This window comes from Oncorhynchus kisutch, linkage group LG10, assembly GCF_002021735.2.
Source record: "Oncorhynchus kisutch isolate 150728-3 linkage group LG10, Okis_V2, whole genome shotgun sequence".
Classification (NCBI taxonomy): Eukaryota; Metazoa; Chordata; class Actinopteri; order Salmoniformes; family Salmonidae; genus Oncorhynchus; species Oncorhynchus kisutch.
In genome coordinates, this window is record NC_034183.2 from 22,658,649 (window position 1) to 22,722,091 (window position 63,443).

Consider the following 63,443-nt stretch of genomic DNA (forward strand, 5'->3'; position numbering starts at 1 on the left):
GGTGGATTTATCAGTGGTGACAGTGTTTCCTATCTTCAGTGCAGTGGGAAGCTGGGAGGAGGTGTTCTTATTCTCCATGGACTTTACAGTGTCCCAGAACTTTTTTGAGTTAGTGTTGCAGGAAGCAAATTTCTGCTTGAAAAAGCTAGCCTTGGCTTTTCTAACTGCCTGTGTATAATGGTTTCTAGCTTCCCTGAACAGCTGCATATCACGGGGGCTGTTCGATGCTAATGCAGAACGCCATAGGATGTTTTTGTGTTGGTTAAGGGCAGTCAGGTCTGGGGAGAACCAAGGGCTATATCTGTTCCTGGTTCTAAATTTCTTGAATGGGGCATGTTTATTTAAGATGGTTAGGAAGGCATTTAAAAAAAATATCCAGGCATCCTCTACTGACGGGATGAGATCAATATCCTTCCAGGATACCCCGGCCAGGTCGATTAGAAAGGCCTGCTCGCAGAAGTGTTTCAGGGAGCGTTTTACAGTGATGAGTGGAGGTCGTTTGACCGCTGACCCATTACGGATGCAGGCAATGAGGCAGTGATCGCTGAGATCTTGGTTGAAGACAGCAGAGGTGTATTTAGAGGGGAAGTTGGTTAGGATGATATCTATGAGGGTGCCCGTGTTTAAGGCTTTGGGGAGGTACCTGGTAGGTTCATTGATAATTTGTGTGAGATTGAGGGCATCAAGTTTAGATTGTAGGATGTCTGGGGTGTTAAGCATGTTCCAGTTTAGGTCGCCTAGCAGCACGAACTCTGAAGATAGATGGGGGGCAATCAGTTCACATATGGTGTCCAGAGCACAGCTGGGGGCAGAGGGTGGTCTATAGCAGGCGGCAACGGTGAGAGACTTGTTTTTAGAGAGGTGGATTTTTAAAAGTAGAAGTTCAAATTGTTTGGGTACAGACCTGGATAGTAGGACAGAACTCTGCAGGCTATCTTTGCAGTAGATTGCAACACTGCCCCCTTTGGCAGTTATATCTTGTCTGAAAATTTTGTAGTTTGGAATTAAAATTTCTGAATTTTTGGTGGTCTTCCTAAGCCAGGATTCAGACACAGCTAGAACATCCGGGTTGGCAGAGTGTGCTAAAGCAGTGAATAGAACAAACTTAGGGAGGAGGCTTCTAATGTTAACATGCATGAAACCAAGGCTATTACGGTTACAGAAGTCGTCAAAAGAGAGCGCCTGGGGAATAGGAGTGGAGCTAGGCACTGCAGGGCCTGGATTCACCTCTACATCGCCAGAGGAACATAGGAGGAGTAGAATAAGGGTATGGCTAAAAGCTATGAGAATTGGTCGTCTAGAACGTCTGGAACATAGAGTAAAAGGAGGTTTCTGGGGGCGATAAAAAAGCATCAAGGTATAATGTACAGACAAATGTATGGTAGGATGTGAATACAGTGGAGGTAAACCTAGGTATTGAGTGATGAAGAGAGAGATATTGTCTCTAGAAACATCATTGAAACCAGGAGATGTCATTGCATGTGTGGGTGGTGGAACTAATAGGTTGGATAAGGTATAGTGAGCAGGACTAGAGGCTCTACAGTGAAATAAGCCAATAAACACTAACCAGAACAGCAATGGACAAGACATATTGACATTAAGGAGAGGCATGCTTAGTCGAGTGATCAAAAGGGTCCAGTGAGTGGAGAGGTTGGTTGGTGATTTAGACAGCTAGCCAGGCCATCGGTAGCAAGCTAGCATAGGATGGAGGTCTGTTGTTAGCCACCTCTTGCGTTCCGTCAGTAGATTAGTGGGGTTCCGTGTGGTAGAGGGGATTAATCCAAATCACACAACAACAACAAAAATAAAAACAATAGATATAGTCAACTACAAGGACACGTGCACTGAAACATTCCAGGCATTTCTTTGATTGGCAGACAGCAGGGGGACTTGCATGCTAGACCCTGTGAAACCATCAGAAACTGACAAACATACAATGATAACCACACAACAACAGAATGTCAGAACACAGGCACACATAACTGCCCAAGCAAGTCGCTACAGCACTGATTTATGGTATTTGTCTGCATGCCACTAGATAGCGTCAAATCCAGTCAGGGGAGCTCAGTAGTTATTTCACTAAGGTAGTTTTGAACTACTTCAAATTACAGCGCTTAACCGTGTACTATTGACTTAACTCACAACCTTTCCCAGCATAGGCCTGCTACTGTCAACACACCCCGGTTCCTTAGTTCTCTCTCTGTTCTCTGTCTCTTCCTCTCTCTCCTCAGCATGTCTGTGCTGGTTCCCCTATATTCTTTTGAAAGTGCAAAACATTTTTCAAGGACTTGGCTGACAGAGGAGTTCTGAAGGCAGGTTTTAATCACTCTGTAATACTATATTTTGAGAGAAGCAAGTGCTCAACTCCCCCCTTCCATTCCCTCCCTTCCTCTAATACACCCTTTCTCTCTGCAGGCTGTGTATCACCAATGGATGGGAAATATGCTATTTTTCTTGTCTTAGCCCTGTTTTTTCACATTCTTTCCCACTACTATAAGATGAGCTGTGGACTGTGCAGTGTTAGTGGCCATTTAAACAGTGCAGCCACACAATTTCAGCTAGGCCTATTACTGTAAATGTTTTACACATATTCATAAACTGTCAATGGTTAAGGTATTTATAAACCCCTTTTTTAATGTAAAATGTTGTCAGTGGTGTAAAGTACTTAAGTAAAATGCTTTAAAGTACCACTTTAGTTGTTTTGGGGTCATCTGTACTTTACTATTTATATTTTTGGCAACTTTTACTTTTAGTTAACTACATTCTTAAAAACACCCGAAAGTATTTGTTCCATTTTTAATGCTTAGCTGGAAAGGAAAATGGTCCACTTCACACACTTTTCAATTGAACATCCCTGGTCATCTCTACTGCCTCTGATCTGGTGGACTCACTAAACACAAATGCTTCATATATAAATAATGTCTGAGTGTTGGAGTGTGCCCCTGGCTATCCGTACAAAATACAAATACATGTAAATGTGTCCCATCTGGTTTGCGTAATATAAGGAATTTAAATTATTTGTACTTTTACTTTGAATACTGAAGTATATTTGAGCAATTACATTTACTTTTGATACTTAAATATATTTAAAACCAAATACTTAGACTTTTACTCAAGTTCTCATTTACTGGTTGACATTCACTTTTACTTAAAGCATCTTAACTTTTACTCAAGTATGACAATTGGGTACTTTTCCCACAAGGCTAATTTTGCTAAAACTCTTAAAACACATGATGGGTGGCATACACAGAGTAATGTCACTGACTGATGGGTAGCCTCCCTTTGACCCTCTTGTAACAGATTTGTAAACGTCCCCACACGTGAGGTCACCTGATTTGAAAATGGGGTCACAAGAGAAAATTAGCGCTTGGTTCATAGAACCGGGGTTAAGTCAGTAACCTCCGGTAGCTGCTAGATGCGGTTGTAATAAACAGAACGGTTTATGTTTTCTTCCTACAAATGTGTATATCTTTGAACGGTTTAAGCAACAAAATATTGTGACCCCATCACTGAAAGATAAGACCCTCAGTAACAAGTACGTGCCACAGAAGGCTGATGAGGGGAGGACGGCTCATAATAATGGCTGGGATGGGGTAAATTGAATGGTATCAACCAAATGGAAACCATGTGTTTGATGAGTCCGATACCATTCCATTGATGCCGTTCCAGCCATTAATATGAGCCCGTCCTCCCCAATTAAGGTGCCACCAACCTCCTGTGGTACGGATGTACAGTATATCACAAAAGTGAGTACACCCCTCACATTTTTGTAAATATTTGAGTATATCTTTTCATGTGACAACACTGAAGAAATGTCACTTTGCTACAATGTAAAGTAGTGAGTGTACAGCTTGTATAACAGTGTAAATTTGCTGTCCCCTCAAAATAACTCAAACACACAGCCATTAATGTCTAAACCGCTGGCAACAAAAGTGAGTACAACCCTAAGTGAAAATGTCCAAATTGGGCCCAAAGTGTCAATATTTTGTGTGGCCACCATCATTTTCTAGCACTGCCTTAACCCTCTTGGGCATGGAGTTCACCAGAGCTTCACAGGTTGCCACTGGAGTCCTCTTCCACTCCTCCATGACGACAATACGGAGCTGGTGGATGTTAGAGACCTTGCATTCCTCCACCTTCCGTTTGAGGATGCCCCACAGATGCTCAATAGGGTTTAGGTCTGGAGACATGCTTGGCCAGTCCATTAACTTTACCCTCAGCTTCTTTAGCAAGGCAGTGGTCGTCTTGGAGGTGTGTTTAGGGTCATTATCATTTTGGAATACTGCCCTGCGGCCCAGTCTCCAAAGGGAGGGGATCATGCTCTGCTTCAGTATGTCACAGTACATGTTGGCATTCATGGTTCCCTCAATGAACTGTAGCTCCCCAGTGCCGGCAGCACTCATGCAGCCCCAAACCATGTCACTCCCACCACCATGCTTGACTGTAGGCAAGGCACACTTGTCTTTGTACTCCTCACCTGGTTTCCGCCACACACGCTTGACACCATCTGAACCAAATAAGTTTATCTTGGTCTCATCAGACCAGAGGACATGGTTTCAGTAATCCATGTCCTTAGTCTGCTTGTCTTCAGCAAACTGTTTGCGGGCTTTCTTGTGCATCATCTTTAGAAGGGGCTTCCTTCTGGGATGACAGCCATGCAGACCAATTTGATGCAGTGTACAGCGTATGGTCTGAGCACTGACAGGCTGACCCCCCACCCCTTCAACCTCTGCAGCAATGCTGGCAGCAGTCATACGTCTATTTCCCAAAGACAACCTCTGGATATGACGCTGAGCACGTGCACTCAACTTCTTTGGTCGACCTGTTCTGAGTGGAACCTGTCCAGTTAAACCGCTGTATGGTCTTGGCCACCGTGCTGCAGCTCAGTTTCAGGGTCTTGGCAATCTTCTTATAGCCCAGGCCATCTTTATGTAGAGCAACAATTCTTTTTTTCAGATCCTCATAGAGTTGTTCGCCATGAGGTGCCATGTTGAACTTCCAGTGACAAGTCAGTATGAGGGAGTGGGAGAGCGATGACACCAAATTAACACACCTGCTCCCCATTCACATCTGAGACCTTGTAACACTAACGAGTCACATGACACCGGGGAGGGAAAATGGCTAATTGGGCCCAATTTGGACATTTTCACTTAGGGGTGTACTCACTTTTGTTGTCATCGGGTTAGACATTAATGGCTGTGTGTTGAGTTATTTTGAGGGGACAGCAAATTTACACTGTTATACAAGCTGGACACTCACTACTTTACATTGTAGCAAAGTGTCATTTCTTCAGTGTTGTCACATGAAAAGATATACTCAAATATTTACAAAAATGTGAGGGGTGTACTCACTTTTGTGATATACTATACATACCTACTGTTTCCCTATACCATACCCACAAGTCATTAGATTAGAACCTGTAATTAATGATGATGTTCTTTTCAACACAGAAGATCAATAACCATTATTGCCTGATGATCTTCTGAACTTCCCAATAGCTTTCTAGTGCATTTCAGTCACTTTTTTATTTGATTTATTAGGATCCCCATTAGCCGACGCCAATGGCTACAGCTTGTCTTACTAAGGTCCAACATATAACGAACAATATATTACACTTCAAACCATACTGTCTTCAGATTGAAATACTGTCGAAAATACTGTCAGTCTGATTTGTAATAGACTCTAGTAGCCCAAATGTAAAAAGCAAACATTGATTACATAACGTTTTTACATGGTGGGGTCTTGAAAAATGTTTGATATCAAGATGGGGTTGAGGGCCAAAATAGTTTGCGAACCCCTGCCTGTGTAACACAATCTAAGGGGCAAATCAATCAGTGACTCATGGCTCAATTTACTTTGCCACATTATTACAAGTTCTTGTTCACTCTTGCATCAGGATTCTCTGTGACTTTACCTTAGAACCATAATAGTATGGGCTGCCCATCCAAGAAGTGACGCTCAAAGATTCCGATTTTGTGCTGCTTTCAAGACAACTTGGAAACTCGGTCCCTCTGAGTAAAAATATCCTTACGCTTCCTATTGGTTCCTAACGTTTTTGGAGTAAAGGTTCCTATTGGTTGATTCTGATACTTTCCAAGCGGGAAACTCGGAGTTCATCTTTCTTGCTGCATTCAGACAACTCGGAAATCGGAAACACAGAAATGTCCGACTTCAAAACTTGTAGAAAGATGAGCTGTGATGCCGCATTCACGTTATGTCAGAAACTCTGTTTATCCGACTTGTTAACCAAGGCAGAAGAGTTGGATCCAGAAGCTCTACGCAAATAGATTACATTCATTTTAACTCGGAGGCCCGAGTTTCCAACATGACAAGAACGTAGCATGTGTTTCCCACTTGGATCCAACTCTTCCGCCTAGGTTAACAAGTTGGATATTTCCGAGAAACGGGGCGGGGGCCTATGCATATTTATAAACAATAGCTGGTGCACGATATCTAAGGAAGTCTCAGGGTTTTGCTCGCCTAAAGTAGAGTATGTCATGATAAGCTGTAGACCACACTATCTACCTAGAGAGTTTTCATCTGTATTTTTCGTAGCTGTCTATATACCACCACAGACAGAGGCTGGCACTAAAACCGCACTCAATGAGATGTATTCCGCATTAAGCAAACAGGAAAACGCTCATCCAGAGGCAGCGCTCCTAGTGGACAGGGACTTTAATGCAGGGAAACTTAAATCAGTTTTACCTAATTTCTATCAGCATGTTAAATGTGCAACCAGAGGTAAAACATTTCTAGACCACCTTTACTCCACACACAGAGACACGCACAAAGCTCTTCCTCGCCCTCCATTTGGCAAATCTGACCATAATTCTATCCTCCTGATTCCTGCTTACAAGCAAAAATTAAAGCAGGAAGCACCAGTGACTCGGTCTATAAAAAGGTGGTCAGATGAAGCAGATGCTAAACTACAGGACTGTTTTTCTAGCACAGACTGGAATATGTTCTGGGATTCTTCTGATGGCATTGAGGAGTACACAAACATCAGTCACTGGCTTTATCAATAAGTGCATCGAGGACATTGTCCTCACAGTGACTGTACGTACATACCCCAACCCGAATCCATGGATTACAGGCAACATTTGCACTGAGCTAAAGGGTAGAGCTGCTGCTTTCAATTATAACCCGGAAGCTTATTAGAAATTCCGCTATGCCCTCCGACGAACAATCAAACAGGCAAAGCATCAATACAGGACTAAGATCGAATCGTACTACACCGGCTGCGACACTTGATGGATGTAGCAGGGCTTGCAAACTATTACAGACTACAAAGGGAAGCACAGCTGAGAGCTTCCCAGTGAAACGAGCGTAACAGACGAGTTAAATAACTTCTATGCTCGCTTCGAGGCAAGTAACACTGAAACAAGCATGAGAGCATCAGCTGTTCCGGACAACTGTGTGATCACGCTCTCCGCGGCCGATGTGAGTAAGACCTTTAAACAGGTCAACATTCACAAGACCGCTGGGCCAGACGGGTTACCAGGACATGTATTCCGAGCATGCGCTGACCAACTGACATTTTCAACGGCTCCCTGTCTGAGTCTGTAATAGCAACATGTTTTGAGCAGACCACCATAGTCCCTGTGCCCAAGAACACGAAGGTAACCTGCCTAAATGACTACCGACCCATAGCACTCACGTCTTTAGCCATGAAATGCTTTGAAAGCCTGGTCATGGTTCACATCAACACCATTATCCCAGAAACCCTAGGCCTACTCCAATTTGCATACCACACCAACAGATCCACTGATGATGCAATCTCTATTGCACTCCACACTGCCCTTTCCGACCTGGACAAAAGGGACACCTACGTATGTGAGAATGCTATTCATTGATTACAGCTCAGCGTTCAACACCATAGTCCCTTCGAAGCTCATCACTAAGCTAAGGACCCTGGAACTAAACACCTCCCTCTGCAACTGGATCCTGGACTTCCTGACGGGCCACCCCCAGGTGGTAAGGGTAGTCAACAACACATCTGCCACGCTGATCCTCAACACAGGGGACCCTCAGTGGTGCGTGCTCAGTCCATTCCTGTACTTCCTGTTCACTCATGACTGCACAGCCAGGGACGATTCCAACACCTTCATTAAGTTTGCTGATGACACAACAGTGGTAGGCCTGATCACCGACAACGATGAGACAGCCTATAGGGAGGAGGTCATATACCTGACTGTGTGGTGCAAGGACAACAACCTCTCCCTCAATGTGATCGAGACAAAAGAGATGATTGTGGACTACATGAAAAGGAGGACCAAGCACGCCCCCATTCTCATCGACGGGGCTGCAGCGGAGCCGGTTGACAGCTTCAAGTTCCTTGGCGTCCACATCACCAATAAACTAACATGGTCCAAGCACACCAAGACAGTCGTGAAGAGGGCATGGCAAAACCTATTCCCCCTCAGGAGACTGAAAAGATTTGGCATGGGTCCTCAAATCCTCAAAAGGTTTTACAGCTGCACCATCGAGAGCATCCTGACGGGTTGCATCACTGCCTGCTATGGCAACTGCTCGGCCTCTGACCGTAAGACACTACAGAGGGTAGTGCGTACGGCCCAGTACATCACCGGGGCCAAGCGTCCTTCCATCCAGGACCTCTATACCAGGCGGTGTCAGAGGAAGGCTCTAAAAAATGTCAGACTCCAGCCACCCTAGTCATAGACACCGCACGGCTGGTGGTACCAGAGCGCCAAGTCTAGGTTCAAGAGGCTTCTAAACAGCTTCTACCCCCAAGCCATAAGACTCCTGAACATCTAATCAAATGGCTACCCCCCCCCCCCCCCCACCACCACCACCACCAACGCTGCTGCTATTCTCTGTTATTATCTATGCATAGCCAACTCCACCTACATGTACATAATTACCTCAACACCGGTGCCCACCGCACTTTGACACATTGACTCTGTACAGTTACCGCCTGTATATAGCCACGCTATTGTTATTTACTGCTGCTCTTTAATTATTTGTTATTCTTATCTCTACTTTTTTTAGGTATTTTCTTAAAACTGCATTGTTGGTTAAGGGCTTGTAAGTAAGCATTTCACTGTATGGTACCTGTTGTATTCGGCGTGTGTGACAAATAAAATGTGATTTGGTTTGATTTAAAAGTATCCGAATCAACCAACAGGAAGCTAGCTCTACGATTCGAAGTCCAGAGATTTCCTATAGGCGGGTTCACAACAACATTAGAGCTTCGGAGGCAATAGAACGCGGAAGTAAATTTACAATAGTAAAGGAGCTAAACCAAATCGAAAAAAGTATTGTATCTAGTGTAGCCCTATTATTCTCATAAACGTAGCTATAATAATACGTTTAGTAGATTTAGTGAAGTGACGCTGGAGTATTATGAACGCGGAATTGGAAGAACAGGAGGATGAACTGCTGGCGCTCGCGAGTATCTACAGTCAGGAGTTCAGACGGGCTGTGTCAGGATTGGGTGGGGAAATCCGGGTCTCTTTGGACCTTCCTCGGGACTTCAGTGTGATTGTCAAAGCAGGTTTGGATTCAAATAATAGTCATTATTTTATCATTTATGCAAATCACCTCAGCTCACAATTTAGAAACCGTTATATGAGTATTGAATTATTTTGATCTCACTACCAGTTTTATTGTAGCCTTTATTTCGGTTATGCTACAATACACATTGACAAAATATATATTCTATACTCAGGTTATTCTAGTAAAGCAGATGAATGGTATCCAGGCTTCTTTTGTCTTTATTGTGTTACCAAGGTGACAAGCACAGAGATTATGTCATATCTTTCCTCCCTCCTCTGGTGCTGACCTTCGACCTACCCTTGGATTACCCCTCCACCTCATCACCCGAGTTTATACTGAGCTGTAAGTGGCTCTCCCATAGTCAGGTATGTTTAGATCAAAAATGTATTCAATACTGTGAAGTGTATTGAGTTTTAGACATAATATGTATGTGTAGTAATCATTGATTAATGTCTCAGCTCTCAGCAGTGTGTAAGCATTTGGATGAGATATGGGAGGACACTGTGGGCAGTGTGGTCCTCTTCTACTGGGTCCAGTTCCTCAGAGACGACCTGCTTGACTTCCTGAATATCCGGCCACCGCTGGAGATCCCTGTCATTGACCAGGGCCAAGCCACTCCATCTACTGAGGGCAGTGAGGGTGGAGACTCTCAGGGGGAAGCAGAAGGTAGTGTAGTTGAAACCTCTGATGAGGCTGCAGTGTCCCTGGACCCAAGGGCCCTGTCAATGTTAGCCACAGACACAGACCTCCTGGTGCATCTGCTGGACTATGATGAGAGACAGAGGCTGAGAGTGTTCGAGGGACAGGCATATGACTGTGGGATCTGCTTCATGAGCAAGTTAGGCTGTAGTCAGTACAGAAAGTGCGGCCATATTTATTGCAACGAATGCATGTCGGAGTACTTCACGGTCCAGATCAGAGACGGGAACGTCCGTGGCCTTACCTGTCCAGAGCCTGAGTGCAGCTCCACAGCTACACCCTCACAGGTAATGAAAGTGAATAGATGTTTATTCTAGAGATCGAAGTTGAAATACAGTTTCCTCAGGGAATATCTGAAGTTAACCTGTGTGAAACTATGTGGACACTAAACCCAGAGAATTAACTGTTGTTTAAGGTGAAGCGGTTGGTTGGGGAGGAGTTATTCACCCGTTATGACCGCCTCCTGCTCCAGTCCACTCTGGACCGCATGGCTGACGTGATTTACTGCGCCCGCAAGGCCTGTGTTGCCCCAGTGGTGCTGGAACCGGACACAACCGCTGCCCTCTGCCCCTCCTGCCGCTATGCCTTCTGCATTATCTGTCGCAAGACCTACCATGGCACCTCCCACTGTAAACTGAGGGCAAACACACTCCTGACCTCAGGCTCTGACTCAGCTGCTGAGTCATCCTATGCAGGTGTACCTCAGACAGAGGGTAAGAGAAACCATTCAGTGTAAGTTATATGCAACCAAATGAACCACATGCAAGCCTGTTGATCAGTCACACTTTCGGAGCCTTGGTGCTGTGTGAAAACCTCAAATTAAAGTGTATGATTGTGGAAGGTAACTTAGAATAGAATGTTTCAATAATTCTTAAAGAAATAATAAACACAATTAATGTATTTGAGATGCTGTGCCTCTAAGCACTGTCATGGCATTTTAAGTATCCAATGTTTAGCTCTATCCACTGTTGAGTCATTGCAGTCATTCCAGGTTGCTTTGGCTCAATCAAACTCTTATCCCAGCTTGTGCGCCATTTTCTGTGTTTGTCTGTTTCTGCCTGTAGCTGGGCTCCAGGGCCTATGGGAAGATTATGCCTCAGGCAGTGAGGAGAGGAGAATGTTCCTGGAGAAACGCTATGGAAAACACATTCTCAACACAGTGGTGGAGGAGAGCCTGAGTGAAGGCTGGAAAGGCCAGAACAGCAAAAAATGTCCATCCTGCCGTGCCAACATACAGGTAAGCCTGAGCTCTATAACCAGCCTATTGTACCTTTGGCATGGCATGGCTTGACGTCATCTTCGTGACCAGTGTCTATCCTCTCATTACAGAAGACCGGTGGCTGTAACAAGATGGCCTGTTTCACCTGTGGTCAGTACTTCTGCTGGGTGTGCCTTAGTATCCTGGAAAAAAATAACCCCTACAAGCACTATGAAAACACTAACACTGCCTGCTATAATGCCACATTTGACTGACAGTAATGTTGTGCTACTGATAACCCTGTGCATGTTATTTTACAGCTCAAGTTCAGATCAAATCATATTTATAGTCAATGCTATCAGATTACTACATGAGCTTTCTAAAATCTTAGGCATGTAACAAAACCTGCTGCTCAAATACCTTGCCCATTTGTTTCCTGGTGCACCTAAATGCAACTCAAGCAAGGTTATGGATGAACGCAATAAAATATAACCTCACAGAAATGCAGGCTTTTTCAGACCCTTGAAAAGTGCTTCTTACAGTTCTTTAACACATTTAAATCTTTCTTTAAGATTTACCTCAGTCTTTGGCCAAATATGCAGTCAATAATGAAGCTTCATTCTATGCTTCAATATAGTGTACATCAGGGATCTCCAACCCTGTTCCTGAAGAGCTACCATCCAGTAGGTTTTCGCTCCAACCCTAATCTAGCACACTTGATTCTAATAATTAGCTGGTTGATAAACTGAATCAGGTTAGTTACATCTGAGGTTGGAGCGAAAACCTACAGGAGGGTAGCACTCCAGGAACATGGTTGGCGAGCCCTGGTGTACATTAATAGCTTTAAAAATAAGAATTTTCTCTGACAAGCATCACAACAATAAATATTTTCAAAAGTCTAAAACCTAATATTGATGGATTCTTGCAGTGTCTGTATGACATTTTTCATGTTTACAACAATTTCCCTGTAATAATACATTTTTATGACCTCTGGATTCTCGCAGATTCAGGAATGGCTGAAGAATTGCAACATTTACCTGGAGCTAACTCTGCAAATAGCACTGCTGGGTGATTTGAAAAGTCATAGTCAATTAATCAATAATATAATAATACTCTTAGCAAAAATGTTTATTTTATTTACAATCTGTAGAAACTATGAGAATGAGAAAGGTTCAGAACGTTTGTGAAACAGCACAGCACAAAAATATATGGCAAATAGAAATCCAAACTGGATGTTGTTCAGCTATAGATGGGAGGGGTTGAGGATAGCTGAAGGATGGGACTAAAAACAAACAGAAAGATAACTAATGTAAAATATACTGTGTCCGTAAAATGTATATAGTATGTATAAGCTGGAAATAGAAGCCTAAGTGTTGTTGTCCATTAGTTTACTACAATTAGTGGAGGAGTGGAAGGGTTAGGGGAAAATAATAAAGGAAAATATATACAAGTATGTATATATATACACATATATATTTAAAATGATATCTATTTATTAAAAATATATATACAGTGAGGGGAAAAAGTATTTGATCCCCTGCTGATTTTGTACGTTTGCCCACTGACAAAGAAATGATTAGTCCATAATTTTAATGGTAGGTTTATTTGAACAGTGAGAGACAGAATAACAACAAAAAAATCCAGAAAAACGCATGTCAAAAATGTTAGAAATTGATTTGCATTTGAATGAGGGAAATAAGTATTTGACCCCTCTGTAAAACATGACTTAGTACCTGGTGGCAAAACCCTTTGGTGGCAATCACAGAGGCCAGATGTTTCTTGTAGTTGGCCACCAGGTTTGCACACATCTCAGGAGGGATTTTGTCCCACTCCTCTTTGCAGATATTCTCATAGTCATTAAGGTTTCGAGGTTGACGTTGGCAACTCGAACCTTCAGCTCCCTCCACAGATGTTCTATGGGATTAAGGTCTGGAGACTGGCTAGGCCACTCCAGGACCTTAATGTGCTTCTTCTTGAGCCATTCCTTTGTTGCCTTGGTCGTGTGTTTTGGGTCATTGTCATGCTGGAATACCCATCCACAAACCCATTTTCAATACCCTGCTGAGGGAAGGAGGTTCTCACCCAAGATTTGACGGTACATGGCCCCGTCCATCGTCCCTTTGATGCGGTGAAGTTGTCCTGTCCCCTTAGCAGAAAAACACCCCCAAAGCATAATGTTTCCACCTCCATGTTTGACGGTGGGGATGGTGTTCTTGGGGTCATAGGCAGCATTCCTCCTCCAAACACGGCAAGTTGAGGCCAAAGAGCTCCATTTTGGTCTCATCTGACCACAACACTTTCACCCAGTTGTCCTCTGAATCATTCAGATGTTCATTGGCAAACGTCAGACGGGGATGTATATGTGCTTTCTTGAGCAGGGGGACCTTGCGGATGCTCAGGATTTCAGTCCTTCACGGCGTAGTGGTTTACCAATTGTTTTCTTGGTGACTATGGTCCCAGCTGCCTTGAGATCATTGACAAGATCCTCCCGTGGAGTTCTGGGCTGATTCCTCACCGTTCTCAAGTTCATTGCAACTCCACGAGGTGAGATCTTGCATGGAGCCCCAGGCCGAGGGAGGTTGACAGTTCTTTTGTGTTTCTTCCATTTGCGAATAATCGCACCAACTGTTGTCACCTTCTCACCAAGCTGCTTGGCGATGGTAGCCCATTCCAGACTTGTGTAGGTCTACAATCTTGTCCCTGACATCCTTGGAGAGCTCTTTGGTCTTGGCCATGGTGGAGAGTTTGGAATCTGATTGATTGATTGCTTCTGTGGACAGGTGTCTTTTATACAGGTAACAAACTGAGATTAGGAGCACTTCCTTTAAGAGTGTGCTCCTAATCTCAGCTTGTTACCTGTATAAAAGACACCTGGGAGCCAGAAATCTTTCTGATTGAGAGGGGGTCAAATACTTATTTCCCTCATTAAAATGCAAATCAATTTATAACATTTTTGACATGCGTTTTTCTGGATTTTTTGTTGTTCTGTCTCTCACTGTTCAAATAAACCTACCATTACAATTATAGACTGATCATTTCTTTGTCAGTGAGCAAACGTACAAAATCAGCAGGGGATCAAATACTTTTTTCCCCCACTGTATATAGGTTTGGAAAAGATCCAGAGAATTACATTGATAGAAGCCACAACCTGCAATCTGCAATATTAAGCTGATCTACCAACTAAAATATATATTTTTTTTAATAATCTGGTCAGACAAGATTAATGATAGGAATGCAGTCATACCCCATTTCCTTACCACGCAGGGAGGAGGAGCTCTACCTAAACAGGATAAACAGGACATGAGAGTAGATAGCTCCAAACGACTTCACTGACATTAACCTTAAAGGTTTAGAAGAAAACAGACAGGATAATTGGCACGTATCAGAATGGGTTGTTACACTGCACTCATTGCTCTTCTGTTTATCCTTCACACGGTAAATGGACAGACTACTACAGGTAGGTGGAGCACACACACATACCGTAGATTAACCTTTTCTTACATGAAAATGTAGTCAAGGACTTCAATACAAAATGTCATGTTAACATTTTAGCCATTTTATTAGTCTTGTACTGTACACTGGTTATCCCATATCAACGTGAGAATAAAACATTCCTTCCTAAACAGTACTGCTGATAATAAATACGACACAAATAAATTGAATAGGCTTTCCAGTCCATTTACATATTGTTTTGCAAAACCTTTCTTAACTCTTCTGCATGAATGACTCCAATCAATTTGTCTTGCGGTTTGTCCTCTGAGAACAGCAACTACACCATCGAGCACTACTGATCCACCATTGAGCTCAGCAGGCCCACAGTCAAGTGGGACTCCTGTCCAACAAACGAGGTCAAATGACCCACTGTCAAGCTCAACAGCCACTTCATCCTCAACAACTTCACCATCAGATACAACAGCTTCATCAGTTGGTATAACACCCTCGTCAACAGATGTAACACCCTCACTGGTTGGTGCCTCATCTCAAGTGTCAAACACAGACAATCCTACATCTATTGCAACAACTAAAGCATCAAGTTCGACGCATCAACGTCCAAATGCAACAGCTCTGCCATCAAATGTAACAACTCCATCTACCAATACAAGCTCTCAGAGTGCATGGACAACTCTGGCCACTACAGGCGGGTCATTGAATACCACTCAATATCACTTTGGCAATTTGTCGACACCATTTCCTGGGATTAATGGAACTAGCCCAGTTCCTCTGGTGGCTTCATTCTCAAGTAAGTTTCTCTGCAATGTATCAGACAAAATAAATTATGAATCAAATCCTGCTGTAAATATAACTACCATATACTTGAATTATTGTCCCATCATTTTAAAATGTTCCTTTTTTGATTACAGAATTTACATTCAGATTACATAATTTACATTCAGTAGCAAGGTAAAGTACATATTTTCATACTTGTTTTTATATGTTTGCATTCTAGGGAGATGTTCTTCAAATCCACCTCTGTGTTGTCTTGGGCTCAACAATTCCTGTTTCAGAGGGTGCTTCTGTGATGTGGCCTGTATAAGGTTGAAAGATTGCTGCCCAGACTTCCAGACAACTTGTGTGACAGGTATAGCTGGGCCATTGTTTTATCATCTCTGTTTTTATGGAGGCCCTTGATCACTATTAATAATAGTTGTAAAATCTTGAAATTGTAGAAACTTCAAATTGTAAACATGCTACGTGTGTCTGAGGTGGCATCATTTACTGTCTTTGTTAATAGGTGTGCAGATTGGATCAGCCACGGTGTCCTCAGTCTCCAACGCAACCAATGCAACCAACGCAACCAATGCAACCAACGCAACCAATGCAACCAACGCAACCAATGCAACCAACGCAACCAATGCAACCAACGCAACCAATGCAACCAACGCAACCAATGCAACCAACGCAACCAACACAACCAACGCAACCAATTCCACTTCCACATCATTCCCAGTGTTCTCATTTCCAGGTTCCTTTAGTTTTCTCCTCTACCACATCAAAATGTGATTTTTTTTAAATACATTTTATCAAGGCTTTACAGTTAACCTTCCTGTTCAATAATTTATGTTTTTCCAATCATCCTAAAGGAAATTGTTCTGCACAGCCAGCCTTGTGCTGTAAAGGCACCAACGTGAACTGCTTCAGAGGGTGCTTCTGTGACGAGGTTTGTCAGACTCTAAATGACTGCTGTCCTGACTATGCAGATACCTGCACAAAAGGTCAGAACCCTTGATCCCTCTTTTTTAAATAATTAACAGTTCAAGCGTACATGATGTGTTTGATACTATTTTGCTCTGTACCTCTTTTGGGAAACACCAAAAAACTGGAACTGAGTTTCAGTGTCACAGGACACCAACATCGAAGAGGGATGGTTGAAAGATTATATTTTTTTTCCATTAACTCAAAGTATGTCATATTTTTTTAGACATTCAGAAGGTGATTGGTAGTGGAACTATATCCATTCTTGCTCCACCCAATTCAACTGATGCGTCTCTTGAAGTGTCTATTCAGAATGTAAGTGCTTCTGCTTTCTCTTTGCCTATCTCAACACTCAGAAACAACAAATGCCCTACTTACATATATACATTTGAGTCATTTAGCAGACATTCTTTTCAGAGCGACCAACGCGCTTAACTGTTAGGCTATCTGCCAGGGTGACATAGATCAGAATCAGCCATAGAAGACCAGAAAGACTTGATTTTTGAATCTGCAGAAATATGTAGTTAGGTTGCATTGATCTCTCACTTTTCACTTTGTCTATCTCCCTGTCAACAACACCTTCCTTCTCTACCTCCTCCTTCTCAGGCTGCATTACAGCTGCAGACCTATCTCAAGACAACATACACTGAAATCAGCTCCTTCAGAATCATCAAACTTAAGAAGACCGGAAAGACTTAATTTGTAAATCTTCTCAAACACATCGAAAATATGTGATTGCATTTTAGATTAGATTGCATTTTTCTTTCTCTCTGTGTGATGAAACTAAACATAATTGATTATATTACAACGTAAAGCACTTGTAATAGATACTTCTAATGTATATCTGGTTTGATGGGTACTATGTGGGAGAACAATAATATGTGAATTGTATTGGTCACATACACATATTTAGCAGATGTTATTGTGGGTGTAGTGAAATGCTTGAGTACAGAGAAATGCTTTGCACGGCTGTCTGTGGATGAGATATGTCTTTAACGTAATTTCTCAAATAAATTGTCAGACTTATTGGACTAAACATTCAACATGAAAGGAATCATACAATACTGTTCCTCCCTGAACAAGCAGGAAGTTGCCAGTAGAGGTCATAGTAACACAGTTTTCCATTGCATGATGCTTTCCTTGCCATTCTCCTGTATAGAGTAAAACCACCTTTCTTGATCTGGGTAGCTTCTTCGGTTTTACCAGCAGGGGTCCCCAGTTCCCACTATACAGTAGTGGACATTTTTAATATGCCTAGAAATGGCTTCTCATCTCAATATCCTGAAACTCTAGGACACCACCAATGTCTGAATGTTAATATTACAATTCGATAACTCAGACAGTTCAATTATTAATTTGCCTTTGTATCCAGGGATATTTATGTTGTGTTTGTCTCCACTGACAGTGTCTGTCACATTTGCCCAGTCGCCTATATTGACACAAACCTAATGCAATTCAACTGGTTAATTTCATTGATCACATTACCCACTCATTGTATTTGTCTCTCATGAAGGAATGTAAGGATCTAGTCATGTATCGTCACCTACTATCCTAAAAAATAATGGTTGCAATCTTCCTGCTCCTTAAAACAGATGAGATAATACTATTGTTATTGTAGTGCCATAATGTGGATAATAATAATAATAATGCTTTTAGTGACGAAGACATAGACCGTTAATGTTGCCATAATGAAAGAAAGACAGGATTAACGGAAAAGGTGTGTGACGGAGACTCTTGCGCTCTGTCGCGCGTGTGATGGAGAGCAAATTAGATAGAAAGTGGTATCTAAGATATTTATTTGGTAGGAACATCGGGGAATAGATCAGATATAACAAAAGTCAAGAAGTCAACAAAGCAAGTGTTTAACAATTCAAGTGTAGAGCTATTATGTGATCGTTCATTTGAGAGAGGATGAAGGGAGGGGCTAGAGACCAGGAACGTACTGAATTGGATGACACCGTGCGGGCGCAAGAATAACATATAATGGAATTAAAGGAAAGGGAGATATTCTGATTAATCAAAATTGTTTTTTCTTTTTTGGAATACAAATCTGTCGGCTTGAAGCTTTTAATTTCGAGATTGGACATATACTTTAGCCTGCACGTATCGGACATTTTACTATGATGCGGGGCCCTCGCTGTGCAATGATAAAGGCTCGACAGTCGCCTTTGACAATCTGTTCAAAACGCCTGATGTGTCTTTTGCCGAGGAGATCCTGTTAGAATATGGCCAAATCTATAGGAAGGTGTCGGTGTGCTTCTAATCGAAATAACGAACTTTTCGAGGCTGATCCATTCGAAATTGGGCGACTGTAATTGTATAGGTCATCTCTCCATCCTTGTCTGGTATGTGGCCGCCAATGATGCCTCTTTTTCTTTAAGAACTACTGATATAATGTGGACTGTGCAGTGTGTAGCCAAATGTTTATGCATTATTATCCCAGTGTAGGCTGTATGAGATATCGATTTATTATGGTAGTGTGTTGTAGGCTAACTGATCAGCTTGCACAATATAAATAAGAGCAACCATGACAGTAATGAATTATGATAAAACAGTGCATTATTATTTATTAGCAGTAGGCCTAATGGTATTACTAATATTATTATTACTGTCGTTATTAGTTGTAGAATCCAAGTAATGGTGGCTGTATAGTTATTCGTCTAGGCCTAGATCATCTCATAAATATGTCTGCTATGATACCGTTTTGGCATATTCTCATTCTTTGACTTATTTTTTCGAGTTACAATAGGCTACAAACCAAAACTGTCAGGAGAATCAGAGCTTAGAGGCTTAGAGGCCTGGTCATGAATAAGCTACTGTTATAAAACATATAAATGTTATGAGTCATGCTGTATGCCACTTACCGATTCCCCTGGAGCTGCATCACAGCTCTTCAGGAAAACCTCCAGGCCCTTGCTAGGTGTCAGGCTTATTAGAGGAAGGTGTATGCTCACTGCCAGGTCACTTCCTGGAATTGATCTCACCTTCTCCAAGGAAATGGTCTGCTCATCTCTTAACAAATCAAATCAAATGTATTTATATAGCCCTTCGTACATCAGCTGATATCTCAAAGTGCTGTACAGAAACCCAGCCTAAAACCCCAAACATTAAGCAATGCAGGTGTAGAAGCACGGTGGCTAGGAAAAACTTACTAGAAAGGCCAAAACCTAGAGAGGAACCAGGCTATGAGGGGTGGCCAGTCCTCTTCTGGCTGTGCCGGGTAGAGATTATAACAGAACATGGCCAAGATGTTCAAAAGTTCATAAATGACCTGCATGGTCAAATAATAATAATCACAGTAGTTGTCGAGGGTGCAGCAAGTCAGCACCTCAGGGGTAAATGTCAGTTGGCTTTTCATAGCCGATCATTGAGTGTCTCTACCACTCCTGCTGTCTCTAGAGAGCTGAAAACAGCAGGTCTGGGACAGGTAGCACGTCCGGTGAACAGGTCAGGATTCCATAGCTGCAGGCAGAACAGTTGAAACTGGAGCAGCAGCACGCTTGTACTTCCAAAGCTGCCTGCAGCAGCCTATGTTTGGAGAGAAGACAGTGGAATCTGCCTAATAAAGTCTCCTCAGTATTTCAGTATCTTCCTCAGGAGCGTCATGCACCAAATCTTTTATAGGGGGCACGAAGTAGAGTAGGCCTACGTGCAGTTGGAGGGGAGGGGGTGTTTTCGAAGAATTTAGCATTTATCAAACACCTGAAACAGCTTTTTATCGGCAATCTAGAGCCATAATCATTATGCCTAATTCTATTCTGCAGTGGGTGTCATTATGACTGTAGTAAATCACACATTTCAATATACTGCACTAACATGCCTCAGATATTACATCCAAATTACAACACAGTACACAGGGATCAGAACATACATCATCAATACAGGCACATATCATGGCATCATAATGAATGCACAAATATCATGATATTATTATAAGGTGACATATTACATTTAAAACAAGTATTTTTCTACTTGTCTAAGCATACCTCTTGAGCTGTCTGTATCCTCCTGACAGGTGGTTCTTTTTTTTAAAGAAACTACACTGAACACAAATGTGAATGCAACATGCAACAATTTCAAACCGTTACAGTTCATATTAGGAAATAAATTAGGCCCTAATCAATGGATTTCTAATGACTGCGCAGGGGAGGCCCTCCACCCACTGAGGAGCAAGGCTTTATTACACACGAAAATACTCCTCAGCACCACCACCCCCTCAGACAATCCTGCACGTGAAGAAGCTGGATGTGGAGGTCCTGTGCTGGCGTGGTTACACGTGGTCTGTGGTTGTGTGGCTCGTTGGCGGTACTGCCAAAATCTATAAAGCAACGTTGTAGGCAGCTTATGGTAGAGAAATTAACATTCAATTCTCTGGCAACAGCTCTGGTTGACATTGCTGCAGTCAGCATGCCAATTGCATGCTTCCTCAAAACTTGAGACATCTGTGGCATTGTGTTGTGTGACAAAACTGCACGTTTTAAAGCGGCCTTTTATTGTCCCCATCACAAGGTGCAGCTGTGTAATAATCATACTGTTTAATCATCTTCTTGATACGCCACATCTGTCTGGTGGATGGATTATCTTGACAAAGGAGAAATGCTCACTAACAGGGATGTAAACAAATTAGTGCACAACATTTAGGATTAAAAAGCTTTTTGTTCATATTGAATATTTCTGTGATTTTTTTATTTCCCACTCATGAAACATGGGACCATCACTTTACGTGTTGCATTCAGATTTTTGTTCAGTGTAAATATGCATCTCTTCAAAAATCTTGGTAAAAGATTGAAAGGAATGTGAGTCTTATTCAGCAGGGGTGGAACTTTCACTGGGGAAATTCTGAAATTGCATTTTTGTCCCCTCCAGTTTTATTAGTGGAATGTGATACAAAACGAGGCAACTGTGTGCTTTAGGACCATGCGGACGCCTCCGAGCGGGCGGGTAGGCTGTTTGGAGTGTTTATCTGACTGGATAAAAAATAATAATGATAATAATTAAGGTTGCGCCCCTGTTATTCAGTACATTTAGTAATTACTTGCTTTTCTGAAGTTTAGCAACCTTGACAGCAGGCATGCCAGCTAAGATAGACACGTTACTCTAACGATTGATGGCCTGAAATGACTTGGTTGCTAGTTATGAGGTTGGAAGATTGGGAACCAATATGGCTAGCTAAAGCCAACTTCATAAAATTGCTGGACGGTGGCTAGTATTACAGAGAACGAACAAAACATTTTTGTTTTATTTATTTATCAAGAAGGAATCAATAGGCTGAAGAACTTGCTAAAATGCATTTACAAACATACACTACATGACCAAAAGTATGTGGACAGACACCTGCTGGTCAAAAATCTCATTCCAAAATCATTGGCATTAATATGGAGTTGGTCCCCCCCTTTGCTGCTGTAACAGCCTCCAATCTTCTGGGAAGGCTTTCCACTAGATGTTGGAACATTTCTGCCGGGACTTGATTCCATTCAGCCACAGGAGTATTAGGGAGGTTGGACACTGATGTTGGGCAATTAGGCCTGGCTCGAAGTCTGCGTTCCAATTCATCTTAAAGGTGTTCGATGGGGTTGAGGTCAGGGCTCTGTGCAGGCCAGTCAAGTTCCACACCGATCTCAACAAACCATTTCTGTATGGACCTCGCATTGTGCACGGGGGCATTGTCATGCTGAAACAGGAAAGGGCCTTCCCCAAACTGTTTCCACAAAGTTGGAGGCACAGAATCGTCTAGAATGTCATTGTATGCTGTAGCATTAAGATTTCCCTTCATTGGAACTAAAGTCTTTGAAAGCCAAGTTAATAAACAGATCACTGACCATTTCGAATCCCACCGTACCTTCTCCGCTGTGCAATCCGGTTTCTGAGCTGGTCACGGGTGCACCTCAGCCACGCTCAAAGTACTAAACGATATCATAACCGCCATCGATAAAAGACAGTACTGTGCAGCCGTCTTCATCGACCTGGCCAAGGCGTTCTACTCTGTCAATCACCGTATTCTTATCGGCAGACTCAATAGCCTTGGTTTCTCAAATGACTGCCACGTCTGGTTTACCAACTACTTCGTAGACAGAGTTCAGTGTGTAAAATCGGAGGGCCTGTTGTCCGGACCTCTGGCAGTCTCTATGAGGGTACCACAAGGTTCAATTCTCAGGGTGATTCTTTTCTCTTCATATATCAGCGATGTCACTCTTGCTGCGGGTGATTCCCTGATCCACCTCTATGCAGACGACACCATTCTGTACACATCTGGCCCTTCTTTGGACACTGTGTTAATTAACCTCCAAACGAGCTTCAATGTCATACAACACTCCTTCTACGGCCTCCAACTGCTCTTAAACGCTACCAAAACCAAATGCATGCTTTTCATCCGTTCGCTGCCTGCACCCACGTGCCCGACTAGCCTCAATACTCTGGACGTTTCTGATGTAGAATACGTGGGCAACTACAAATACCTAGGTGTCTGGTTAGACTGTAAACTCTCCTTCCAGACTCATATCAAACATATCCAATCCAAAATCAAATCTAGAATCAGCTTCCTATTTCATAACAAAGTCTCCTTCACTCACGCCGCCAAACTTACCCTAGTAAAACTGACTATCCTACCGATCCTTGACTTCGGCGATGTCATCTACAAAATAGCTTCCAATACTCTACACAGAAAATTGGATGCAGTCTAGCACAGTGCCATCCGTCTTCTTACCAAAGCGCCTGCTCTAGCAGGGCACCCACCACTGCGACCTGTATGCTCTAGTCGGCTGGCCCTCGCTACATATTAGTCGCCAGACCCACCGGCTCCAGGTCATCTATAAGTCTATGCTAGGTAAAGCTCCGCCTTATCTCAGCTCACTGGTCACGATAACAACACTCACACGTAGCACGTGCTCCAGCAGGTATATCTCACTAGTCATCCCCAAAGCCAACACCTCCTTTGGCCGTCTTTCCTTCCAGTTCCAGCAAAAATCGCTGAAGCTGGAGACTTACATTTCCCTCACTAACTTTAAACATCAGCTATCTGAGCAGCTAACCGATCGCTGCTGCTGTACATAGTCCATATGTAAATAGCCCACCCAATCTACCTACCTCATCCCCATATTGTTTTTATTAACTTTTCTGCTCTTTTGCACACCAGTATCATTACTTACACACCATCATCTGCTCATCATCATCTGCTCATCTATCACTCCAGTTTTAATCTGCTAAATTGTAATTACTTTGCTACTATGGCCTATTTATTGCCATACCAATTCATGCCATTTTCACACACTGGATATAGACTTTCTTTTTTTATATTGTGCTATTGACTGTATGCTTGTTTATTCTATGTGTAACTCTGTGTTGTTGTTTCTGTCACACTGCTTTGCTTTATCTTGGCCAGGTCGCAGTTGTAAAAGAGAACTTGTTCTCAACTAGCTTACTTGGTTAAATAAAGGTGAAATAAAAAAATTAAAAGGGGCCTAGCCCCATCCCTAAAAAACAGCCCCAGACCATTATTCCTCCTCCACCAAACTTTACTGTTGGCACTATGCATTCGGGCATGGAGCGTTCTCCTGGCATCCGCCAAACCCAGATTTGCCCGTTGGACTGCCAGATGATGAAGCGTGATTCCTCACGCCAGAAAACACGTTTCCAATGCTCCAGTGTCCAATGGCGGCGAGCTTTACACCACTCCAGATGACGCTTGGCATTGCGCAAGGTGACCTTAAGCTTGTGTGCGGCTGCTCGGTCATGGAAACCCATTTCATGAAGCTCCCGACAAACGGTTCTTGTGCTGACATTGCTTCCAGAGGCAGTTTGGAACTCAGTAGTGGGTGTTGCAACCGAGGACAGACGATTATTACGTGCTTCAGCACTCGGTGGTCGTGTTCTGTGAGCCTGTGTGGCCTACCACTTCGCTGTGGAGCCGTTGTTGCTCCTAGATGTTCCAACTTCACAATAACAGCACTTACAGTTGACCGAGGCAGCTCTAGCAGGGCAGAAGTTTGATGAACTGACCTGTTGAAAAGGTAGCATCCTATAACAGTGCCACCTTGAAAGTCAGCTCTTCAGTAAGGCCATTCTACTGCCAATGTTTGTCTATGGAGATTGCGTGGCTGTGTGCTCGATTTTATATATCTGTCAGCAACGGGTGTGGCTGAAATAGCCAAATATAATTTGAAGGGGTGTCCACATACTTTTGTATATATAGTGTACCTCATGCGAGTCCTGCCCATCATGGGTAGCTAAAATCAAATCAAACGCTGTGTGTTTGTAACTCTACACTCTCATCATCCACTGATGATAGGCTAATGCACATGCATCTTGGGAGAAACCACTTATGCTATGCAAAATACCACTGACAGATCTTTTTATAAACAGTAATGATAAAATGTGTTGTTTAAAAATTAAGTGTTAGTCGTTAATTTAACATCAGAACATTTTTATAACAGGACAAATCTTATGGGACATGTGCTCTTGGACCCAATATGGGAAGGATGCCTCTGCTCTTGTGATACTGTATTGTAACCTCACAGCCAGGCTGGCAGCATGCAACATTGGTACTGATACTTGCATTTTATTTATGGGCTCAGGCAGATCATTTTGAGTTCAATACACATATATTGTAAACAAAATTACATATTTAACCAGTTTCCTCTTCCCTCTATAACCCTCCATCTCTCTCTTCTCAGTCTGCTGGTCTCTCTCTAGGATCTCTGTCCTATTGGTGCGATGGCCTTCTCCTTTCTGGCTTTCCTGATCATATCTGTCCACACCCTCCTATCCCTTGGCTGCCCAGTGGGATGTCGCTGCTACAGCTTGACTGTAGAGTGTGGCTCTATGGGCCTCCGGGACATCCCCTCACATGTCCCACCCTCCACACAGGTTAGCCATGATGACTCAATATGTTTACCACATACATCTGTTTCCTAGACCCACACACACATAGGCCACCACCCCCCACACAATATAGGCAGTCTTGAATTATCCATACACTTATCTTCTTAGAGAGTTTACAGGGTGGCAGGTAGCCTACTGCGTTGGGCCAGTAACTGAAAGGTTGCTAGATCGAATCCCCGACCTGACAAGGTAAAAATCTGCCGTTCTGTCCCTGAACAAGGCAGTTAACCCACTGTTCCTAGGCTGTCATTGTAAATAAGAATGTGTTCTTAACTGACTTGCTTGGTTAAATAAAGATGGTGTTGTGCTTTCCCTGATCATTGTATTCTGTACTTCTGCTCATCTATTCCATTTAGACCATCTTCCTCCAGGACAATGCTATCGGGCAGATCAATCTATCTGACCTCTCCCAGCTGGGCCTTCTGCACTGCCTGTATCTGCAGAACAACAGTATCGCAGCACTGGAGCCTGGGGCCTTCCAGAGCCAGGGTAATCTTCTGGAGCTGGCCCTCAATGGGAACCGCATCCACCTGATCACAGGAGACATGTTCAGGGGCTTGGAGCACCTCCGTATCCTCTACCTGGCAGGAAATGACATCACTCGCCTACAGGACTATACCTTCAGAGGCCTACTGGTCAGTCCACATATTATCAGTCACTCAAGTTAATGTTTTGCTAAATCAATGCTTTTCTTTACTGTTCCCTTCCTCCCTTGTAAACAGACCATGTTTGTCCAGATAGTTGTCTAGAGTTTCACCTCAACACAACAAACGCACTAACGTTAATGACTTACTCTACATTATATCACTATTCATTACTAATAATGATTACAATCCCTGCTTCCGTAGCGTCTTCAAGAGCTTCACCTGCAGCAAAATAACATTGAGATGCTGGGAGACCAGGCTCTAGTTGGTCTGTCCTCTCTTGCCCTCCTTGACCTCAGCCGGAATAACCTGCACACCATCGGCCCTGCCACCCTGCGGCCCCTCGTCAGCCTGCAGGTGCTGCGTGTCACAGGTAACGGGAGCGCCAAGAGAGAGGACATGGGTTGGGCTGTGGAACCATAAAAGAGCATACAGTAAATATACTGCCATTGTTAAGCTAGAATTACCTCCTAACTTTGTGTTAATTGTGTCATTGTCCTGTCACATCCTTTTTTATCCTCTTTTGTTGACTTGGCCACACCCACCCATCACATGATCATTTCCTACTGTAGACAATCCATGGCGTTGTGACTGTGCCCTGCACTGGCTGCGCAGCTGGATTGATGAGGAGGGCCAGCGCCTGCTGAGCTCGGCCGAGAGACGCCTGGTGTGTTCCGAGCCGCCCCGCCTTTCCCACCTCAGCTTGGTAGAGGTGCCTCTCAACAGCCTGGTGTGTATCCCCCCTCTGGTGCAGCTGGAGCCACGCCGTCTGGCCGTGCACCTGGGTGAAAGCCTACGTGTCTCCTGCCATGCCTCTGGTTACCCCAGGCCACAGGTCACCTGGAGGAAGGCGTCCCAGGGCAAGGTGCAACTTTCCCCACGGGGGCTGGTGCAGGACCTGGGCAGTGTAGGGAGCGTGGGGGCTGAGGATGCAGCACACCCAGGGCGGGTGAGACTCCAGAAGGAGGATAGGGAGCGCTTCGATCCAGACACGGGCAGTGGAATGCTTTTCCTCAGCAACGTGACGGTGTCTCACGCCGGGGTGTATGAGTGCGAGGCCTGGAACGCTGGAGGGGTGGCCCGTGTGACCTTTCAGCTAGCAATCAACTCCTCGTCCTCTTCCGGTTGGTCCCCCGCCTCCTACGCCCCATCCTGGCCTCGTCTGCGCGCCAATCGGCCAACATCGTCAGACGTGAGGAGAGAGCCCCTGTACGCCCTTGGCAGCATGGCCTTCAGCACGCTGGGAGCTGCTACACAGACTGCCATTGCCATAGGGATCTCCCTACTGGCCCTCACTGCCCTTCTCCTGGTGGCCATGATCTACAGCCGGCACCGCCAGCGGCAGAAAGACACAGATGACAAGGAGGAAAGCGTACTGTATGTCAATGATTACTCAGATGGACCAACAACCTTTGCCCAGCTGGAGGAGTACCGCGATGAGCGCGGGCATGAGATGTATGTTCTTAACCGCGCTAAACCCATCATCCCACCTTCCACCACAGCTGATACCACCACCCTGGGGTACCAACAGCAGAAAGCACTGTCTCCCACAAAGCCCCAGATGGAGCCCGATATACGGACAATGAGAAGGATGGCAGGGGAGGGCGTGGAGGCAGAGACGGTGACAGCCGAGTCAGAGGGCTTGTTTCTGAATCACACAGGGTTGTTCCTCGACTCACAATTTGCATATGAGATCCACTGCTGAAGGCCCCCAGGAGGACACTCACTGTGAGCTAGCCCAGAGTGCTTTTAATGTCCCTTTTCAGATGGATGTCCCTCTGGTGACCAAACCTCTAGACTGCAGATCAGATGTGACAATGAGAGTTCAGATTAATCATAAATCCTGATTGCTCTGGTTCCAGAGTGACAAGCTTGAGTAGCAGTGAGATATAAAGACATGCCAGGAGAGGTGCCGTCGTCAACCAAAACCCCCACTGTACTGTACCTTACTGTGAGCTGAAAAAACGTGTCTTATGTCATGTTGATTAACTCCAACTTGAAACTATAGTTACCATATTATGGAGAAACCATTAGTGGAGTGAGTCACGTGTAGTGGAAATAACCTTATTATGATTCTACTGTTTTACATCAACTAAACTGTGTTAGGGGCCTAAACAGGCCCCCTTGGCAGAACGCTGAGAGGTTGAGAATTTAATGAGTAATGTGTATCGTAAGTCTATCATAAAATACTTATTTGTGAAAGAATACTGACCTACCCAGATCCTCCATTTTCTAGTCTACAGCCATTGTCTTCGGTCAGATGGCGTCATTCTAACGCAACACATGTCAGTGCAGACGGCCGTCGCGCTGATGCAAGACAATGGTCTACAGCATAATATTCCTTCCAAAGATGTCATCAGTCAAACAACGGTATACAGTCAAACAAGCTCCCTCTCCTTCAGGTCCTGTTCATTTCATTATAGTGCCTTAAAAAAGTATTCATCCCCCTTGGCGTTTTTTCCTATTTTGTTGCATTACAACCTGTAATTTAAATGGATTTTTTATTTGGATTTCATGTAATGGACATACACAATACAGTCCAAATTGGTGAAGTGAAATAAAAAAAAGGACTTATATATATATATGGAAAAGTGGTGCGTGCACCAGTTGTGGAGAAGTAATCATCAGGGTTGGGTTATAAAAAAGTATGTATCTTTGAACATCCCACGGAGCACCATTAAATCCATTATTTTTAAAAATTGGAAAGAATATTTCAACAAACCTGCCAAGAGAGGGCCGCCCACCAAAACTCATGGACCAGGCAAGGAGGGCATTAATTCAGAGAGGCAACAAAGAGACCAAAGATAACATTGAAGGAGCTGCAAAGCTCCAGAGCGGAGATCGGAGTATCTGTCCATAGGACCACTTTAAGCCGTACACTCCACAGAGCTGGGCTTTACAGAAGAGTGTCCAGAAAAAAGCCATGGCTTAAAGAAAAAAATAAGCAAACACGTTTGGTGTTTGCCAAAAAGCATGTGGGAGACTCCCCAAACGTATGGGAGGTACTCTGGTCAAATGTAGCTTTTTGGCTATCAAGGAAAATGCTATGTCTGGCGCAAACCCAACACCTCTCATCACCCCGAGAACACCATCCCTCATTCATCATGCTGTGGGGATGTCTTTCATCGGCAGGAACTTTGAAACTGGTCAGAATTGAATGATGTTTGGCGCTAAATACAGGGAAATTCTTGAGGGAAACCTGTTTCAGTCTTCCAGAGATTTGAAACTGGGACGGGGGTTCACCTTCCAGCTGGACAATGACCCTAAGCATACTGCTAAAGCAACACTTGAGTGGTTTAAGGGAAAACATTTAAATGTCTTGGAATGGCCTAGTCAAAGCCCAGACCTCAATCCAATTGAGAATCTGTGATATGACTTAAATTTTGCGGACACCAGCGGAACCAATCCAACATGAAGCAGCTGGAGCAGTTTTGCCTTGAAGAATGGACAAAAATTGTAGCTCCCTCCAGTAACCACGAGCACAACTGTTCCTTGATTTTAACTGCTGGTTTTATTCTGTTTTTTTAGTCAGAATTATCACCTTCTGTGAGAACTATAAAGTAAATGAAAATACAGTTACATCATTCTTACAACTTTCTTATCTTATGAGTAACTTATTAGCTTGATATGACTCTGAAGTGCTTACATACAGTTTAGCCAGAGATATAACAGTATCAGGTTAAACACATGAATAAAGGAAAAATACCTCATTGGCTGCTTATTACAGAAGGGAGGAAATCCAAAACTTCACACTTCTTATTCCTGACATGAATTCACGCTTCATCCTTAATTATTATAATGTTACCATCCTAACCTAACATACACATTTCAACTGTTACAAACTACACCCCGAAGACATGAATAACCTATCTAACACAGCGTGGGAATGCCTTCACTCCAAAAGTGCCTTGCTACGATAATAATCCCCATTATAACAGTTCTTAGCCATGTAGTTCCGCTTGTCTTACCATTTCCCCCGCATTGCGAACACGTAAACAATTCAAACAAAACAACGACATAGACTCACAGGTTAATTGTCAGTTACAAAAATCCCAGTGGCTAGATGTGCCAAGCTTATAGAGACATACCCCAACCCCAAGAGACTTGCAGCTGTAATTGCTGCAAAAGGTGGCTCTAAAAAGTATTGACTTTGTGGGGGTGAATAGTTATGCACGCTCAAGTTATTTTTTAATTTTTTTTGTCTTATGTCTTGTTTGTTTCACAATAAATAATATTTTGCATCATCTTCAAAGTGGTAGGCATGTTGTGTAAATCAAATGATACAACCCCCCCAAAAAATATATTTTAATTACAGGTTGTAAGGCAACAAAATAGGAAAAATGCCAAGGGGGGTGAATACTTTCGCAAGCCACTGTATATTGGTGACAAAATATATATACAACAAAATGTCAACATGCATGAACTGAAGATGAGGAGACGTATTACATTTGAGGGCATTATCAGAAATCATTGACCTCCTATAACTTTAAATGAATACTTTTTTAAATCCATGAAATTCCTGTAGGGCTCAGCTTTATGATGAAAGTCTTTTTGTCGCTTGTACTTCAACATGTTTTTTAGTTGACAAAACAAGGCCTAATGTGATTCAATGTTGATTTTTTTAAAGATAAAGTGTTCAATAGCTTTTAGCCAACTGTATTTCCAGAATGAGGTTAAGTTTAGGAAAAGGGTTAGGGTTAGGCTTAGCTACAATCCTACAGTTGTCAACAACTGTTGTCCAAGACGCGACCAGTAGATAGAGCTGTTGGCCAACGCCATCTTTCAACAACGATAGAGACGTTAACAAACCATCTGTGGCGACAATTCATCAGTATATCATAACACTGGACATTGGTGTGTTTGAGGCGGGAACGGTGAGAAAAGCCGTGCAATCTGGTATTAAAACACTGGATTGTCCTCCCCTTGTAAAACTGAATTTCAAGCTCTTCATTTCAGATGTTTTTAATGCATTTATTTAAAAATGTATATATATTTGTGGTTTATATTTATTGTGGTTTATTCCTTTTCCAAATAAATACAATTAGGAAAATGGTCTCAGCTGATGTTTCAGATGGAACTATATTGTACTCATTTTGTCTACTTGCCCATTTGTCCAAACATGTCTAAAATACAATGCTCCATGTAGCCTACAATTCTCAACTAAACCAATCCCACAATGTAAGGAAATAATGAAGGCCCAAAGCCTGCCATGAAATTAGACCAGTTATGAATTTGTTGTATGTAAACTGATTTTGATTTCAACGCAATAGTAGGCCTAAGTGAAGTGTTTATTTTGCAGTGCGTGTTTGATTGATCTGCTCCATATTGAATGGGCACATAACAGCCAGTTTCAGACCACAATTCATGACAACATTATTGGAAGTCAGCATGGTCCGGTAAACGCACCGGTGTGCCAGAAGTGCGTGGAACAAAAGACGAATAGGCTACGGAGATATTTTGATTTCATGAAGGGGCATGTGTTTGATTCGGTTCTATTTATAGAGCCAACGCAAAGCGCATAAGCAGCGAGAAGAGAGGAGAAGACGTGCACTCGGATATACTATACCTATCGACTTCTGTTGATCAGGATTTTGTCAATATTGCGATATGCCTAGCGTCTTTCGCAAGGCATACACAGGAATCTCTTGGGACACTAACCTTGTATATCTGAATTGTGCATTAGAATGGGGCCTTTTGGCTGTCTTGGGGGTGTGGACTGCCTGGAGTGATCATCATAAATCCTTACTCAATTTGAGTAATTATTGTCTGATTAATAGTCATGCTGATTATTCAGGAGAGTCCTCTCACAGAATTTAATAGAACATATACACATAATTCTAGATAGCTAGGCATTTATAGGCCTACTGGTGCTCTAAATTAGATTTTTGTAGATTGAATATCATTATGTTAATAGATTTAGGCAAATTTTTAACTGGACATGTTGAGTCAAAATTAACCCATTTCCTTGCTTTCAGACATGTCTGAAGCTGAACAAGCTATATAATAGGATGAAATGTAAACATTGATCAATCAGACCAGAGCACAAAGGTCATTTGAAAGGTTTAAGAAATTCCACTCACAAGATCAATGAGAATGGATTCAATTTATGGGTTGTGCAATGCTTGTCTTTTGTCTCTTTTCATGCAAACATCCACCCTTCCCAGGAACAACCACAAAGAGCTGGAGAGGCATAAAGTAGGTGAACGTTTTGGACAAGCAACTCAGAAGGAGAGAGGATCTGCTACAGTCATGATTTTGACAGAGGACATAGAGATGGACCTCTTTTCCATTATAGGCACGTTTGCTGTGCCAATAGCAGTAATTCCGCAATACCAACAGGAGACAACGGTAGGTAACGCAGCCGTTGAGGCAGTTGAACAGGTCAAATCAACCTATGACCCTCTATGATTTAGTGTTATAGACTACTGAGTCTGACCATGGTTAGGTTCAGTTACATTTCAGATTATACTTACTGTGCATCTTTCTCTCTCCTATAGAGACAACAACCTGAACACCCCCTAGTACCACTCCCGTTGGAGGAAGATGATATAGGACCACCTAAACAGCAGAGGGAGACTGTTACAACTGTAAAGATTGAGAAAGAATCTATACCAAGGATTACAAATAACACATTTGAGAGCATTGAGATCGAAATGGAGATGTTTCCGCCCTCAGGCTTGACTGAAAGTGATGTGGTGGAGATCACTCCAGATGACCCCTCTGTCATGACCAGGGTAAGGACCCCAATCATTGTTTCGTTTATGACCTTTAATTTAGATGCCTGCAAATAAATCCAAGGAATGTTACATTTTATATACAATTATTTTCAATGTTTATATCTTGGATGATTTGTGAATCACACACTCAATTTAAAATTAAAAATCTAGAATATGATACATTTCATTCCTTTTATTCAGACACCAGAACCAGTTGTCCCAGTCTCACCAGAACCAGTTGTCCCAGTCTCACCAGAACCGATCCGACCAAGCAAACTGAAATGGAGGAGAATCACACCAGGGAAGACTTGTTTGGTGGTTAAAGATGTGATCTGCCTGCCACAAGGCCACTACCTGGCTCAGGAGGACAGGCACAGTGTCCCCAGAGGCCAGGAGAGGGACGAGCTCGCTGCCATGGGCCTCATCGCTAGGATAACCATAGACAACTCCTGGCTCCATCATGAAATGGAGAGCCGCCTTGCCTTACTGTTCAGGAGCCGCTTCTTCAGTGGACGCGAACAAAGATTCACCTTCACATACCTTCAGGTGATTACAGTGGAGGATTAAACACTTGGCATACTAACTCTGATACAGCACCACTACTGATCGCGGGACGCAACTACGCAGTGGTGCATCTGTACATTAAGTACTTTTGTCTCTGTGTCCCTACCTGCATTCTGATTTAATATGTAAACCATATTTTTCAGTGTCTGCAGAGCTCTCGTGTGCTGTTTGTTCCAGACACCCCACCACAGTTCTCCTGGAGTGGGGAACAGGTTTTGCGGATAGCAGGACATGGCCCCCTTTATATTCTCAGTCACTATGATTTTATGAGCTTTGAGGTAAATGGATAATAATTAAAATAATTAATGTGATTTATCTTTTATTAAATGTATTTGCTGTGCAATCATTGGAACATTTATGAAGTCTTTGTTGTTGTTATTCCATAGATAGAATGTGAGTGGCCAACAAACAACGCACCAGTAATTTACAGGTATGTAAATTACATTCGAACTAGATCTTTATCAATGTCAGTGCATTTATTTTCATGACTCAACATGGCATTGTGTATATATGATCTCAAACGGACTCATAACAAAACACTTTACTGTTCACTTAACCGAAGCTCTAATGCCCTCAAATGTTTTTAATTTAGTCATGATTTCTTGGTGGATGACAATGAGGATGAGGAGGAGGAGAGAAGTGTAGAGTCTCCCCTGCCTGTCACCACTGATGAGGAGGTAAGCTTGGTATAACATTTGGTAAAACATGTAGAATTCTGTATCTTTACGAGATAGTTTTTATGTTTTAGGTCAATTCGGACCTGGTCACCATCCTCCAAACATACAGAGAACAAAACTCAATGCCTGAAATCCAAACACACATGTATGTGAGGCGGAGAGACATCTTCAGAAGTGCACTCAAGGTGATGAGGAAGAAGTCATTCTCCATCAAGACAACTCCTCTCTTCCACTTCCTAGGAGAGGATGTTGATGACTATGACGGCCCTTTGAGAGAGTTTTTCAGGTGAGTTCTAACTGCTCTCCCTTTTCATTTACACTATACAATATATTTGCTTGCCCCCTTCAGAACAGGAAATTATTTTGTTTTTCACTTTGACATGCCCTAATGCAATCGATTCCTTTTTTCTAGACTCATCATGTTAGAGTTGCAGGAGAGCAGTATCCTGGAGGGTCGCCCGGGGCATCTGTTGTTTGCCTACGACCAGGCTGCCCTGGAGGAGAGGAGGTACTACACTGCAGGAGTCATGGTGGCCTGGTCTCTGCTGCATGATGGTCCTGGACCATGCTGCCTACACCAGTCCCTCTACCAGCTCATGTGTGGCCAAAGCCCTCCCCTGGAAGACTTCAACTGGATGGACATCTCTGATGTGGATGTACAGATGAAACTGCAACAGGTACAACACAAGACATAATCAAATCACTACTTTCTGTTGGTGCACTCAATCCCTGTTCCTAGCGGTACTGGAGCGCCAAGTCTAGGTCCAAGAGGCTTCTAAACATCTTCTACCCCCAAGACATAAGACTCCTGAACAGCTAATCAAATGGCTACCCAGACTATTTGCACTCTACCTACATGTACATATTACCTCGACACCCCACATTAACTCTGTATCGGTACCCCCTGTATTTAGCCCCGCTATTGTTATTTACTGCTGCTCTTTAATTATTTGTTATTCTTGTCTCGCACTTTTTGGGGGGTATAAAACTGCATTGTTGGTTAAGGGCTTGTAAGTAAGCATTTCACTATAAGGTCTACACCTGTTGTATTCGGCGCATGTGACAAATAACATTTGATTTGATTTGATTCTGGGTTTGTGATTGATTCTTTTGTATAGGTCAAGAATTGCACTAGCATCCAGAGTTTGACTCCAAACCTGTGTGAATGGATTGCAGCTTGTGGAATTCCTGATATCTACAGTGCCGAAATCAAAGACATGCCCTACATCTATACCTGGGTTTTAAGGCACTGCATTTATCACAGGTAGGATATTATTTTTTATTGGTCATACAGATGAAGGATCTTAATTTGATCACTAGTTTGTTGCTGAGAATGATCCCGCGCTGCCCTCTCCAGCGCTTTAGGTCACCATGCTCTCGCATCTCAGCCGGACTGACAGGTTTCCCGTACCTCAGCAGAGGTGACCAGTCCGCTCCTGATCCCCGGGATCGTCATTTTGGTCGGCGTCCTCTGGCTGGAGCCCCGCGTTGGGGAGGGGGTACAGTCACGTGTACGGCCTCTAGGTCACCAGGCTGCTTGTTATGGCGCAGACCTGTCACCATCATTACGTGCACCTGCTCGTCATCACTCACCTGGACTCCATCACTTCCCTGACTACCTTCCCTATATATTGTATGTCACTCCCTTTGGTTCCTTCATCAGGCGTTATTGTTTCAGTTTCCTGTCTGCGTTGTTCGTGTTTCTTGTTTTGTTTATTAAATGATGCACTCCCTGAACTTGCTTCCCAACTCGCAGCGCACTCGTTACAGATGGCCCAACCACCCATCAAGCAACATTATGGACTAAACGTTAAAATCCTGTTGATGCAGGATCATTCTGCTGTACCAGTATAGGTCAAATTAAGATCCTACATCTGTATATTTTTTGAACACCTATTCAACATTTGGTCATCTTGCTTTTCCTCTGCCCTTACGATCATATGGAATGCAACTATACGTTTGGTTAATATCACTGCTTGCTTTTTTTTTGCAGGGTGGCAAGCATGATCTCCCAGTTCACAGAGGGTCTGAACAGCTGTGGTGGCCTGTGGGATATCATCAAGGCCCACTCTGCAGCCTTCATGCCTGTCATGACCAGGACAGAACACCCTCTCACCCTGCAACAGTTCAGAAGTCTGTTTGAGGTGTCGTGGAGTCCACTGGAATCAACCATAGGCCTGAGACAAGCTGAGGAGACCACAGTCACTCCTGGGAGAGACTTCTGATCATGATCAACGGTAGGCTGGGTATTTTCTGTTGCTTTGTATTGAATATTTCTAGAATTCATTCATTTTCGGTCAAGGTTCATACATAGATCTAGATCACCATAAACGTTTTCCACTCATTCCTGAGCATAGCAATACAAGTATGTACATTAAAGTTTAAGTTGAATATATTCTCAGCTTTTCGATAAAATGTTATCTGTTCTTGCATCGCTTCTCAGAACATCAGACTGCCTTGTCCTTTGGGAATCTACTGGCCTTCATCACAGGGGCGGATCAGATCCCTCCTTTGGGATTCCTAAGAAATCTCTGCATCAGATTCTACAACCAAGACCAGGGAATGTTCAGTGTCCGTTTATCACATGCCTCTACTTGTACTTTGGAGCTCTACCTTCCCCGAGGTATGGCCAGTCCTGGTGGGTTGAAGGACATGCTGACAAGAGCACTGCAAGAATCTTTAGGATTTGAAAACATTTATGCTGACAGTTCAGCTTTGAGCCAATGATCAATCCAACAAAAAACAATGTGGGAGGAATTAAAGCTTGGTAATGTTTGATAGATGAGGTAATCAATAATGCATGGTTTACCAGTCTAGGTGTTTTATTTGTTCTGCAAATTGTCATTTGAGATTCTCAGCAATGGGTACAGTACGTACTGAATGAGATTGCAAGATAAGGGCGGAATATTATTTCTGATATGCAGTTAATATGAAGGACATTCAACTGAATGTGTCAATGTAAAAGGGTCTAGCACATTTCCTTTTAATCTGGAAATTGTTTTACTTAATATTCTATGTATTCATATTTTAGATATGCTAAACTCAGTAATTTTTGTCAAAATGAATTAAGACCAAGATAGTGCCTATTAAGTCATCAACAAACAGTATTTGGTAATCATTATTTGAAAATAGAATAACAATACATTGCTAATTTTGATTATGACAAAATTGAGATGTAATTATGCATTGTAGACATCATGTTAATCTACAAAATGTGACTTAATAAAATATTTTTGATAACATGAATGAAACTCAAATTAGCAATATTTAATTGATTCAAGGGCAGCTACTCACCAATTATAGGATTAAATCATAATTATACCTTAAATGCCATCTTTACACACTGTTGGTAGTAAGCCTAGATATTTTACTGTCCAAAAGAGACCTTCATGGTGTTACTACCTTTATGTACAGTTCCTTCAGAAAGTATTCAGACCTTGATTTTTCCCCATTTTGTTACAGCCTTATTCTAAAATTGATTAAATTGAGGAAAAAAATATCTACACACAATACCCAAAGATGACAAAGCAAAAACTGGTTAAGAAATGTTTGCTAATAAAATATTACATTTACATAGGTTTTCAGACCCTTTACTCAGTACTTTGATGAAGCACCTTTGGCAGCGAATACAGCCCTTCTTCCCCAATTGCTGTTTAGCCGGGTGGCCAGCTTGGTGGAGTCTTGGTGGTTCCAAACTTCTTCCATTAAACACGGCGTTCATGGGGACCTTCAATGCTGCAGAATTGTTTTGGTACCCTTCCCCAGATCTGTGCCTCGACACAATCCTGTCACAGAGCTGCCTTTGACCTCATGGCTTGGTTTTTTCTCTGGAATGCACTGTCAACTGTGGGACCTTGTATAGACAGGTGTGTGCCTTTCCAAATCATGTCGTCAATTGAATTTACCACAGGTAGGCTCCAGTCAAGTTCGAGAAACATCTCAAGGATGATAAATATAAACAGGATGCAGCTGAGCTCAATTTTGTGTCTCATAACAAAGAGTCTGAATACTTATCTAAAGAAAGAATTTGTTTTTATTTTTAATACCTTTGCAAAAAATCTAAAAACCTGTTTTCACTTTGTCATTATGGGGTATCGTGTGTAGATTGCTGAGGAATTGTTTTTAGATAATCAATTTTAGAATAAGGTTGTAACGTAACAAAATGTGGACAAAGTCAAGGCATCTGAAAACTTTCCGAAGCCACTCTATTTCACTGTGATCTGTTTTCCATTCAGTCGAACATGGAAGAACTGAAATCAGAGGAAACTGACACAAACTTAAATCTATTTATTCCTGTATTCATTCATATCATTATGGACAGGAAGCAATTATTACGATCAAAACTTAACACTTTAATAAGTTGGATGACTGTTTCATTGTCTAGTTTAACAGTGGAGGACATATTGAATGTTGCATATGCAACATTTGTGAAGCCTGTGGAAGAGAGTAAGAGAGGAACAAAATCCTAACATTTACACAAGTTTTGATACAAGTAGGGGGTATTTGGAAGCCTGTTACCAGTCTGTTGGTGCCATCATGCCACTTCTTGTCATGTTTGGCTTGTAAGGAGTGGTATGATGGCACAAACAGATCAGGGAAAATGCTAGGTATTTGGGGGCTTGATTCCCAAAGCATTCAAGTATGTTAAACACTGACCAAAAATATTAACTCAACATGTAAAGTTTTGGCCCTATGTGTCACGAGCTGAAGTAAAAGGTTCCAGAAATGTTCCATACACACAAAAAGCTTATTTCTCTCAAATTATGTGCACAAACTTGTTTACATCCCTGTTAGTGAGCATTTCTCCTTTGCCAAGATAATCCATCCTTCTGACACATTTGGCATATCAAGAAGCTGATTAAACAGCATGATCATTTCTATTTGTATTTATTAGGGATCCCCATTAGCTCCTGCCTACTCTTCCTGGGATCCAAACACATTAAGGCACTTACATCACACATAAAACAAAAGATAAAACAGCACATCATATAATATTTTTACATCACTACATATCTACAATACAAAATGTTTAATAATTGACACGCATATCATTAATGTTAGCTCCCCATATACATTGGGCAGCTTGCGTCTGGGTTTCCCTTTGTAGTCCGTAATAGTTTTCAAGCCCTGCCACAACCGATGAGCGTCAGAGCCGGTGTAGTAGGATTCAATCTTAATCCTGTATTGACGCTTTGCTTGTTTGATGGTTTGTCTGAGGGCATAGCTGGATTTCTTATAAGCGTCCGGATTAGTCTCCCGCTCCTTGAAAGCGGCAGCTCTAGCCTTTAGCCCGATGCGGATGTTGCCTGTAATCCATGGCTTCTGGTTGGGATATGTACGTACAGTCACTATAGGGGTGACGTTATCGATGCACTTATTGATGAAGCCAATGACTGAGGTAGTGTATTCCTCTATGCCATTGGATGAATCCCGGAACATATTCCAGTCTGTGCTAACAAAACAGTCCTGTAGTGTAGCATCTGCATCATCTGACCACTTCCGTATTGAGCGAGTCACTGATACTTCCTGCTTTAGTTTTTGCTTGTAAGCAGGAATCAGAAGGAAATAATTATGGTCAGATTTGCCAAATGGAGGGCGGGGTAGAGCGTTGTATTCATCTCTGTGTGTGGAGTAAAGGTGATCTAGGATTTCTTCCCCCTTGGTTGCACATGTGACATGCTGGTAAGAATTTGGTAAAACTGATTTAAATTTGCCTGCATTAATGTCCTCGGCCACTAGGAGAGCTGCTTCTGGGTGTGCATTTTCTTCTTTGCTGATGGCCTTATAGAGTTGGTTGAGAGCAGTCTTAGTGCCAGCTTTGTTTTGTGGTGGTAAATAGACGGCTACGAATAATACAGATGAGAACTCTCTTGGTAGATAATGTGGTCTACAGCTTATCATAAGGTACTCTACCTCAGGCAAGCAATTCCTCAAGACTTCTTTAATATTAGACATCGCGCACCAGCTGTTATTGACAAAAAGACACACACCCCCACCCCTCGTATTACCAGAGGTAGCGTCTCTATTCTGCCGGTGCATGGAAAATCCCACTAGCTCTATCTTCGTTCAGCCACGCCTCGGTGAAACATAAGATGTTACAGTTTTTAATGTCCCGTTGTTAGGATAATCTTAATTGTAGGTCATCAATTTTATTTTCCAATGACTGCACATTAGTGAGAAGAATGGAAAGCAGTGGGAGTTTACTCGTTCGCCTCTGGATTCTCACAAGGATGTCTGATCTGCGTCCTCTTTTCCAGGCGTCTTTTCTTGACGCAAAAGGCGTGGATCTGGGCCTGTTCCAGTGAAAGCAGGATATCCTTCTCGTTGGACTCGTTAAAGGAAAAAGTTTCTTCCAGTCCGCGGTGAGAAAATCGCTTTTCTGATGTCCAGAAGTTATTTTTGGTCATAAGAGATGGCAACATTATGTACACACAACCCCAGACCACGTGTAACAACGCCAGCACAGGACCTCCACATCTAACTTCTCACCTGCGGGATCGTCTGAGACCAGCCACTCAGACAGCTGATGAAACTGTGGGTTTGCATAACCAAAGACTTTCTACAAAAACTGTCAGAAACAGCCCCAGAGAAGTTCATCTGCGTGCTCGTCGTCCTCACCAGTGTCTTGACTCGAATGCAGTTCGGCATAGCTACCAACTTCTTTGGGCAAATGGTCACCTTTGATGGCCACTGGCACATTGGAGAAGTGTGCTCTTCACAGATGAATCCGTTTCAACTGTACCAGGCCGATGGCAGGCAACGTGTATGGCGTAGTGTTTGCGAGCGCTTTGCTGATGTCAACATTGTGAACAGAGTGCCCCATGGTGGAGGTGGAGTTATTATATGGGCAGGCATAAGCTATAGACAACAAACACAATAGCATTTTATTGATGGCAATTTCAATGCAGAGAGATACCGTGATGAGATCCTGAGGCCCATTGTCGTGCCATTCATCGGCTGCCATCACCTCATGTTTCAGCCCGATGTGCACAGCCGCATGTCGCAAGGATCTGATCCACGCCCCTTTTAAAGGTATCTGTGACCAACAGATGCATATTTGTATTGCCAGTCGTGAAATCCATAGATAAAGGCTTTATAATGAATTTACTTCAATCGACTGATTTCCTTAAATTAACTGTAGTTCAGTAAAATCTTTTAAATTGTTGCATGTTCAGTTTATATAATATGATTACCTACCTTGATACGGAGCAGTGTGTATTAGAACTGGATATGTTGGAGCAGTGGTTGTTGAGGCTGGAGTTTTTTTGTTGTTGGGGGATTTGGGTTGGCGATGATGATGCTATGGTTTGGATTAATGTTGCTGTGGTTGATGATGACAAGTGATTTGGAGATGGTGTTTCCATTGTTACCGATGATGTTTCCGTGGTTGCTGATGATGTTGCCATAAATAATGATGACTTTGCCATTGTTACTGATGATGTTAGCATAGTTGGTGATGATGATGCTGTGGTGGAGTGTTGCTGCAGTAGTTGACAATGTTACCATAGTTACCGATGATGTTTCCGTACTTGGTGATGATGTTGCCGTGATGGGCAATGACGTTTCTGTGGTTGTCGATGTCGTCATGGTTACCGATGATGTTGCCATGGTTACCGATGGTGTTTCCATAGTTGGTGATGATGTTGCCATGGTGGGTGATGATATTGCTGTGATTGGTGATGCTGTTGCCACGGTTGCATATGATGTAGCCATGGTTACTGATAATGTTTCTGTAGTGGGTGATGATGTTGCCGTGAATGACGATGACTTTGCAATGGTTACTGATGATGCTGCTGCCATGGTTACCGATTAAGTTGCAATGATTACTGATGATGTTTCAGTAGTTGGTGATGATGTCATGGTGGACGATGATGTTTCTGTGGTTGGTGATCTTGTTACCACGATTGGAGACAATGTCGCCATAGTTACCAATGGGATAGCTGGTGGTGATGTTTCCGTGATGGCAATTGATGTTTCTGTGGTTGCAGATGATGTTGCCATGGTTACCAATGACTTTGCAATGGTTACGAAATATGTTGTTGTAGTTGGTGAAGGGTCTGAATACTTATGTAAAGGTAATATCAGTTTTTTTAAATTTATTTATAAATTAGCAAAAAATTGTAAAACCTGTTTTTGCTTTGTCATTATGGAGTATTGTGTGTAGATTGATGAGGAAAAAATACATGTAATACATTTTATAATAAGGCAAAATGTGCAAAAAGTCAAGGGGTCTGAATAGTTTCCGAAGGCACAGTATAATGTAGGCCTAATTATGGTCATCAATAATAAACTCCATTAAACAAACATTCATAGCATACAGTACAGAGTACCACAGTATGAGTCATAATACCCTTAAAACCTATCAGTCAAACAGGGAAATGGTTCCAATCATTTTTCCCCATAGGGGATTTTAGAAACACTTAAAATAAGGTCTGTGTTTTGTGTAGGCTTACCCTGGCGTGACATTTTATTAACTCTGTAAATTTCTCTAGGACAAATGTACTTTTATCAATATATTCGCCTGTATTCAATATATTCGCCTGTATTACTCTCTGGATTAACTATCTAATGTTAGCTAAATGTAGTAATTCATAAATTGGCTAAATTTCTTTACATTGAAAATTCTGTGAACTGTCCTGTGCAAGTTTTAAATTGACACAATACCTGTTAGCAAAGGTGTCAGCTAGAGATGGCGTGCAGGGATGGATGTGTAATTTTCCATGATGTCAACTTTGATGCTGATTAGTATTTTCGAATAGAGCCCAATATATTGATGAGTCACCTTGTCCGAGAGAGATTTACATGGTTAATAAAATGTCACGCCAGGGTAAGCCCTTTTTCCTAAGCATTTCTAAATTCTAAAAAACGATTGGAACCATTTCCCTGATTTTACAAGTGGGTTTTATGGGTATTCTGACACTTCCACTGTGGGGCTCTATACCCTCAGTTTAGGCTAACCACTGTGGATATTCTTCGATACCTGTTGTGTTACATACAGGAAAACCCAACCAAAACTATTTATAGAACATTTTGCTATGGATAAAAGAGGCTCTCAGCAAGACGATGCAACTGTCTCCTGAATGTTTTATTTGACTGGAAGGACAGGAGAAATCCAGACCTATCAACAAAATTGTGTTTACAAAATATGTCTATGGCAACCCTATGAACTCAAAAAGGTTCCTAGTAGGGTTTTGTTCCTATTGGGACCAAATAACTGTAACACATAAGATTGAAGTTCCGGACGCTCGAGAGTTAGAACGCTCCCACAGATTCTTCTGTCAGATAGCTAGCTGCTAGCTATGTCAATAATTCGCGTAAATGTTTTGTACACATCTGCAACTGCTCGGTAAGTTGCTTTTTGTCCGCAGTACAGGGCAGCAGCAACAACTAACGTTAGCTAGCTAGCGCCAGAGCCATATATTTACAGCTGGCTAGCCAGCTAGCTATGTTGCTCTCGTGACGTGAGTTGGGCTGGTTGGCCGCGCTGAATTAAAATATATTTGTGATTCTTCTTTGCTAGCTACTAGTTAGCTATTATGCTAACATATTATTCTTCTGTTACAGGATGATGTGCATACAAGCTAACCAGGCTGAATTTTGATGCCAATAACTGAAAATGGATAGAGATTTACTGAGGCAGACATTGTCTCACCATGGACAGAGCCTGTTTACCCATCTCAAATGTGAACAAAGTGAAAATCCAGATTTCAAGGCTATTGAACCTGACTTGTCCAAAGCCAGCTATCAAAGGTCATTTAAATGGACAACACAGACAGTATTGAATCCACATTTATTTGAATCCAAATGTAGACTAATTGAGCTCCAACACTGTCAACTGCAAATTTCCAGACAGGTGTACTGATAATGTTAATACTATCATCTACAGGAAATATGGAGGTGAGGACAATGCCTTAGTGGAGCAGTTCATTGCTAGAAAAGCTGACATCCTGTTTGCGCCATCATGGAAGTCTAGTGCACTTCTGGAGGATGTGTTAGAGGAGGAAGGAGAAGGTAACGGTTACTGTGAAATTTAGAGCTAAACCAACATATTGTCTTGAGTGTGGACTAACGACTGTATCCTTTTCCTAGAGCCCTACGCCATCATGCCCCCTCTGGAGCAGTTCATGGAGGTGTCGTTTGAGGAACGGAGAAATCTCTTGTACAGGGACATTGAGCGAGGGGACATTGTGATAGGCAGGATCAACTCCATCAGGGACTTTGGCTTCTTTGTAACTTTGATCTGCATGGGAGGTGGACTAGAGCGAGACATAGAGGATCTGGAGCTCACGGTAGGGTTTGTGGCTTCGGCCTGGTGTCGGTGTGCCCTATTGAAGAAATAAGAGTAAGTGGTAGCCTCTTTCTCTGCTTTATTTCTCTCCTCAGGCCCTGTGTCCCCTTAGAGATGTACCTTCCAATGGCAATCATGATGATCCGCTATCATACTATCAGCTTAATGATTTGATAAGAGGTGAATGCACAGTGCACACTAGCTAACTTTGTGTTGTACATTTAAACAACTTATCACAACTGCATTGTGAACATAAGTCAACAAACTGAACTATGTACCATGTGCTGTTCTCTAGCTGGAGTGAAGGACATTGACCGATACCATGAGAAGATAACCATTTCACTTCAGCCCTCCTCCCTCGGCCCAAATCTGATGAACCTAAAGCTTGGAGTTTTTAGTAGAGATGATTTGCCACTTCAATACAGGTAAGACAGATGTATTCTAATTGGCAGAAAAATAGTTATGCTAGAACTTAGGCTACATCTTTGCTCATTGTATTTTTTTGCATTGTTTTACCCAGCCGCAGTGTGAGGGTTGCAAACGACAACACTGAAACCTATGAGAGGGTTTTAGAGGGTTCTCTTGGCTATTCCAATCCGTCTAATGTGGAATATCTCCTGGGGAAGATTGGGGTCAGTGACACACAGCCTCCCTCACTCATGAGAGGGCTACAGAGGTGAGAAGACAAACTTGTTGTTTTGCTATTCTTCAGAAGACACGCTTTCCATAAATTGATATCTGTAGCCCCTTTTTATCAGCACTTGACTGTATTTTGGGACTCTACTTTACAGCAAACATTTCCTTGAGGAGGACTTTGCCACAACTATCCGAAAGAAGCAGTCTGCATCCTGGGCTCTTAAATGGTATGCCTGACATTTTAATCTTTGGGGCATTTTGACATTTGCAGCAGCATGTCACTAAATCTCTGCTAGCTGAATGTTTACAGAATGAATGAATTGGTCCTGATCTTTCTTTCTTTGTCAATATGTCTGCGCTATAGTGTAAGGGTTGGTGTGGACCACTTCAAATCTGGCCGCCATGTCGAAGCAATGAATGAATATAACAAGGCCTTAGAGATCGACACTAACAATGTGGAAGCCCTTGTGGCACGTGGTGCACTGTGAGTAGCCATCTTATTTTATTGATAATGTGGTCGATCATTAACAATCTACCGGTAATAGTCAGCACTCCTAGCCTACACTCTGATAGTTATCTCTGTTGACCACAGGTTTTTGAAACGTGATGTTTAATTGTCATATAAAATGTAGTTGTGGTCCTACAGCTAATATAAACTTTCCATTTGATTTCCCAGGTATGCTAACAAAGGGAGTTTGCTGAAGGCAATAACTGACTTTGAGCTGGCATTGGAAAGCTGCCCAACCCACAGAAATGCAAAGAAATACCTATGCCAGACCCTGGTCGAGCGAGGTGGCCAGTAAGTGGGAATGTTTATCCACTTCCTTTATTATCTTGTGTGCACTGAAGTGATTTACAAGTGACAACCCTTCCACTGAAAAAAACTGTTTTTTCATTCTGTTAGACTGGAGGAGGAAGAAAAGCTAGTCACAGCTGAAGGTCTCTATAGAAAAGCCCTGGCCTTAGACGACTCCTTCCAAGACGCCAAGGAAGCATTGAAAAAAATAGAGCTGCTTATCCAGGTGAGCTGGAACATTCCATGGCAATGCCAACTATTCCTCATATGACTGATCATTGAACATTGTGAACTATGAACATTTTGGGGGAAAAGGGCCAGTGAAAAGTTCTGTGTCGTTAGCGTGCTTGGAGTAACACACAGGGAACCTTGTAATACTGATTAAGTGTTTTGTTGTGTGCTTGTCTGATCTGGGATCCTGCCCTTTGACTCTACCCGACTGCCTTGATTGTCGCTTGTCTATTGGGGGAACAAACAACCTTACAACTGGAATGAAAATGGTTGGTACGCTGGACCTGGTCTCAATGCGGTAAATGTAAACCCTTTTTGTCCACCTGGAAAAATTTACATTTGTTCTCTGCTTGTGATTTCTGGATCATGCTATGGTAAACATGTCTGTGTATATGCCATTTTCCCCATTGTCCTTATCCATTCAAATTAATTCATGGAATGTTTTTCACATTGCTGGTTTCCTCCCTTTTTATAATTTTTCATCTCTTGAAAACGGGTAAAATTTTACTGTGAAAATGACTGCTTTAAAGAAATCGCTCAAACTGAGAGAAGAGGCAGCTGCAAAGGAAGCAGAAAAAGCTAAGAATGTGGAGACAAGTGCAGAAAAATTGCGTAAGATCTTAAAAGAAGAAAAAAGGTACATCCATACCAATCCGTCAGAAAGGTAACCTGGTAAACTGTCAGCTCATCGGTTGTCTTGTAAAAACAAAATACGTACACATAATTTAATTTGCCGAAATATTATCATTCATCATTTAAGTTCATCACAAATATAACCTATTTCATATGTAGCTACATAGTTTGTCTGCTATAACTCCCTCTAGAATGAAAAGGAAACAAAGGAGATCCTCCTCTTCATCATCGTCTTCCTCCTCTTCTTCTGACCGATCCTCCTCGGGTCGCAGGAAGTCAAAGAAAAAGAAGCGCAAACACAGACGGTCATCTCGAGGGAAGAAACACCAGCAGGTTTCATCCAGGGACAACAGGAGTGTGGCTGATGACGAGGAGGAGTGGTACCCTGCCCCGCCCAACACCTCCGCCTCCTTCCTGGATCAGAAATCTAGCGTGGTTAGGCCGTTTGAGGGGCCAGAGAAGACTGAAGAAGGCAGTCAGCCCCCCAGCAAGGGCAGGAGCCACTCGTACCACTCTTTATCATCAGTGTCTGACGCTCCGGACAACAGCAGGTTTGAAGATGACCCTTTTGACGCCTCTCCTCAGCGAGCTGAGGGCAGCAAGGGAAAAGGTGTCCGTGGTGACAAGACTAGTGATGGAGACGTGAAGGAGAGGGAAGGCTCCAGGGGCCAGAGGAAAAGCCAGGGCCAGGAGGATCAAAGTGGCCCACAAGACGTTCCCAGCTCATTGGAGAAAGTCAAACACAGAAGAATGTCCTCCTCATCTGCCGGCTCAGAGCATTCCCGCAAATCTGACCAGTACACCAACGACCTCCCATCACAGTCCCACATATCCACTTACAGGCGATCAGATAGTGGGAAGTATGGTAGCACAGAGCGAGGCGATAAGAAAGAGCAGGAGAGGGGCACTCGAAGGTCTGATGGAGGAGATTACAGGTCTTCCACTGACGCCACCCGGAATGGTAAGGGATCATCCGCAGGAGGAAGTCAGAAAAAAGAGCTGCCAACTAATCTCCTAGATCTCTTCAGCCAGATAGCCCAGTTTGAGAAGGAGAAATGTGTCAAGCCGAAAAAGTGAATTCAGCTTTTCCGAGATGCTTTTACCATATGTCATAAAAACGATAAACTAATGCTATTCTAATGTTGGACAAAGTTGTAGTTACCAAGCTGTCATAATTTAGAATTTAGTGTTGGTGATATCAAACATTTTCCTCTGTTATTTCTGTGATCAATACACTGCCTTAATATTATGAGATTACATTTTCTGTGAAAGGATGTTTTTTTTATGTGCCAGAAAGCAAATGAAAGACCAGTTAAGATGTCTTCTTTTGGCTTGCAGCTGGAAAAAATGTATTTCCTTTGATTGAATAATTGTGTATTTTCCTCTTAGTACAATGAACTCTGTATTACCAAGTACCATCAGGAAACTCACAAATCAGATCTATTGAGATAGAAATGTGCCATTCTTTTCTATTTGCTGGGAGTAGATTGGAAGATGTCATTTAATGACTGATGACACATTTCCATGTGTGAATCTTTTTCAATAAATGGCCTACGAGTTTTGCCCAAAATGTCCAAGCTTGATTTGTTGTTTGGTTGAAGCATCAACGTGGTTATTTTGTTAGACCGCTGCGCCACTCGGGAGCCCTAAGGCACTGCATCTCAGTGCAAGAGACTTCACTACAGTCCCTGGTTCAAATCCAGGCTATATCACATCTGGCCGTGATTGGGAGTCCCATAGAGAGGCACACAATTGGTCCAGGTTTGGCTGGGGAAGGCAGTCATTGCAAGTAAGAATTTGTTCTTAACTGACTTGCCTAGTTTAAATAAAGGTAAAAAAAATAAATTGTCCAACTTAGTATCAGAAGTTCTCCAAAATACTGTTGTGTTAGCCTTGTCTAGATCTCTTACTGTTACAATTCTGGTCTCTCACTTCAGTGTTCAGACATTTATTTTATGTCCAATGGCTACTTGGTGAGCTATTTTATGTCAAATTGCATGATTTAATAACTAGACACAGCATACTTGCAAAGTGCACAACTTTAATGCAAACAGCCAAAGTGGCTTATTTTACAGCTCAATTTAAACGTCTTACTCCATCATACTGCACATCAGTTAAATGTTTTTAGTTCATCTTGTTACAAGGGATTACTCACTAATTCACAGGCACAGCTATTTAGTCTGTCAAATGTGTCACTCTTAAATGCCCTAATATGTTTTAATAAACTGGTCCCTTTAACACTAATCATGTTATCCACTGTTTACTCTGAGGTATGTGTATTTAAAAAAAAAAAAAGGTTTATCTATGCTGGGTGGACTAATCTTTTATTCCAATAGAGTGCTCTCCTTTGATCAGAATAACATATTACATGTATGAAGGGTCCTGCAGTTCCCCACACCTATTTTCTCACATGACTATTTTCATATATTTACCTGATGATTGTATGAAATACAGATGTGATATATCCTGGTGCTGAACTCAACTGAACATGCATTTTTGAGACTTTCCACTGGAGGGCACTACAACACTAGTTCGGCATACAGTTTTTTTTTAAGTACTGTATGGCCAATTATAAGGATGGTAAAAAAATATATGTATTTGTGCATTTTTCCTCCACAGTTAAATTACATCACGCTTAACTTCACATTCACCCTAATAGTAAAAATGTATTGAAAATTATTATTTTATGAGAAGTGTCTTCTATTTATGACAAATGTACATATCTCCATATCAATCAATCAGGGAATGCAATAAATGTTTTAACAACTTCATTAATTCACCTTTCTTTGAAAACAATGGGTTTCATAGGCTGCATTTACACAGGCAGCCCAGTTCAGATATTTTGCCCAATTAGGGGCAAAAGACCAAGAAGTGGAAAGAAAAGAAGACTGGAATTGGGCTGTCTGTAAACGCAGCCTTCGAGGTCTAATAAGTTATAGTCAACAATAACCTTGTATGTACACTTCAAAAGCACATCCTCCCTACGTTGTCTTACAATAATAATATTGCCTATTTAACAAAGAGATAGGGGGTAGAAATCATATTGTACCAATCATCGGGCTATATTCAAATTAAAATGAAATTTCACCTAGTGCTCCAAGGCAAAAGCATGTCTCTAGGGGCACTTTAGATGCTGGAGATTTGCATGCATGGCAGGGAACTCTGCCTGGTTCATCTCCCTCAAACTCACAAAGGCCTTTTCATTGCATCACGTCAGCGTGAACAGTCCATGGTGGTAATGTATTGCCCCCACCACTCTCCAAACGTGTACTGATCTGCACAGCCGAGGAGCAACGGTCTTGCATCAACTGACAACAACTAGCAAAGGTTTTTGTTCCTTCCAGGTCATTTGATTTACTAAACATTTTTCTCTGTTTCCCTTGGGAATTAACAGGTTAAGCCTTATTGTCTGAAGGACCTTAAGGCCTTGGATGAGTCTCAGTGATGGCACTAGCCTCTGGAGGCTCTGGCGACCCTGGCTTAAGGGCAGGCCTGACTGCTTTTGATGAAACTGCAGATTTTTGCATTTGAGAATCATTCATTCCCTTTCTTTGACTCATAGATGGAAGAACCAGTGTTCCTTTTCAAAAAGGGGATGCTATTTCTATGAAGTCATTCTTTTATTGGGCAATCAGACAGTTGAGCATGCAGGGATGAGATGTTTTAAATTAGTCCGAAAAAAATGTCTTCCATTTAAGAAAAAAAGTATTACATGGAATTCTTAGAGCATGACAATATGGTGGTTTGATGAAAAGTAAATGGAAGTGGTGCCCTTAAGTTCTTGGATAATTAGAAATGTAAAACTTTTTTCATCCCCAGCATATCAACCTCGGGCAGGTGTTCAATCAAACCCGCACTGCAACAGGCCTACCACTGCATAGGTCTTTAACTATGTCTCCAAAGGAAATGTACTGCTTGTACCACCCAAGGCTAACTTGAGTTGATTTTTTTTTCTAATAGAAAAATATTTAAATGGAATTCTTGTAAAAGCACTCTGAACCTGCACTCATTCCAACACGTATTATTTCCCTGACAAGTTGTTTTCCTCACAGCACAGCTACAAGCATTCCAGGTTTCCTTTTAGATTGGTATCTTTTAACCATTGAGGTTTTGCTATTGTCTCCTGCAAAAGCAGGGGACAGGTTGTACAGTAAAAGGAAATATGAATCCAGTGACAAAATACATTCTGATACACACATAGAAGAAGTCTGCAAATTCCTTTATGTGTGTGAACTTAAAACGATTTAGGTTAATTTAGTGAAAACAGGGTCACAGCTCCTACAACAGCATAGAAATACAGAGATGAGGGGAGCATTTTCAGGAGAGCAGAATTTCAGAGAGAAATGCTGACTGTGTTAGCTACGGCCTGGCCTTGGCTAAATCCAGTGGAGATAGGAAGACTTTCTAATTTGCTTTCCCCCTATTTTAATAATAGCGGTGTGCATAAGTAATTTCTGAAAGGCCAACCAGACACTGGGCAACAGAAAATTAAACTCATTTTATCTGAAAGCAGGTGGATTTCTATTTATCATTAACATGCATAGAATTTGCACAATGTTATTTCTGCTACTGATGGAACGTAACCAAATAATGTATGAGAGGTTTTTGCTTATGCTCGAGTGAAATTCATAGATAAAGTACTAGCCTTTTGCAATTTTCTGCAAGCGGAAACTAATTCTGGGAAGCTTCTTATTACAGCAGAGATTCATTTGGTTTGCATTAAAGGCAGACATAAGTGACATTAGGATTTCTCACAGATTTCATGAGATGCGTTGCTTTCTGTTAAATCATTAGGCCTGCCCCTTCCCCTACTTAAGAAGCCCCTTTCTCACATATATATAAAACCATTTATATTCTTGTCCAATGGTATAGCTTGAATATTTCTGTTACCCTGATGTGGACCATATTAAAAGATAAAACTGAGGAAAAACCGACCCAAGCAATAAGTCATGTTACATATATTTCATTTGAACACATTTCAGTGGTTGGATAAATGATAACTGTACTAAGTTGTTTTGATTGATGTACTATAAACACAATTGATGCTTCACAACACCAGGGTAATATTACTGTTGTTCCTACTTAAACTCTTATTATTATTATTTTTTACCTTTATTTAACCAAATTCTTATTTTCAATGACAGCCTAGGAACAGTGGGTTAACTGCCTGTTCAGGGGCAGAACAACAGATTTGTACCTTGTCAGCTCGGGGGTTTGAACTTGCAACCTTCCGGTTACAAGTCCAATGCTCTAACCACTAGGCTACCCTGCCGCCCCAGCTTCAGCTTGCACTGAAAATGTTGCTCTATACTCATTATAAAGCAAAGTGCAACCATAACTCTACCATCCAACCACTTCTGGGTTTTCGCTACACTGGTGAAGTTACAGAAGTTACAGAAGATCATATGACGTGATCTCCTTTTTTTTCTGTCTGGGTACCTCCAGTATAGATTCTGGGGTTCAAAGAGATGTTTGTCCCAGCAAATGGAATGCTAATCCCAATATGATACTTATGTGTCAACAAAGGAATCCTAAAAAGCTGGTAACCCTTTCAAAGAATAACTTGGTCTTTTATGATAGTATAATGTATTAATTTCCTCCTGTCCAAAGTTGCCTTTGGAGATGTACTGTAACTTAAATATATTTCTAAACTTGAATACTTTCCCGGTATGCAGCCATACAGTAGTAGTAGTTGTTAACACTGCTCAAATGATACCTCTAATGTAAAATGCTAACATAAAGGTATAAAAGAGGAACTTGCTCAGTTGTTACAGTTGATTCATTCATTTCACCATTCACTATGTGAAGAAAATATTATTAGAACATTTATGGGGAGATTTTTGATCCAAACCATTTTGTGTCAATGTTTCACTTGTGATTGTGAAAACACTTTTGTTAAATTGAAGAAAAAGCATTAATATAGAATGTATTTTGAACCCCGGTCCTAAGTAGATTCTAAACATTTATTATGGCATGTTATCATAATATTCTGTGGAACATATTGCAAACTTCTGGTGGCCAGTTTTAAACATGTTGTTGAAGATCATAGTTAATTCTGCTGATTTATGGTAATGCAGCAGCCATATCACCCACTGCATCAGAAATACTAACAAGCTTAGTATAAGCTTTGGCTGAAATGTTATGAGGTTTGAATTTCTGGAACGGCTACGGACTGTGTAGAAAAATCTCACTTCAGCAGAAATAGAACGATTCCTGTGCTTAAAAATTAGTGCTACTGCATATATTTTTTGCAAGGAAAGGAGGTCTGGTCTTGTGAAAACGCATTGCATGTAGAAATTTGGGAGAGTGAGCATTTTTCTGGGGAGTAATCAGTTGAGAACTTACTAAATGTGCAATACTAGGTTTATAGTATACTATAAGTAAAAGTTAAAGCTGAGATCAATATTGACTCATTTCTGATTGCAAGATGTGAAACTTTACAAATGTATACATGTGAAGTTGATGTATACATTGAACTTTCAGTCTCACTACAAATCAGGCGTATCTGACATATAAGCATGTTATGCTTACAAGCCTCATTTATCTATGGTGCATTACAGGCAGGGGATGCGCTTCTCTTGAACATAATACATCCGGTTTGTGTCTCTGGGTTGCTCTGGGGTCTTACATTAATCTGACCATCCTTTCCCCCAGTGGCATATTCTTCATTTAGAAGAGCAGGCCAAGGTGCAACATGTAAGACCACAGTGAGAGAAGGTCTGACTTAGACATACAGTAAAGGTATAGCACCTTCATTATAGTACAGCCACAGTACTGTCTTTGGTACAGCCTTTATTTGATAAAAGTGTCATTTTTAATAGGAGAGACAGAGTGGAAGTAGTGGAAAACAAACTGATAACCCAGCTCCAAAGTCAGCTGACTACAAACCAGTGCTGCCACTACAATCTCTTCTCTCAATAATTAATCGGCAGGTTTTTATAAAATAACAACAAAAACCCAGCAGCTGTAACCATTCTGTCTTGGGTTCCCTTTTCACCCATTTCACCCATCAAACCACTTCCGGCCCTCGCCTTGAAGAAGAATTTGGTCCCTCACAGATTTGGGACTTGTTTCAGGTAACACGACAAATCGATTTATGTAAACTCTGTCAGTCAGTGTTATCAAAATTGTACATTTGGAGCTGTTAGCATGGCCTACAAAAGAAGAGAACAAAGTTGAGGACATTCTCATCTCATTACAGGAGCAGAAATAGTGGAATTAGCCTGAATCTAATTACAGGCCACACTATCTAATGTAAAAACATGCCTGTTTTTTTTTCTTCATTTTCATTCATTTAGACTAGTAATTAGTTTTGGCCCCAAAAATGCCACCCTTTAATCATCAAAAGGCAGATGTGATTTGCAGTCCAATATAATCTTGCTTTAATGAAGAACTAATGGATGCATTGCAAATTACTTTTTTGCTGTTGAACAGGGAGAAAAATCTATTTCCTGCTTTTGAAAAGATCAAGAGTATCTTTGATAATGGCGAGAGCGGCCCAGGCAGTTCTCCAGCATCATGCCAACAAGCTCTTTTACTCGACTGAAATTCAATAGAAAGGAGGCCACAATTAGCAACAAAGCAGCAAAAATGCATCACTACAGCAGAATTTCTCTCCATGGCTGATGGCTCAACCCTCGATCTACCAACTCCTTGTTAGAGACAGGGCTAAAGTGTCAGTGTGGAACAATGAACCATGATAAATTACCCTCCCCAAAAAAGATGTACTACTAATTTTCAATTATACTCATAATGCATCACAGATTGGAGGAACATTGGGCATGCATTGAGGACAAACAGTAATAGATTTGAATCCCGCTATGGTTTTCCTTTAGCAAGCTATGATTTTACAGTGTGGTTTCAAGCAAAGTAGCATGCAGCTATGTAAACCACTTAAAAGACAGCACTGTTTCAAACAACCATTACTGTAAAGAGGATATTTTACAAAATATTAAGACCAAATAAGAGTGATTCAAAGCATAAGGGATGTGAAAACTGTGAAGTGGCAGACATGGTGAACACGTGTATCTCTATGTGCATGTATTTTACTAAAATGTGAGAGAGGTTGAAGCCTAATGGAAGTTGGCTTAACTCTGGAGACAGCCCTGCTGTATATCTGATTACTGGGCCAGTAATTTTCTTTCTTAAATAAGGAAAAAATTGGATAGGATGAATGAAATTTGGCTGTCATATTGCAATGATGGTACCACGGGAGATTATGTATTTCATAATCATTCATCATTTCCACTAGTGTTGAGGCTTAGCATAATGGAATTCATAAACTGGTTTAAATCTGAAAGTGAGGACAGACTATCAGCTGGGCCCTAAATGCTTATATGGTAATTGCTCTTGAGCCCAATGAAATATTTTTTACAAGCATTTGATTTATTGATTAGATTTTTTTTCTTACAGGGACATGTGTACACCAACATACTGTAAATACTAAAATATGACAACAGGCATAACTGATGTCTTTAATAGCTATTTTGTTGAAAACAATTGCAGTTCTTTATACTGTGATGTTTTTTTCACTACATTTTCTTGTGGAAACAGTGTGAGGAAATTAGTTTGTTTTCACAAATAGGATATCTTTGAGAAATATTAATTTAGTGTGAATTTATTGTTTACAAATTCTGCCCAAATTACTTAAACAGCAAATATCAAATCAAGTCTTTGTGTATCAGGCTCATTCCATGAAAAGAGTGGCTTTGGATATTTTAAAGAGCAACTGAAGGCAATATACAACTTCTCTGGTATAAAATGGCCTATGAGGTAATGTTATTAAAAGCGTTTATTCTAGTTTAAAAATGTACTACAAAGTGTAAATAGGATCATTTTGGTTATAAAGCCAGTCTCGTTCAAAACTGATATTTGAGAGATAATTAGGAAAAGATGGTACTGTATGTAATGGAATGAAGGGTACTGTAACAGTTTTCCTTGGGCTGGGTTCATTTACATCTTTCCCACAGCCAGCAGCACCCAAGTAATCATCAATTCGGAGTGCAGCCAGCACCCGATCTTAATGCCCATGGTCAATTTGGTTTGACATACGATTTCCCTATGGGGGTAGTTAGTGACCACCAGTAAATTACACAATGTACATAAAATTCAATAGCTCCAAATTTCAATCACTTAAAAACCTCAAACCAACAATACAATGTAGAAATGAATATACAAATATTGAAAGCATTTGAGACGACTAAAATATGTGCAACAAGATTTATTGACGGTCCCTAACTAGCCCCACAGATAGGCTATCCAAAGTCAAACCAACTGTCACGGTTGCACATCAGCCGGCTGAAGCTAATTGGCGAAATAAGGTTGCTAGCTAGTCTAAGCTACTTCCAGACACAAGACCTGCTTAGACTGTTAAAAGTTATCTAGAAGGGTAGGTAACTGTGTACTGCTTTGGCAGAGTGAACGTACAAACGCTCAGGGTTGCCATGTCTGTGATTTACTTTCAAATTGGGCGACTTTGAAAGCGATGTTGCTGGTAAAAATGTGTTAGTCGCGGGCTTTTTGGCTTTTTCTAGATTGCACTGCAGCCGCCATTGCATTCGCTTAATTTTTTAAAATGAATTTCACTGTGACCTGCTACTGCTGACTATCAAGTAGTGAGGCAGGCTGTTGCTGGGTGTGTGTGTGTGTGTGTTGAGTACAGTCATTGGTGATGAGAGAGTGCTGAAGCAGGCAGTCATGACAAGTGATGGGAGAACAACAAACAAATTAACTAGCACTAGCTAGCTACATCCTTCTCCTTCACAATTCTTGTTTTCATTTTTTATTTAAATAAAAGACGCAAAGCCAACGATTGGGACTTTTTAATTCTTATTCTTCAGTTGAAAAAAAATATTATTTTAGAACAATGTGTTATCCATGTTTGCTTTTGATTTAGAGGGGGTGGTAGCGTCTAACAATTGGATTTCATTCTTTCATGGGCACCGCTTGGTGACGCAAACAGCCATTGTTTATTTAAAAAAAAAAGTCCACCGATCACGGATATTCCCTCCGAGCTGTGTTAACCATTTCACAATGTTTTCTAAAAATAAAAAACATGTCTTAACCATTTCACTATCAATCACTTCTATAGTTCATATTAAATCATTTGGTTTGATGAAACAATATAACAAAGGGAGAAATGTAGAGTACAATTTAAAAAAATTATATATAATAACAGGTGTATTTAGATTATCATTATGGAGACACCTATTGGATAAATGTAGCAACTCCTCTCTTGCTGCAAAAAACGTAGGTCTAGTTTTTAGTCCTTGTGGGTGGACTTTGTTTGAAACCAAGGCTAAATCAGGAAGTTCAGCCCCCCTTTAAATATGAATTGTGCACCAATATTGCATGTTAAAAGCCTGTTATTTAGAACACATGGAACGTTTTATATGAATAAAGACTTGCTAAAGTGCCTCTGTGCACCCTCTGTGACTTTAACCTGCTTAACCACACACAAAAAATCAAGTTTTGTAAAGCACTAGTTATTTCAAAAGATTATTATTTATTTCATGTGATTAGGGATTCATCTAATCATATGAAATGTATGTCCCTCATTTTAAGGTCAATCCTGTTACGTGAACTGAACTCTCATTTTAATATGGTGAAACTATTCCTTTTTTTAAATTATTCTAAAGAAACATTGAACATCTAGTCAAATCAAAGCAGGTGAGCTGGTTCTACTTTTTGACAATTTTCTGTTTTTTTTTTGTAGTGGAAAACTGTGTGAGTAAAGCATAGCAAACACGTCAACCCTGTTACCCATAGACAACAGGCTAGAAATGTTTTAATAATGTAAATGTTTTGTGAAACTTGCATTCAATTGCCCCTCCCTGTTGGACACAACAAACTTCCATTCCCCCTGTCACAAGGGGATTTATGGCTGATTTAAGATGAAATCGTCAACCCTGTTACTTTATTTGGAACTTATTATAGTCATTTTTGAGATGGGAAAACGTGTTTTTATTAAGTTGAACATGCTCTTTATGACAGAATGTAGAAAATCTGTGAAATAAATGTATTTTTGGATGAAGTTACACTACCCAAAAGGTACTCATTTGGTGGAATCACTTAATATTTTCTCCTGAACAGACTTTCTCAAAAATATAGTATGTATTATTGCTTTCTGAAAAAGTCTGTACAATTAGGAGTGGTTTTCAAAAAGCTTTGATGTCAGCCACTAGATGTCACAAAAGAGATGTAAAAAACATTGCATGGGATCAGATTGAAACAATGATACGCAGTGCATTCGGAAAATATTCAGACTTTTTCCACATTTTGTTACAGCCTAATTCTAAAATGGATTAGACATTTTTTTCACTCATCAATCTACACACTATCCCACAATGACGAAGCAAAACCAGGTTTTTAGACATTTTTTGCAGATGTAAAAAAAAAAAATACTGAAATATCACGTTTACATAAGTATTCAGACCCTTTACTCAGTACTTTGATGAAGCACGTTTGGCAGCAATTACATCCTCAAGTCTTTTTGGGTATGACGCTACAAGCTTGGCACACCTGTATTTGAGGAGTTTCTCCCATTCTTTTCTGAAGATCCTCTCAAGCTCTTTCAGGTTGGATGGACAGTTTTTAGGTCTCCAGAGATGTTTGATCAGGTTCAAGTCCAGACTCTGGCTGGGCCACTCAAGGATATTCAAAGACTTGTCCCTAAGCCACTCCTGCTTTGTCTTGGCTGTGTGATTAGTGTCGTTGTCCTGTTGGAAGGTGAACCTTCGCCCCGGTCTGAGGTCCTGAGCGCTCTTGAGCAGGTTTTCATCAATGATCTTTCTGTACTTTGATCCATTCATCTTTCCCTCGATCCTGACTAGTCTGCCAGTCCCTGCCACTGAAAAACAGTGTGTGGGGGATCCCCTCTGAAGGTGATACATTCACCTCTGAAGGTGAATGTATCAAACCAGTTGCTTTTGTTGTTGTACTCTATCCTCAAACAATAGCACTGTATTTTTTCACTGTAATAGCTACTGTAAATTTGATAGTGCAGTTAGATTAACAAGAATTTAAGCTTTCTGCCCGTATAAGACATGTCTATGTCCTGGGAGGGGGACCCATCCCATAGAGGATTTAAGGACATCGTTTTCAAATATATGTTTAGCTCACATCATATAATGTAAAAGTATGCATAAATGTGTCTGTAATGATAGAATAATAATAATACATTTAGACATTTAAGAAATGCATTTAAATAGCTTCCAAAATATTGTTTTTCATTGTTGGGGGAGTGCCAAGATGGAGGTGCTGTGGCTTCAAAACAGCAGCCCCTTTATGTCATTTAGTGTATATATAAATCATTAGATTTAAACCATTGCATGGGATCGATCACATTCCATCAACTCCACACTGGGAAACACGCACTATGAAAATAACATTGTTTATGCACTGGGGGACAACACTTTAATTAAAATAAAAATGTGTTTTGACTTGTTTCCTCCAGTTAACATTCCGTGAAAATGTGACGCTTTTTTTTACCATGGAAGATTGAGTATAGTGGTATCATCTCAAAGACAACCCTATCAGGTTGTCTGAACTGTACTAGAATGTCCTTCATTATGGCCCAGGAACAACATTCTGCAGTGTGTTTGATTCAGTTCCAGCTTCATTACAACATTTACACCTGAATAGGGTTACCATGATGAGTGACACAAAAACACATTCCTTTTGAATCACAAGCTTTTAATTGCTTATGTCCCTGTCAATAGATTGAGTGCAACTGTCAGAAGACCATTTCAGTGTGGTCATCATCTTGATCCTCTGATAGCAATGCTGATGATGAACCTCCTAATTTCTAAAATGCATCATACAGTGGGGCAAAAAAGTATTTTGTCAGCCACCAATTGTGCAAGTTCTCCCACTTAAAAATATGAGAGAGGCCTGTCATTTTCATCATAGGTACACTTCAACTATGACAGACAAAATGAGAAAAAAAAATCCAGAAATCACATTGTAGGATTTTTTTATGAATATATTTGCAAATTATGGTGGAAAATACGTATTTGGTCAATAACAAAAGTTTATCTCAACACTTTGTTATATCAAATCAAATCAAATGTATTTATATAGCCCTTCGTACATCAGCTGATATCTCAAAGTGCTGTACAGAAACCCAGCCTAAAACCCCAAACAGCAAGCAATGCAGGTGTAGAAGCACGGTGGCTAGGAAAAACGCCCTAGAAAGGCCAAAACCTAGGAAGAAACCTAGAGAGGAACCAGGCTATGTGGGGTGGCCAGTCCTCTTCTGGCTGTGCCGGGTGGAGATTATAACAGAACATGGCCAAGATGTTCAAATGTTCATAAATGACCAGCATGGTCGTATAATAATAAGGCAGAACAGTTGAAACTGGAGCAGCAGCACGGTCAGATGGACTGGGGACAGCAAGGAGTCATCATGTCAGGTAGTCCTGGGGCATGGTCCTAGGGCTCAGGTCCTCCGAGAGAGAGAAAGAAAGAGAGAAGGAGAGAATTAGAGAACGCACACTTAGATTCACACAGGACACCGAATAGGACAGGAGAAGTACTCCAGATATAACAAACTGACCCTAGCCCCCTGACACATAAACTACTGCAGCATAAATACTGGAGGCTGAGACAGGAGGGGTCAGGAGACACTGTGGCCCCATCCGAGGACACCCCCGGACATGGCCAAACAGGAAGGATATAACCCCACCCACTTTGCCAAAGCACAGCCCCCACACCACTAGAGGGATATCTTCAACCACCAACTTACCATCCTGAGACAAGGCTGAGTATAGCCCACAAAGATCTCTGCCATGGCACAACCCAAGGGGGGGCGCCAACCCAGACAGGATGACCACATCAGTGAATCAACCCACTCAGGTGACGCACCCCTTCCAGGGACGGCATGAGAGAGCCCCAGTAAGCCAGTGACTGAGCCCCTGTAATAGGGTTAGAGGCAGAGAATCCCAGTGGAAAGAGGGGAACCGGCCAGGCAGAGACAGCAAGGGCGGCTCTATAGGAGAAAGCCCTGCCTCCAGCTGTTTGCTTAGAAATTCTAGGGACAATTAGGAGGCCTGCGTCTTGTGACCGTAGCGTACGTGTAGGTATGTACGGCAGGACCAAATCAGAGAGATAGGTAGGAGCAAGCCCATGTAATGCTTTGTAGGTTAGCAGTAAAACCTTGAAATCAGCCCTTGCTTTGACAGGAAGCCAGTGTAGAGAGACTAGCACTGGAGTAATATGATCACATTTTTTGGTTCTAGTCCGGATTCTAGCAGCTGTATTTAGCACCAACTGAAGTTTATTTAGTGCTTTATCCGGGTAGCCGGAAAGTAGAGCATTGCAGTAGTCTAACCTAGAAGTGACAAAAGCATGGATGAATTTTTCTGCATCATTTTTGGACAGAAAGTTTCTGATTTTTGCAATGTTACGTAGATGGAAAAAAGCTGTCCTTGAAATGGTCTTGATATGTTCTTCAAAAGAGAGATCAGGGTCCAGAGTAACGCCGAGGTCCTTCACAGTTTTATTTGAGACGACTGTACAACCATTAAGATTAATTGTCAGATTCAACAGAAGATCTCTTTGTTTCTTGGGACCTAGAACAAGCATCTCTGTTTTGTCCGAGTTTAAAAGTAGAAAGTTTGCAGCCATCCACTTCCTTATGTCTGAAACACTTGCTTCTAGCAAGGGCAATTTTGGGGCTTCACCATGTTTCATTGAAATGTACAGCTGTGTGTCATCCGCATAGCAGTGAAAGTTAACATTATGTTTTCGAATAACATCCCCAAGAGGTAAAATATATAGTGAAAACAATAGTGGTCCTAAAACGGAACCTTGAGGAACACCGAAATTTACAGTTGATTTGTCAGAGGACAAACCATTCACAGAGACAAACTGATATCTTTCCGACAGATAAGATCTAAACCAGGCCAGAACTTGTCCGTGTAGACCAATTTGGGTTTCCAATCTCTCCAAAAGAATGTGGTGATCGATGGTATCAAAAGCAGCACTAAGGTCTAGGAGCACGAGGACAGATGCAGAGCCTCGGTCCGATGCCATTGAAATGTAATTTACCACCTTCACAAGTGCCGTCTCAGTGCTATGATGGGGTCTAAAACCAGACTGAAGCATTTCGTATATATTGTTTGTCTTCAGGAAGGCAGTAAGTTGCTGCGCAACAGCCTTTTCAAAACAATTTGAGAGGAATGGAAGATTTGATATAGGCCAATAGTTTTTTTATATTTTCTGGGTCAAGGTTTGGCTTTTTCAAGAGAGGCTTTATTACTGCCACTTTTAGTGAGTTTGGTACACATCCGGTGGATAGAGAGACATTTATTATGTTCAACATAGGAGGGCCAAGCACAGGAAGCAGCTCTTTCAGTAGTTTAGTTGGAATAGGGTCCAGTATGCAGCTTGAAGGTTTAGAGGCCATGATTATTTTCATCATTGTGTCAAGAGATATATTACTAAAACACTTGAGCATCTCTCTTGATCCTAGGTCCTGGGAGAGTTGTGCAGACTCAGGACAACTGAGAGTCCGTAATTTGCTTTCTAATAATCATAATCTTTTCCTCAAAGAAGTTCATGAATTTATCACTGCTAAAGTGAAAGTCATCCTCTCTTGGGGAATGCTGCTTTTTAGTTAGCTTTGCGACAGTATCAAAAAGGAATTTCGGATTGTTCTTATTTTCCTCAATTAAGTTAGAAAAATAGGATGATCGAGCAGCAGTAAGGGCTCTTCGGTACTGCACGGTACTGTCTTTCCAAGGTAGTCGGAAGACTTCCAGTTTGGTGTGGCGCCATTTCCGTTCCAATTTTCTGGAAGCTTGCTTCAGAGCTTCAGAGCTTATATACCCTTCGTTGGCAATGACAGAGGTCAAAAGTTTTCTGTAAGTCTTCACAAGGTTTTCACACACTGTTGCTGGTATTTTGGCCCATTCCTCCATGCAGATCTCCTCTACAGCAGTGATGTTTTGGGGCTGTTGCTGGGCAACACGGACTTTCAACTCCCTCCAAAGATTTTCTATGGGGTTGAGATCTGGAGACTGGCTAGGCCACTCCAGGACCTTGAAATACTTCTTCGTTGCCCGGGCGGTGTGTTTGGGATCATTGTCATGCTGAAGGACTATCAACAAGCATTTCTCAACGGCTGGCCATGGCTTCCTCCTGGCTGCTCCAACCCCCCCCCCCCCCCCCCCGCAGCTACTCGCCCAAGCCTCTCCAGGTTCTCCTTTACCCAAATCCAGATAGCAGATGTTCAATCAACATATTCTTATCAGCAGACTCAGTAGCCTCGGTTTTTCTGATGACTGCCTTGCCTGGTTCACCAACTACTTTGCAGACAGAGTTCAGTTTGTCAAATCGGAGGGCATGCTGTCCGGTCCTCTGGCAGTCTCTATGTGGGTGCCACAGGGTTCAATTCTCGGGCCGACTCTTTTCTCTGTATATATCAATGATGTTGCTCTTGCTGCGGGCGATTCCCTGATCCACCTCTACGCAGACGACACCATTCTGTATACTTCCGGCCCGTCCTTGGACACTGTGCTATCTAACCTCCAAACGAGCTTCAATGCCATACAACACTCCTTCCGTGATCTCCAACTGCTCTTAAACGCTAGTAAAACCAAATGCATGCTGCCTGCACCCGCATGCCTGACTAGCATCACCACCCTGGATGGTTCCGACCTAGAATATGTGGACATCTATAAGTACCTAGGTGTCTGGCTAGACTGTAAACTCTCCTTCCAGACTCATATCAAACATCTCCAATCTAAAATCAAATCTAGAGTCGGCTTTCTATT

The 63,443-nt window shown here is 41.8% G+C and overlaps 4 protein-coding genes across 13 annotated transcripts; all 4 read left to right on the forward strand.

Moving 5' to 3' along the window:
* The first annotated feature begins 9,141 nt into the window (after positions 1 to 9,141).
* LOC109897929 (E3 ubiquitin-protein ligase RNF14) lies at positions 9,142 to 11,932 on the forward strand. 2 transcript variants are annotated; one of them, XM_020492612.2, is made up of 6 exons: positions 9,158 to 9,514; positions 9,751 to 9,881; positions 9,975 to 10,502; positions 10,631 to 10,928; positions 11,280 to 11,452; positions 11,545 to 11,932. In XM_020492612.2, exons 1-6 carry the CDS (start codon positions 9,364 to 9,366, stop codon positions 11,686 to 11,688), a joined length of 1,425 nt encoding a protein of 474 aa, XP_020348201.1. In that variant the 5' UTR covers positions 9,158 to 9,363; the 3' UTR covers positions 11,689 to 11,932. The 2 variants fall into 2 exon arrangements, with proteins under 2 accessions (XP_020348202.1, XP_020348201.1); XM_020492613.2 differs by lacking the exon at positions 11,545 to 11,932 and having other exon boundaries at positions 9,142 to 9,514; positions 10,631 to 10,947; positions 11,280 to 11,440.
* A 2,613-nt stretch (positions 11,933 to 14,545) lies between these two features.
* On the forward strand, positions 14,546 to 31,177 carry LOC109898782 (leucine-rich repeat-containing protein 24). 2 transcript variants are annotated; one of them, XM_031833332.1, is made up of 11 exons: positions 14,550 to 14,870; positions 15,180 to 15,653; positions 15,861 to 15,992; positions 16,146 to 16,376; positions 16,495 to 16,626; positions 16,833 to 16,921; positions 17,213 to 18,951; positions 25,276 to 25,468; positions 25,840 to 26,118; positions 26,332 to 26,500; positions 26,700 to 31,177. In XM_031833332.1, the coding sequence occupies exons 8-11, from the start codon at positions 25,316 to 25,318 to the stop codon at positions 27,830 to 27,832; spliced, it is 1,734 nt and encodes a 577-aa protein (XP_031689192.1). In that variant the 5' UTR covers positions 14,550 to 14,870; positions 15,180 to 15,653; positions 15,861 to 15,992; positions 16,146 to 16,376; positions 16,495 to 16,626; positions 16,833 to 16,921; positions 17,213 to 18,951; positions 25,276 to 25,315; the 3' UTR covers positions 27,833 to 31,177. The 2 variants fall into 2 exon arrangements, with proteins under 2 accessions (XP_020349463.1, XP_031689192.1); XM_020493874.2 differs by having other exon boundaries at positions 14,546 to 14,870; positions 16,495 to 16,921.
* Positions 31,178 to 31,245: 68 nt separating this feature from the next.
* On the forward strand, positions 31,246 to 37,330 carry LOC109898783 (uncharacterized). 2 transcript variants are annotated; one of them, XM_031833331.1, is made up of 12 exons: positions 31,246 to 31,882; positions 32,292 to 32,475; positions 32,625 to 32,861; positions 33,045 to 33,389; positions 33,551 to 33,685; positions 33,794 to 33,837; positions 34,000 to 34,084; positions 34,156 to 34,370; positions 34,497 to 34,761; positions 35,203 to 35,348; positions 36,078 to 36,321; positions 36,528 to 37,330. In XM_031833331.1, the coding sequence occupies exons 2-11, from the start codon at positions 32,377 to 32,379 to the stop codon at positions 36,307 to 36,309; spliced, it is 1,803 nt and encodes a 600-aa protein (XP_031689191.1). In that variant the 5' UTR covers positions 31,246 to 31,882; positions 32,292 to 32,376; the 3' UTR covers positions 36,310 to 36,321; positions 36,528 to 37,330. The 2 variants fall into 2 exon arrangements, with proteins under 2 accessions (XP_031689191.1, XP_020349465.2); XM_020493876.2 differs by lacking the exon at positions 31,246 to 31,882 and having other exon boundaries at positions 31,899 to 32,475.
* Positions 37,331 to 43,148: 5,818 nt separating this feature from the next.
* Positions 43,149 to 48,242, forward strand: LOC109897933 (tetratricopeptide repeat protein 14). Of its 7 annotated transcripts, none has more exons than XR_004211177.1 (13): positions 43,149 to 43,430; positions 43,649 to 43,834; positions 43,971 to 44,095; positions 44,174 to 44,373; positions 44,468 to 44,552; positions 44,668 to 44,797; positions 44,893 to 45,048; positions 45,164 to 45,235; positions 45,373 to 45,492; positions 45,685 to 45,807; positions 45,913 to 46,333; positions 46,566 to 46,672; positions 46,860 to 48,242. XR_004211177.1 is itself a non-coding variant. In XM_020492614.2 (13 exons), exons 2-13 carry the CDS (start codon positions 43,701 to 43,703, stop codon positions 47,743 to 47,745), a joined length of 2,283 nt encoding a protein of 760 aa, XP_020348203.1. In that variant the 5' UTR covers positions 43,149 to 43,430; positions 43,649 to 43,700; the 3' UTR covers positions 47,746 to 48,242. The 7 variants fall into 7 exon arrangements, 5 of the variants coding, with proteins under 5 accessions (XP_020348203.1, XP_020348205.1, XP_031689195.1 ...); XM_020492614.2 differs by having other exon boundaries at positions 45,913 to 46,030; positions 46,566 to 46,699; XM_020492616.2 differs by having other exon boundaries at positions 45,913 to 46,030.
* Positions 48,243 to 63,443: the final 15,201 nt, after the last annotated feature.

Coding starts and splice junctions, on each gene's coding strand:
- LOC109897933 (XM_020492614.2), top strand. CDS start 43,701: ATGGATAGAGATTTACTGAGGCAGACATTGTCTCACCATGGACAGAGC. Junction 43,835..43,970: donor TCCAAAGCCAGCTATCAAAG/GTCATTTAAATG, acceptor TATCATCTACAG/GAAATATGGAGGTGAGGACA. Junction 44,798..44,892: donor GATTTGCCACTTCAATACAG/GTAAGACAGATG, acceptor TGTTTTACCCAG/CCGCAGTGTGAGGGTTGCAA.
- LOC109897929 (XM_020492612.2), top strand. CDS start 9,364: ATGAACGCGGAATTGGAAGAACAGGAGGATGAACTGCTGGCGCTCGCG. Junction 10,503..10,630: donor CCACAGCTACACCCTCACAG/GTAATGAAAGTG, acceptor CTGTTGTTTAAG/GTGAAGCGGTTGGTTGGGGA. Junction 11,453..11,544: donor CCTGCCGTGCCAACATACAG/GTAAGCCTGAGC, acceptor CTCTCATTACAG/AAGACCGGTGGCTGTAACAA.
- LOC109898782 (XM_020493874.2), top strand. CDS start 25,316: ATGGCCTTCTCCTTTCTGGCTTTCCTGATCATATCTGTCCACACCCTC. Junction 25,469..25,839: donor ATGTCCCACCCTCCACACAG/GTTAGCCATGAT, acceptor TATTCCATTTAG/ACCATCTTCCTCCAGGACAA. Junction 26,119..26,331: donor ATACCTTCAGAGGCCTACTG/GTCAGTCCACAT, acceptor CTGCTTCCGTAG/CGTCTTCAAGAGCTTCACCT.
- LOC109898783 (XM_020493876.2), top strand. CDS start 32,215: ATGAGAATGGATTCAATTTATGGGTTGTGCAATGCTTGTCTTTTGTCT. Junction 32,862..33,044: donor ACCCCTCTGTCATGACCAGG/GTAAGGACCCCA, acceptor CCTTTTATTCAG/ACACCAGAACCAGTTGTCCC. Junction 33,390..33,550: donor TCACCTTCACATACCTTCAG/GTGATTACAGTG, acceptor CATATTTTTCAG/TGTCTGCAGAGCTCTCGTGT.